The following is a 72,089-nucleotide window of genomic DNA, read 5'->3' on the forward strand; positions in this document are numbered from 1 at the left end:
TAATTACCAAATTTAAAAATGAAGTTACACAATTCTTTTATTTAAAAAATCATTAAAATTTGATGAAATAATTTAAAATGGTTCTGTAGTAGAATCATAGTAAAATCACATTTATCCAAAATTACTCTATAGTAGAATTAAATAAAAAATCAATTATTTTTTTTCAAATTTCAATCATTAAATGTTTTATTATATTTAAATATAATTATTATTCTACATTAGCAACGAATTTGAGCAAATTCTATAATGGAATCAAGAGTTCTCTACGGTTCTCTATATATGAGGGTTCTCTCTTGAAGAAAGGCCTAGTTAACATATATAAACTAGATATGACTTTTAATAATGTGTCTTTGTTGTTTGTAAATATAGATTCTATACTAGAAAGCAATTATAGTTTATATTTTCAATTGATAGAAGCTAATTTATGTTTATGTTGAAAAGTTGTGTTATGGTTCTATAAAATAATAAATATGATTATGTGCTTAATAGTGGAAGCACTATTTCTCCTATTATTTATGGCATTTTTATATTTTTATACAGTAGAGGCATAATTAATAAAGTTTTTTATTTTTAATATTTTGGTGTATTGTAATGGTTCTATAGTAGATTATATATTCTTGTTTAATAATGTGTTTTTTGTTCTTTCGTGGAAGCACATTGGATCTAATTCTAGTGTTTATGATATTTTGTTGTTATGGGTTCTGTAGTAGAAGCATACGGTGTTGCCACAAAGAATTCTAATTGTTAACTTTAGAGATATAATACGAACGTAAAACATTATTACAATCAACCCAAAATTTATAATACATGCCCGAACTTATATAAAAAAACAATATAAGCTAAATACCGAAAATACCCTTATATATATAATATAATAATAAATAAATATATATATATATATATTCTAACATCCCCCCTTAAACTCATGATGTTGCAGCAATGAGCATTGAGAGTTAGTCATAAAAGAAACGAAATCGCGAAATAGAGTGAGCTTTTGTAAAAATATCAGCAATCTGCAGCGAAGAAGGAACAAAAGGCAATGAGATAGTGCCTTGCAGCAGATGATGGCGAGTAAGATGACAATCAATCTCAATATATTTAGTGCGCTCATGAAATACCGAATTACGTGCAATATGAATTGCACTCTTATTATCACAATATAATAGGGTGGAACTAGGAAGGCTAACACCCAAATCTGCAAGTAAGCGACGTAACCAAACAATCTCACAAGTAGTGGAAGCCATGGCACGATACTCAGCTTCTGAAGATGATCTCGAAACAACATCTTATTTCTTACTCTTCCATGAAATAAGAGAATCACCAAGAAAAATACAAAACCCAGTTGTGGATTTACGATCCTGGGGATCACAGCCCAATTAGCATCACTATAAGTACGCAACTCTAAAGATGAGTTAGAAGGAAACAAATGACTCTAAAACTGAGTTCTACGAAGATACCTGAGAATGCGAAGAACTGCAGCTCAATGTATGGTAGTTCGAAAAGTGACAAATTGACTAACTATATGAACATCATGTGCAATATCCGGACGAGTAACAGTGAGAGAACAAGACTACCAACAATCGTACGATATAAAGTAGGATCTGTTAAGGGAAGACCATCAGATGGAGAATATCTAGTATTCATCTCTAAAGGAGTTTCCACGGTCTTGTTATCAGTAAGACGTGCACGGTCAAGCAAATCAGCAATATACTTAGATTGACACAAAAGATACCCCTTTGGTGAGCTAGCAACTTCAATTTCCAAAAAGTAACGGAGCACACCCAAATCTTTCATAGCAAAATAATGAGCCAACTCACGTTTCAAATCTTTCATAGCAAAATAATGAGCCAACTCACGTTTCAATGACTCAATACCATCACAATCATCACTAGTAATAATCATATCATTGATATATAAAGATAATAAGATACGACCAGCACTCGTAGATCGTACAAAAAGAGCAGAATCTTGATATACTAGGACGAAAACCAAGTGAATAAAGCACCGTAGAAAACTTCTCAAACCAACAACGAGATGATTAACGAAGACCATAAATAGATCTACAAAGTCTGCAGACATATCCTGGTTGATGCGGAAGTCCTGGAGGAGGTGTCATGTAAACTTCCTCGTGGAGATCACCATACAAGAATGCATTCTTAACATCCATCTGAAATATTTTCCACTTTCGAACAGAAGACACCGCAATCAAAGTATGAACAGTTTTCATCTTTGCAACAAGCGCAAATGTTTCTTCAAATTCCAAGCCATACTCTTGAGAGTAACTTTTAGCAACAAGTCGAGCCTTATAACGCTCAACAGATCCATCAGCTTTTGTCTTAATTTTATATACCCAACGACAACCAATTATATATTTTCTTGGAGGCAATGGGACTAAATCCCATGTATGAGTTTGATGTAAAGCAGTAAGTTCCTCGACCATAGCATTCTGCCATAAAGGATCATGAATAACCTCTCTATATGATGCAAGCTCAGACAAATGGTGGACAGAAGTAACGAATGAAGCAAAATATGGGGAATAAGATGAATAAGCAAAATCAGGCAGTTGGGTGGACTTGCGTGTGCGAGTAGACTGGCAAACTGGCGAAGGAGTTGAAATTTCGATAGATGATTGAGTGGGAGGAGAATCTAAAATATCTGGTGATGATTGACTGGTTGTAGAAGCAGGTGAAGACGTCGGAGATGTTAGAGTCCGAGATGTAGATGTAGAAGTTGGTGGAGATGTGGGAATTTGAGATGTAGATGACTCCGGAACTGAAGTATTAGAATTTATGGTTGAAGCATCCTCAATATATGTGTCAAAATGATCAATTAGAATAAGCTCTTCATGTGTCATATGATGCGAACTAGCAAGAACAGAGAAAAATGGAATATGCTCCAAAAAGTAAACATGCCGAGAAACATACAATTTTCCCCTAACCGGGTCAAAACAACGATATCCTTTCTGGGTAACACCATAGCCCAAAAATACACATAAAGCAGATTTAGCAGACAATTTACTACGCTCACCTGGGGTTTAAGAACAAAACAGGTACAATTAAAGACACACAAGGAAGCATAATTAGGCACTTCATCATATAATTTCTCAAAAGGTGACAAACCAGAATTTTGAGCAATTGAAATTCGGTTAATCACATAAACAACAGTAAGAAGTGCTTCATCCCAAAATACACTTGGAACATCAGCCGACAACAAAAATGAGCGAGTTGTTCCAACAAGATGACGATGTTTTATTTCAGCAACACCGTTCTGTTGAGGAGTGTCAGTACATGAGGTTTGACGTGTAGTCCCATCAGAAGCAAGCAAGCGACAAAAAGTATTAGAGCTGTATTCACCTCCCAAATCACAACGAAAACATTTAATGACAGCTTTATGTTGAGTTTTTATATGAGCTTTAAAATCTTTAAAAATATCCAAAAAATCAGACCTACGCTTCATAAGATAAATCCACGTATAACCAGTGAAATCATCAATAAACAAAACATAATATCTAGATCCTCCTTTTGTGGGCATAGGAGCAGGTCCCCACACATCAGAATGCACAATATCAAACGGAGCAAGAGAATACGTAACACTCTTATGAAAAGGTAAAGCAGCGAATTTCGCTAATTTACAACCGCTACAGTTAGAAATATCATGAGCTTTTGATTGTCCCAAGGCTCCAGTTGAAACTAAAAATTGTAAATGAGATTGAGAAACATGACCTAAATGAGTATGACATATGTAGAAGTCATAAGACAAATCACTCAAACGAAAGGATGATAAATCAACACTAGGAGTTCCCACAACAAATACATTGAGTTCATCCAAAACATAGAGTCCTCCCTGCTTACAACCTTTCCCAATTACTTTTTGAGATCTCAGATCCATAACACAACAAGTAGTAGAAGAAAAAGAAACCAAGTAACCAGATTCACATAATTGACTAACCGAAACAAGATTTAATTTAAGATCCGGAATATAATAAACATCAAAGCGAGATACCGTTGGGGTAACTACAGAACCAACACCTCGTAACGACATAGGAGTGCCATCAGGATTCATGATGGATAAAGATGAATCATCAGAAAATGAAATGAAAGATGACCAATGAGGAGACATGTGATGAGATGCACCTGAATCCAGAATCCATAGAGAAGAATATAAACTTGAAGTACCAGTTGACAAAAGACCTGCTGATGATGAGACATACATGTCGAGATATTGCTGAAACTAAATTCAAACTGTATCCAAATTCAATCAAGAAACCAAAACCGAAATCAAATACAAACTCAAATAACCAATTCACCAAATTTAAACTGTATCCAAATTCAATCAAGAAACCAAACCCGAAATCAAATCCAAACTCAAATAACCAATTCCAATCCAAAATCGAATCCGAAAGTAGATCGAAACTAATTTCAATTCCGATTGCAAATCCAAAACTAATATCAAATATCAAGCAGATAAATTAATTTATTCAATTGTAACATCCCAATAATTGAGTACTACAAAATCCAATCAATCAAATAACCCAAATTACAAGATCAATAACGATGAAAAGAATGAATTAAAAGTAAACAATAACCTATTGTAGCCATCAAAAAATCGATTTATGGATCTCCAAATACGATCTCCACCGTTCAAAATTTAGATACCGATGCAAAGAAGACGTGGTTAAAATTTCAGGATGATCCAACGGTTGAAACTCCGGGAATCGTAAAAACAAGTTGGTTGATCTGTGCAGAAACTTTTCTGCGAATTTTCAAGAAACTTTTGTTGTTGTAACGTAACTCTATCTATTTAATGATTCAACTAAACTTCCACGATCACTCGAAACCAAGCTCTTCATACCATATTAACTTGAGAGATATAATACGAATGTAAAACATTATTACAATTAACCCAGAATTTATAATACATGTCCGAACTTATATAAAAAACAATATAAGCTAAATACCGAAACTACCCTAATATATATAATATAATAATAAACATATATTTAAATATATATATATATATTCTAACACTAATATCTAGCATATGATATTTTTTTTTTCCTTAAAAAGAAGGTGTGAATTTGCTTCTGATGCAAGAGGGATCCATGTGCCATCACACGAGGGTGAACTTTCTGGTGACAATTATGGTTTCCATTTCACTATAGCAGTCCTCAAGCGCGCATTTGATATTTCCACAACACAGACACAGGTGTGCATATCTTGATTTTGTGTTAACACCACCTAGGCGCCAAATAACTATTATCTAATTTTGTACGTCCAATTGCCACAAAAGAGAGTCATGAAGACACAAAAAATATCTCAAAGTTTCCTATTTTCTTAGCAATAGTTTTGTAACTTCAAGTTAGCAGACTGTCAATCCATTTTTTTTCTATCTTACCACCAGGCTGGATTGGATGGATAATGCAAACAGATGATAAGAGGAGTGTTATTTTTAATCAGGTGTTTAACTTATATCAACAGACCTCATTACTGATAAATGTGATGATCATTTTCTTTTGTATATGTAAATGACAGAAATCATAGACGGTAGGTTTGGGAGGAGCTCAAACTGATCTTGAAACTAACAGTAGCTTCTTTTGCTTGGTAATTTTGGTAGTTATTTTTCTTTTGAGCTTAATTAAACCAACATGAATTTCTCTTCTCGGACTTGAATCCTTACTCTTTCAAAGAACGGGAGGTAGCCAAGTCATTTTATTCATTGGTTCTTCTTTTACCTGTAGATTCAATTTAGCCGATAAGCAGTCATCAAATTATAGTTACTGTAAGGTTCTTAGACTGATTAATGACTTCTGGCTTTATATATGAATTGGTTGTCTGCAAATCCCTTCTCTATGAATTAATTCGAGTGAAAGAAGTTGAAGTTATGCATTGCTCAAATTTGTTGTGTTCCAGCTGAGGTCATAATTCATACTTGAGAGTGTTTAAAAATAAATAAGGGATACAATATTCCCCCATGACTCATAATTTTGGTCATTACTTTTTCAACAAAACTTCTGTAGTATGTATAGCAGAAGCCAAAACAGAAGTGCTTGTTGAGCTTATGAAATTTTCAAGTATAAAATTATAAATATTGCTCATAGTAATATAAATTAGTACATCTGGCCTCTTGCAATGTTTAAGAAAAAAATTAAACCAAATTAAAACTCAAAGTGGTTGTGGATACCAAATATACGAAGGAATCCAAGAACTCAATGAATAAAATAGGTAAAAAATATAAAGTAATGAAAGAAGCTATGACAGCAACTGCAGCCGGGACACACAATGTTGTTCCCTCACTGACATGTAACTCTAATTATAAATGTTATTTTTTATGCGCAAAAGTAATTTTTGGAGTTGTAGATAGCTAGCGTGTATATAATTTATATCACATTGTATATATGTTTCATCAACATCTATTTCAGGTAAACTTTCAGTTTCCGAATCATCATCATCAGAACTTGATGATTCTGAATCAGATATTGATGCAAGTCCTTCAAATTTTTAGTTCAATATGTATGCGTGATGAGTTTAAAAATGTTGGCACACATTCCTTTTAGTTATAATATTATCACTCATCCACTTTTGTCCTTCCCCTAAACTTTCTTATTTGTTGGAAAATCGAAGTAGGGGTGAAGATTTTACCAACTTACATGGATTTATTTCATCTCCTCAACACCTTCCTTTTGAGCACTTGTATTAGTAGTTCATGTTGATCAAATAAATTAACATATCTTGTGATGTAATATATGAATAAAATATGCTCCAGGTGAAATAATCCTTGTTCACTACTACTCAGTAAGATGTAATTGTCTTTTGTAACTATTATAGTGCAGGAAGTCCCTATTATATATGTGTGCATTAGCATTTTTTTGTCCGAGTAACACCTCTACTTTAAGTATTTTACCATGACCGACATCTCAATATACTTGTTCTGCTAATATTGCAGATTATTCAGAATATTGTCAATGAGGTTCCTCTCAGCGGTTCCAGGAAGGTTGAACACTGTCAACAACTTTCAAATGATGTGCCTAGAAAAAAAGTTTTGTGGGAAAGGAAGAAAATAGTGCTGCAAAGAAAAAGAAAAAAGTTCAGAACGATCTTTCTACTCTTTGTGCGCTGAAGGCTGCTGGATTGAATATAATTGCATTACGGGAAATGCAGAATGTACTTGACATTAATAATATATATTCAAACAACATACATCTTATGCTGAAAATCTACGGAGTGGAAGTTTCTAGGAAAACTATAATAAAAGAGGCTCATGATGTGTTCAAGATTTATGGAGTAGAGATTGATTATAGGTATTTAAGCCACATAGCAGATTACATGACACACTTTGGTGAGTATAGACCTATGAGCAGGTACAGAATGATATCTGAATCACTATTACCTTTTATGAAGATGTATTTTGAGACCAAGTTCATAGTGGAATCTACATCTCATGGACTGACTGATAATTTGGAGACACCTTTAGCAAGAATCCGTCCTAACTTACGAGTATTAAGTTGGGGACTGGTTCTTTTGGTCTAATGCAGAACCTACAACTATAGTTGTATATGTAAGTTTGCATTTTTAACCTTTTTTGTTGTATTTTGTAATATGTATTGAATTATCTCGAACTTGTTATTGAATTTAGTTTTTGTTTTTTGGTAAAGGGTCATTTTCTCAGTTGCACTTTAGACACTGAGCCGAAGTCTGTCAATATGACAGTTAGCTTGGCTTCTTTCTGCAGGTCTATGCGTATCAAATCTGGCGAGAATGCATGTTAGATGATGCTGGTTCATTTGGGCTAATTAAGATGCTGTCAGGAATTATGATTGATGTTAAGACTCGACTACATTCTTTGATTTGGCTTACTACATCATGTTGTACAAGGTCGGACTTATGTAATTGGCTGACTTGATTTTTGGGTTTCTCTGCCCTCTTTTTTTACTTTCTTCTATCTTCTATATTCTATCCGTGCTTTTGCAAAATTGCTTCTATGGTTTGTCATAGAGCTTGGATTAGATCTGTTATACATTTTACTAAGAGTTATTTACAACATGATCAATCTAAACGTTTGAGGACACATTAAACATTGCTTATAAAAATATAGACTTGGGAATTTGGTGCTCTCATATTTATTACTGCAAAAAGCAATATAATGTAGCACTATTGAATTATGATGTACACAAATATTAAGGAATATAACCAAATAAAAATCTAGTTCTATAATAGAACCAAAGATTGTATATGAATCCCTACAAAAAAAAGATTGTATATGATGAATATTTTTAACTTGGGAATTTCCAGTGAATTATAAAATAAATTGTTTATTAACTTCATTCTAAATCAGAGGCAAAAAAAAAATTTTGAAAACTATTTTTTCCTTGGAGTTTTGATTATATCGTAAAATGGGAAATTATAGTGCTTAGTGCCCCCTACATTGTAAGGGAAATGAGTATATACAAATCCGGTTCTACAATGTAATCAAAGTTTGTACATAAATGTTTTATTTATAGTTAGTAGTCTCTAAATTAGTGAACAATTACCAACAATATAATTAATAATTATATTCTACAATAGAATAAAAAGTACATTGAGAATAATGTTATAATAATGAATAAAATCCTAAAAAATGGTAAATGTATGAAGAGTCCATGGCAGAATTAAAATTACACCATAATTAAGGAAAATAACTTAATAAAAATATGATTTTACACTAGATTCAAAAAAATATTTACGACCTTAAAGTTATATATTTAATAATTTTAATATCACAAGAATGCAAATAAAAAACATAAAAAAGTACAAGTATTAAGAGTGTAGCGAAAAATTAATTTTTTTTGCTAGAAATTAAAAAAAGCAAACTAAATACTAATTTAGTTGTCTTGTGTAATCAAAATAAAGATAAGCAAAGTAACAAATCAACAAGTAAAATCGTGTTCACACTTATAACTAAGAGTATAAGTACATTATGCAGGGACAAAAACTAAAATCTGATGATTAGTTGACATAATTTATATTATAACATAGGCGGAAAACAACTAAGTCATTTGATCAAACTCCCCGTTGGCATGAATTCTCTTACATTTTCCTTGTACTCATCTTCATCCTCGATTTCCACTTCTATCTCGTCATATTCCTCCTCTAGATGCTTGCTCTCTTCACATCCCCATCTCAATCCTCCTTGCTATAGACGTTGGCGGTGGTCTTAGCATCATTCACACTATTTATAATTTAATCTACAGGGAGAAACAAAGATTGCCTTCTTGGTCTATGATTACCTATAGCCTATACGAAGTACTTGGAAGTACTTGGTCTGCTGCAAAGGAACTCACTATTCATGAAGTCATGCAATGCTGGCGAATGTCTACAATAACCAGATGCTAATAAGATGTAAGCAAAAACCTATAACAATATTTTATTTTGTCAGGCCCCGTAGTTGCAGTCTTATTAAAATCAATGCAAGATAAGATCCAAACCCCAAGGTATGCAAAGTAAAAGGTATCTTTAGTCAAGGTAATTGAGGATTCATAAAAAGGATCTTGAGTTTAGGTTATTGAGGGTTCATGGTAAAAAAAAGCTCAGAACAGTAAGATTATATCTATTCCGCCAGCCATCATCAAATATGTTATTCGTACTTCCTTTCAATCTTTTCCTTTTGGTCACAATGTGAAAAAACAAAATCAAAGAACTCAATAAGATCATACACTATTTTACGACTCACGAGGGTAAATGAACAAAAAATAGAGGGCCACAAGTAAGAAATCATCATTAGCAACCAATTGCATAGTAATTTGATGAAACTTGAAAGACAGAAGGCATTCTAGGCAAAAAAATGCAAATTATAAACAAGATGAACATAATATAGAATATAGGCTTTAGGATACCAAATACGCACTAATCCGATCAATTTCACACTTGCCCATTATTTTGCGAATGCAAATGATTCACCTAGTCTTACACTTTATTATACTATTACACATTATTGTAAACATAGACTGATTAAATAAAATCACAACATTAAAATACGGACGGCCTCACAAGACAACTTTCAGTTTGCAGATTCCAAGACAAATCTTAAGCACAGCAGTCGGACCACTCCTCATCCTCAGGTGCGTTGGAATCTACAACAGTTTCATAGTTATTACCATAAGAATAGTAGCCATTATCATCATCTTAAGCAATCAAGATGCCATAATATTTAACAAGATAAGTCGTGTTACGGAAAGAACTGGGAATCCTTTTTGCTATAACATCATGGTCCAAACCATGTGCACCTTCATCGAACACACACTCCATTTGAGGCTCATGCTGCATTTTCCGGAGAACATCAGTACAGGAAGGCCCGGGAACAGCTCGTGTCACTGCAAAACTTTGAGAAAGCGCATATGTATGCGAATTGTCAGGTTATAGAAGTTGTCTTGGATCCCGTTGTGTTTTTTCTTCAATTTTACAATAATTAAGATATCTACACCCTGGATGAATTCTTTACAAACATAGATTATAGTCGACTCTTCTAGGTTTATTGAAATATTGTGAATCCTTCAAGTGTACCTTTGTATGCCATTCTTGAGAAAAGACACATAGAGAAAGAAATCAATTTTCCAAACAAAAGAAGAACTTCAGATTCTTCCATCCAGAGCCAGGCTTATAGTAATAATGCAAAGTAGAATATTCATTTATACCAGTAAAATATTCATTATAAGTCTCTACATAAGGTAACAATACCTCTCATTTTCAAGCATAAGAGCGAGAGGCACATGAATATATATATTTTAGAGGCCTCTTTTGAATCCTATATATTCAGTGTTCACGGTCACAGTTCACACCTGCTATAGTTACGGACTTCGGCATACAATTAATTAGAAGCCATCAGCCATATTACTGATACTTATATGTTTTGGACTTTGTAACATGAATTCTACCATTACCCTCTCTTCCAAGAGGTCTGAGGCACTTGTTAGCCTGTACCCTTCTCAGAGGTTACTTGATCAACCTGCTAGAATCGTTCCCCTATAGTCTAATCCCCCTCCCGTTCACTTAAACTTTTTTTAGTACAGAATACGATATCGTCCTATGTAAGAAATTGTCAGATTGTTGTCAATTATGTTATACATAATTCCTTGTTTACATTTCAACTTTGAAGAAGATAGTGATTTAATATATCATGTCAATATAAAATTTCATTACGGTATCTAGTTAATCCAGTTAAGATCGGGCCAAAGGTTCAAGGTGTAGTTCAGTTAACTTGTATAGTTTCCAGATTGCCTTCTAAACGTATCCTACATTATCTTTCTAAAGATTTTTCCATTACTGGATTGCTGCACTAACAAAATCTAACCATGTAAAATTAGAGGTTTACGCGATAATAGCGTTTCAAATATAGCAAGCAAAAAAATGATGGCACCTTATTCAGCTAATACTCCGGTTACTACTTTACATTAGAAAATATAAATTACAAACAATACAAAAAAATCCAAACTAAAATAACAACAGAATTCATATACAATTCTACAGTAAAATATTTAAGTATGAATTTAATTATAATATACTATCAATAAAAAATATAGCAAAAGGCAACAAAATAAACCAAAATATACTGAATCAAACGTAAATTGATTCTAATATATAATAAGATGATAACTAGCCTTACTACATAATCTTATTATTTCATCATATATGTGAAACAAATATATATTGTTCATATATGATTCTACTATATAACCACTTAATCAAAAAAAAATAAAAGACACTTAAATTTCACAAAAACTTAAATTTTATAAAATTTTAGGTTAGAATCATTTTTTTGCTAGCAAACTTATAATAACAAAGCTGTAATAACCCCAAAATTTTCAACTTTTTGTAACCCTTGTGAATAGTGTTTTAGCTGAATGAAGAAACTTTTCATGTCACACTATGTAGGGGTTCTGTTATGGATATTCTGGGATATTATTAGTACTCTATGAAGTATATAAGTGTATGTAAAGATCGTCAGAATCCAATTCCGAACACTTTGGTTTTTCCCGGAAATCCACAAGATACGGAGAGAATTGAGTATAAGGTAACAGGATAAAAAGGATTTAAATTAAAGGATTATAATAGAGGATCATAAAAAGGAATATAATGTATTGAGAAAGGTTAAGGGAACCTAAGTAATAAGATCCCGGGTATGATCCTTCAAACGATAAACGAGAACGAAAGTTAAGTGAACCGTATAACAGATCAGCGGTCATTAGGCAAATGATTAGGAAGTTAATCAAAGGGATTAGTGGGAATGATGTCATCCAACCAATAGAAAGAGGACAAGGAAGGGAGGATGACATCATGAGGATGACATAAGCATGACATGGGAAGGAAGGAGGTGTGGTAGCTTTGTAACCACACAATTTCAAGGGCAAGAAGGTAATTGACTAAATCAAATACAAAACAAGTCAACCAAGCCAAGTAAAAAATCATTCTCATCAAAAATCAAAAGCAACCAAGGCATGAGTTCTTCATTTGCTCTCGGCTTTTAGCATTTTTAAAGGCATAGAATTTCAAAACTCAAGATCCAAGCCTCCTAAATTGGTAAGATAATTCCCTAATCATCTTCATGCTTAGTTAGGACTATATCATGAGTTTAAGCCATTAATTCTTTCTCAATCTTCTTCATTTAATCAAAGAAGAAGACAATGAATAGTGTTTTCAAGTTTTTAACTTGAACTTTTTCTTGTTTTTCTTGAAGATCCAAGCATTCTTAAGACTTCTCAAAGCTTCTTAAGGCTTCCTAGCTCCACCCACCACTTCAAGGAAGGTATACCATCTCCAAACCCTAGATTCCTATATATTATAAGATGATTTTGATTAGTGGGTTGATATTGTAGTTTGTTGTTATGATTTAGAGTTTGGGATTTGGAATGGTAGTGAAATGGAATGGTAATTGTTGTGGTTTTGATTTAAAGGAACTTAAGTATGATTAAAGTTAAGTTTAAGCATAAGTATGAATGATTAAATTGAATTGGTTGGGGTTGTTATGATGTGATAAGGATGGATGTTTGTTGTGTGTTGGATTTGAGGTTGGTTTGTGGTTGGTTTTGTATGGTTTAAAATTGGGAAATCGCGTAAACATAGCCGTCGTAACGTCCGATTTTCTTTGGACTGTTTTTGTGCATAGCATTAGGACCCGAGAACCCCCTGCTAGATTATGACCACTGCCATGTTTAGATAGCTCATGTTACGAGCTTCGTTTTGATATGTAGTTCGTTCGATTCCGATGCACGGTTTAGGAGAAACGACCGTTTCAGGTAACGGCGTTTCGCGAACGAAACTTTTTCCCTCACCTTACTTTGAAACATAGGTTAAAGACCAAAAAGGGTTAATTAATGTATGAAACATTTATGGTAAGTGTGTTAGGCAGTTGGTAAGACACTCGCGAAGGAATCGCTTTAAAACTCGTAAAGGTTAAATTATTAAAAATGGTGGAGCCGAGGGTACCCGAGTGACTTAAGCGAATCGGTGAGCGCAAAACAAGCGTTAGAGTCTAAGTTAGTTAAAGTATAGATTTACAAGTGATTTTGGTTTCATTCCAACTTACTTGTTGTTTATAGGTTACCAGACTCGTCCCGAGCCTTTCTCACCCCCAAGTCGCTCAGGCAAGTATTCTATCCGTTATACTGTTGTTGTGATGTATACATTTGTATATGCATGATCTTGCGATAAATGCATATTGGTTATTTAGCAAATTCTTGCGATATATTGTAGCATGTGATATGGTATATATGCGTGCCTGTTTCATATTCTTGAAATATATATCTGTTGGTTCAGTTGATAATATCTATGCTAGAGGATAGCGGTAACTTGCATATACCCTTAGTATAGGGACCCAAAGGTGAAAATATTTTCTAAAACCGGGAGTCGAGGATCCCGAGTAGATTTTTGTATATATGGATATGGATATATATATATATATATATTTATATATATATATGGTTATAGTTTTTCCAAACTATTAATCGAATAAGGTTTATTCGATAACTTTAAACTTTATTTTATTATTGAATATTATTTCGAATATTATTCGAAGGCGTATGACTCCTTTTGTTTATTTATCTGAATATTACTTGAATATTCATCGGAGGGCTTATGACTCAGTTTATATTATTTAATGAATATTATTTGAATATTCATTTGAGGATCTATGACTCCGATTATTTGTCGAGGTATATTCTTTATTTTATTAAAGAATAAGGTGTCAATAATCAAACTTATTTTCGATTATTCAAATAAAGATAGTACTTTCATATAAGTATATCTTTGGTTATTTAATACTCGTTTCAAGTATAAGATTTAATACTTCTACTTCAATTATTTTTATAAAGATTATTCTTTATGAGAATATTATTTAAATATTAACATTCAGTCATTTTCTAAATATTCTGGGGACTGATTTACTTCATTAAATTAGTTTTACTCCAAACACTCTTTAAAGTGTTTTCGAGTCTTTAAAATGATTTTCAAAAGTTAGAGCGGATCCCAAAACTATTTTTATATTTAAGATCTTCCTTTTAAAAAGGGGATTTAAATACTCGCTCAAAACATGGGGGATCCAGCTCGGTGGTGTGTTTTATATTCGCAACAAGGTTGCTGTCTTGGTAAAAGAGTTTTTGATTACTTACCCAATATTCGGGAAGTAAAATTCTTGGAACAAGTTAATCCATTAGCAGGCATCGCCTGGGAAATATCGGTGAGTTTTCCTTTCCAACTAGATACGACTTCTTGTTGGAGCCGTATCAACAAGTTTCTACTTGGGGAAAGGGGGAAACGAGCTTTACGTTTCAGAGTCATGGATTTCATCTGAACTAGGAGTGGCGTAAGTGGTCGAGTATCGCCGGCCCAGCCTTATTATATTGGCCCAAATGGCCTGGAAGTTCTGCTAAGGCGGTCCATTCCTTAGGAGTTCAGTGTTCGGTTGACAAGTAAATCCGACAGGTTCTCCTCTACATGTAGAAAATGGTGGGGTTGTACTACTACGACTGATCATCGTAAGTGGTCTTCCTGGCGCGGTAAACTCCCGTAATGAGTTCATCATCCATTTGGATAATTCTGCAACACTACCCGTAGCATTTCGATCGAAAGGCTACTAATGGGTGGTTGCCGAAGCATTGACAGGGTCAAACATTTTTATTGGTGTATCCATTGAATGAAGTATCTCGTAACTTCATCTCTTTTCAAAATATTTCAAAGATCAAATATTTTCAAGTTTTATTTGTGGTCTCATCTATGGGATGACCTCGTGAATTTTATAATACTTTGAACGGTGATAGTTCAAGTAGCTTTATAAATGATATAAGTGTGGGGAAGTATTGGTAACTTCATTCCTTGTTTTTACTTATATCTAGTAAGTAATTATCTTACACACGATAAAGATTATCCATTTAGATACTTGTATTATTGTTATCACTACATATTATCTTGCGAGCTGTAAGGCTCACTCTTGCTTTATTTCTTCATCACACAACAACAGTTAGGAGAGATGGCCAGATTCCAGCAGACCCAGCGCAAGCGCGTGGGAAGCGTCCCGCGTCTTCCCGATGATGTTGTAGCTGCTATAGCTGCAGAGGTAGATCCATTGTAGTTCAGACCATCTACTTTTGAGAATCAAATTATGTATAATTATAACTTGTGGCAGATAATGGCAATTAACTGTAAATTATCAAGTAATCATTTTGGGTTGTAATAATTTTAAATTGTGGATTCAAAGACTTGTACTTATTTCAATTTCATCTCTGAGACTATAACGGGTTGTGGTGTGTGTTAGTGTGGGGTCACAGCATGAGGTTATTTATTATTAATTAAGTGAAGTGATATTGTGGAAAGAAAGACCGTGACAACCCGGATCCCCGACCCCGGATCTGGGGGTGTTACAGAAATGGTATCAGAGCTAAGCGTTATAAACCTTAGAGATGATGCGACGATATAATAATAAACTCACAAAGATAATAAGAACTCTTGCCAAGTTCATGGTCGGACTACTTAAAGTAGTGCTGACAGATTAAAACCCTTACGGGAACCCTTATAAGTATCATGATAGTAACTTAGCTCGTTTAATGTGTAGGCGCCTGAGATAGAGGACCCTGAGATGTTCGAGCGTGAGCATGATGAGGCATTGCTAGATGTTGAGGATCAGGAGGAGCCTGAGACGGAGGTCATTGCTGTTTCAGATGAGGAGGACCCCTCAGAGGAGTCAGAGACAGAGGTTATTGCTATTCCAGATGAGGAGGACCCGGATGAGGTCCCAGTAGCTGAGGAGCGTGTTGGACCTATGGTAGTGTATGCTGGTATCCCTTTACCCACACTTCCGGTGGTCAGAGCCCCTACCCCTCCACCACTATCTTGGATTCCTGATGATGACAGCTCAGAGACCCATACTTCCGAGCCTAGGCAGACCGAAGAGGCACCCTCAGCGGCTCCGGATTCACCACCTCTTGACCCTGCACACAGGCAGTCTTCGTTAGCTCATGGATATGTTCAGGATGTATTGAGGACCCGAGTGGCTGTTGCCGAGGGCCGACTAGATGAGGCCAGGAGGGAGTTGGATGCAGAGAGGGCGGGTAGGCGTACTCGAGCTTATGAGACCAGGGCTTCTATACCCCGATCCTTGAGGAGGGAGCTTACGGGGATAGAGCTCACAGCCCGAGCGAGGCTCAGATCGCTCCAGGGGGACAGGCATGGTAGGATCTCCAGGCGGCAGGCCGACTATATCTTCCGTCGTGCGATGGAAAGGGTTTGGGAGCTGACCCGCTCCGGTGTGTGATTCAGGATTGACGATGGAATAGTCTAGTTGTCTAGTTAGCCGAGGCCTTAGTAAGAGCCAGTTTTCCGGGATAGTTGACTTGTATATAGCATCCCTTTTTCTGACTAGACAAATAGACTCTTGTGTATCACTTTTGGGACAGATGACTGTAGCACTGTTGTACTTTTGACCAGATCAAACTATGTATTCTCGCATTATGTATATATTTGTTTCCTTTCGGTTCAGTTCCATAGTGACGGGATCACTGTTTTTATCATTATTATTACTGCGCTTCGTATTAGAACTTTCTTAAAATAATAGAATTGCGATATACGTTCTCCCCATTATAAGAGCTGTGCAAGGCACAATGTTGTATATGATTGTGACCTAACGTTGAATTTTCCCAATGATTGTTTTTATTATTATCAGAATCATGCCGCCAAGAAAGATTGGAACTAGGGCGAACCCTGGATCTGAGGACCAGGGAAGCCATAATCAGGACAATAGAAACCAAGAACACAGTGAAGAGGAAGATGAGGATTATGTGGAACAGGATGACTCCCTGTATGAAGAGGAAGAGGAAACATATGATATTGAGAGATTTGAGATAGAGGCTGAAGAAGGAGAAACCGAGGTTGAGCAACCAGTACCAAACCCAGTCATGGATCCCATGAGCCAGTTCATGCAACTCCTAAGGCAGAATTTGGAACGTCAACCCAACCCACCCCCTCAAGGAAGTAACAATGCTGTGGCAAACTCTTTCAGGGCTTTTAAGTCCCTTAAGCCCCCTGAGTTCCACGGATCAGCCGACCCAGTTGAGGCAAGGGCATGGTTAAAGGAGATGGAGAAATCTTTTGAGATTTTGAGTATCGATGAGGCACAGAAAACTGTATTTGCTACCTACCTTCTGAAAGGAGAAGCTAACTACTGGTGGGAGGCCAAGAAAAACATGGAGACAGATGCTATTATAACCTGGGAGAGATTTAGTCAGTTGTTTCTGGGAAAGTATTTCCCGAGGTTTATGGAAAACCAGATGGAGCTCAAGTTCTTGGAGCTAAAGCAGAATAACTTGTCTGTAGCAGAGTACGAAGCAAAATTTACTGAGTTATCAAGGTTTGTGCCGGAGTTTGTGAGCACCGAGGAAAAGAAAGCTAGGAGGTTTCAGCAGGGACTGAAACCATGGATTCAGAATAGGGTGGCAATCCTTGAGCTTACGGACTATGCCACTCTGGTGCAAAAGGCAACGATTGTAGAAGTCGGAAGTGAACAGATGCAGAAGGAAAGAGAGAAGAAAGGAATAAAGAGGAAAAGTATGAGCATGGGTGGAGGTTCCGCAGGAAGGAGCTTCCCAACTGGATTTAATCGAGGAGCAGTGTCCCAGCCAGGAAGGAACACTGGGTTTAAGCGACCAATGAGTGTGAGTGTGAGCCAGGGCAGCCAGAAGTCAAGAATGTCCTATTCCAACCAGTCTCGACCCCCATTGCCAGCCTGTAACATATGTGGAAGGAATCACACTGGGGAGTGTAAAGGAAAGCCAGTAACCTGCTTTAAGTATGGGCAAGTGGGCCACTATTCTCACAAATGCCCTTCGTCAGCCCCTGCCATCATTCCAACCACCACTTGTCATCAGTGCGGACGCCCAGGTCATTGGAAGAGAGAATGCCCAATGAACAAACCAGCAGCTTCGGGAGCAAGCAGGGCTGCTTCTAATAAGCCACCTACTGCGAGGACTTTCAACATGACAGTCCAGGATGCTATGAAAGATTCAGATGTGATAGCAGGTACCCTTTCTCTAAATTCAGTCAGTGCAAATGTTTTATTTGATTCGGGAGCAACTAAATCTTTTATATCAAGGGACTTTGCGCGTAAGTTAAGACTTAAGGCTAAACCCTTGATAGAACCCTTACAAGTAGAAATAGCCAATCATGAAATTATTCCTGTTAACCAGATTCACCCCGCCTGTGAGATAGGCATAGGGGAGCAATCTTTCAGTGTTGATCTGATTCTTTTTAAATTAGGGGAGTTTGATGTGATTTTGGGAATGGACTGGCTATCTAGCAACGATGCTCAGATAGACTGTAAAGGGAAGAAAGTTAAGTTAAATGTCCCAGGGAAGAAAGAAGTTATATTTAGAGGAAAGAGGCAGACGCAGAAATTTTTGACTATGGCCCAGGCCAAAAGGATGCTACGAAAAGGAAGTGAGGCTTACCTAGCCTATGTGGTGGACACGCAGAAGGAGGTGCCCAACTTACAAGATATTCCAGTAGTCAACGAATTTGAAGATGTATTCCCCCAAGACCTTCCGGGATTACCACCCGATAGAGTGATTGAATTTGCTATTGAGTTGGCCCCAGGGACGGCGCCAGTTTCAAAAGCACCTTACCGGTTAGCCCCGTTAGAAATGAAGGAATTAGCTGTCCAATTGCAGGAACTCTTGGATAAGGGTATGATAAGACCCAGTGTGTCTCCGTGGGGAGCACCAGTTTTATTTGTTAAGAAGAAAGATGGGAGCATGAGGTTGTGCATAGACTATCGAGAGTTGAACAAGCTAACCATAAAGAACAGGTACCCCTTGCCTAGAATAGACGATCTGTTTGACCAGCTAAAGGATGCTGTTTATTTTTCCAAGATCGACCTGAGAACTGGATATCACCAACTAAAGATTAAACCCGAAGATATTTCCAAGACAGCGTTCCGTACCAGGTATGGGTATTATGAGTTCTTGGTAATGTCCTTTGGATTAACCAACGCCCCAGCGGCTTTCATGGATTTAATGAATAGAGTATTTAAGAAGTACTTGGACAAGTGTGTGATAGTTTTTATCGATGATATTTTGATCTACTCAAGGACTGAGGCAGAACATGCAGAGCATTTGAGGATAGCTCTAGGAATACTCAGAGAGGAGCAGTTATATTCCAAATTCTCGAAGTGTAAATTCTGGCGGAATGAAGTACAGTTTTTAGGACATGTGATCAATAAAGAAGGAGTATTGGTCGACCCCTCCAAGATAGAGGCGGTCTCAAATTGGGAAAGGCCAACCACACCCACAGAGGTGAGGAGTTTCATAGGATTGGCCGGCTACTATCGTAGATTCGTACAGGACTTTGCGAAGATCGCAGCCCCTTTGACACGACTTACTCGTAAGACAGAGAAGTTTGAATGGACGGAGGAATGCGAGAACAGTTTTCAGGAATTAAAGAAAAGGTTGATAACGGCTCCGGTATTGGCATTGCCGGACGGAAAAGGAGATTTTGTGATATATAGTGACGCGTCGCACAAAGGATTAGGATGTGTGCTTATGCAGCACGGTAAAGTTATTGCGTATGCGTCGAGACAACTGAAGGAATACGAGGTTAGATATCCTACTCATGACCTTGAGCTCGCGGCAATAGTATTTGCTTTAAAAATTTGGAGGCACTACTTGTATGGAGAGAAGTGCGAGATTTTCACAGACCATAAGAGCCTCAAGTACATATTTACGCAGAAAGAGCTCAACATGCGCTAGAGGAGATGGTTAGAACTAATCAAGGACTATGATTGTGAGATTCTCTATCATCCAGGGAAAGCCAATGTGGTGGCTGATGCCCTTAGTAGAAAGGAAAGACTTAGAATGATAACGACTTCGGAAGAGTTGATAAGGGATTTTGAGAGAATGGAAATAGAAGTAAAGGTAACCGGAACCGGAACTGAAAAGCTTTTTGAGATCTCAATGCAGCCAGAGTTATTGGAAAAGATCAGATTGTGCCAGGAGAAAATAATGAATGAAGGCAGAGAGTCAATGACTGGAGAGGAGATCCATACTGAGAAAGATGATAAAGGGATAATGAGGTATTCCTACCGAATTTGGGTTCCGAATGTTCAAGAACTTAAAGATGAGATTTTGGATGAAAGTCATAGTTCAAGGTATTCCATTCACCCGGGAAGTACCAAGATGTATAGGGATTTGAAGGAATATTACTGGTGGCCCAACATGAAGAGGGACGTAGCAGAATGGGTAAACAAGTGTTTGACTTGCCAAAGAGTAAAGGCAGAGCACCAGAGACCCAGTGGGCTTTTGCGACCCCTGGAGATTCCCGAATGGAAATGGGAACAGATAGCGATGGATTTTGTTGTAGGCTTGCCAAGGAAGAAAGCCAATCACGACGCCATTTGGGTAATTATAGACCGACTGACAAAGTCAGCTCATTTCATTCCTATCAATGAGAGATACACAGTCGATAGACTGGTGGACATTTACCTTAAGGAAATAGTGACGCGACATGGAGTCCCAGCGTCCATTGTCTCAGACCGAGACCCTAGGTTCAACTCCAGATTTTGGAGGAGCTTTCAGGAATGTGCGGGGACCAAGTTAAATATGAGTACCGCGTACCATCCACAGACGGATGGACAGAGTGAAAGGACCATCCAGACACTAGAGGATATGTTGAGAGTCTGTGCAATAGACTTTAAAGGAAGTTGGGATGATCACTTGCCGTTGGTCGAGTTTTCTTATAACAATAGCTTTCATGCTAGCATCGGAATGCCGCCTTATGAGGCTCTGTACGGAAGAAGGTGTCGATCTCCCTTATACTGGGATGAAGTAGGAGAGCGGAAGATGCTCGGACCCGAAGTGGTCCAAAGGACCAAAGATATAGTGGATCTTATCAGAGGGCGACTTGTAGCAGCCCAAGACAGACAAAAGAAATACGCAGACCTAGCCCGAAAGGACAAGGAATATGAAGTAGGGGACTTAGTACTGTTGAAAGTATCCCCTTGGAAGGGATTAATGAGGTTCGGAAAGAAAGGAAAACTAAGCCCAAGATACATTGGACCTTTTGAGATATTAAGACGGATTGGAAAGTTAGTTTACGAGCTAGCCCTACCCCCTAATTTGCAACAAGTTCATAATGTGTTCCATGTGTCAATGCTAAGGAGGTATCATCGGGATGCCAGGCACATAGTGGAGTACGAGCAGGTGGATATGCAGCCAGATCTAACTTACGTGGAGAAGCCAGTAAGGATTATGGATAAGAAGGAGCAGGTGCTTCGGAACAAAGTGATCAAGCTAGTCAGAGTACTATGGCAGAATCATAATGTGGAAGAATCAACTTGGGAACTAGAGAGCACAATGCTAGAAAAGTACCCCCATTTATTTTCTGTTTGATTCCGGGACGGAATCCTTTTAAGGAGGGGAGACTGTAATAACCCCAAAATTTTCAACTTTTTGTAACCCTTGTGAATAGTGTTTTAGCTGAATGAAGAAACTTTTCATGCCACACTATGTAGGGGTTCTGTTATGGATATTCTGGGATATTATTAGTACTCTATGAAGTATATAAGTGTATGTAAAGATCGTCAGAATCCAATTCCGAACACTTTGGTTTTTCCCGGAAATCCACAAGATACGGAGAGAATTGAGTATAAGGTAACAGGATAAAAAGGATTTAAATTAAAGGATTATAATAGAGGATCATAAAAAGGAATATAATGTATTGAGAAAGGTTAAGGGAACCTAAGTAATAAGATCCCGGGTATGATCCTTCAAACGATAAACGAGAACGAAAGTTAAGCGAACCGTATAACAGATCAGCGGTCATTAGGCAAACGATTAGGAAGTTAATCAAAGGGATTAGTGGGAATGATGTCATCCAACCAATAGAAAGAGGACAAGGAAGGGAGGATGACATCATGAGGATGACATAAGCATGACATGGGAAGGAAGGAGGTGTGGTAGCTTTGTAACCACACAATTTCAAGGGCAAGAAGGTAATTGACTAAATCAAATACAAAACAAGTCAACCAAGCCAAGTAAAAAATCATTCTCATCAAAAATCAAAAGCAACCAAGGCATGAGTTCTTCATTTGCTCTCGGCTTTTAGCATTTTTAAAGGCATAGAATTTCAAAACTCAAGATCCAAGCCTCCTAAATTGGTAAGATAATTCCCTAATCATCTTCATGCTTAGTTAGGACTATATCATGAGTTTAAGCCATTAATTCTTTCTCAATCTTCTTCATTTAATCAAAGAAGAAGACAATGAATAGTGTTTTCAAGTTTTTAACTTGAACTTTTTCTTGTTTTTCTTGAAGATCCAAGCATTCTTAAGACTTCTCAAAGCTTCTTAAGGCTTCCTAGCTCCACCCACCACTTCAAGGAAGGTATACCATCTCCAAACCCTAGATTCCTATATATTATAAGATGATTTTGATTAGTGGGTTGATATTGTAGTTTGTTGTTATGATTTAGAGTTTGGGATTTGGAATGGTAGTGAAATGGAATGGTAATTGTTGTGGTTTTGATTTAAAGGAACTTAAGTATGATTAAAGTTAAGTTTAAGCATAAGTATGAATGATTAAATTGAATTGGTTGGGGTTGTTATGATGTGATAAGGATGGATGTTTGTTGTGTGTTGGATTTGAGGTTGGTTTGTGGTTGGTTTTGTATGGTTTAAAATTGGGAAATCGCGTAAACATAGCCGTCGTAACGTCCGATTTTCTTTGGACTGTTTTTGTGCATAGCATTAGGACCCGAGAACCCCCTGCTAGATTATGACCACTGCCATGTTTAGATAGCTCATGTTACGAGCTTCGTTTTGATATGTAGTTCGTTCGATTCCGATGCACGGTTTAGGAGAAACGACCGTTTCAGGTAACGGCGTTTCGCGAACGAAACTTTTTCCCTCACCTTACTTTGAAACATAGGTTAAAGACCAAAAAGGGTTAATTAATGTATGAAACATTTATGGTAAGTGTGTTAGGCAGTTGGTAAGACACTCGCGAAGGAATCGCTTTAAAACTCGTAAAGGTTAAATTATTAAAAATGGTGGAGCCGAGGGTACCCGAGTGACTTAAGCGAATCGGTGAGCGCAAAACAAGCGTTAGAGTCTAAGTTAGTTAAAGTATAGATTTACAAGTGATTTTGGTTTCATTCCAACTTACTTGTTGTTTATAGGTTACCAGACTCGTCCCGAGCCTTTCTCACCCCCAAGTCACTCAGGCAAGTATTCTATCCGTTATACTGTTGTTGTGATGTATACATTTGTATATGCATGATCTTGCGATAAATGCATATTGGTTATTTAGCAAATTCTTGCGATATATTGTAGCATGTGATATGGTATATATGCGTGCCTGTTTCATATTCTTGAAATATATATCTGTTGGTTCAGTTGATAATATCTATGCTAGAGGATAGCGGTAACTTGCATATACCCTTAGTATAGGGACCCAAAGGTGAAAATATTTTCTAAAACCGGGAGTCGAGGATCCCGAGTAGATTTTTGTATATATGGATATGGATATATATATATATATATATTTATATATATATATGGTTATAGTTTTTCCAAACTATTAATCGAATAAGGTTTATTCGATAACTTTAAACTTTATTTTATTATTGAATATTATTTCGAATATTATTCGAAGGCGTATGACTCCTTTTGTTTATTTATCTGAATATTACTTGAATATTCATCGGAGGGCTTATGACTCAGTTTATATTATTTAATGAATATTATTTGAATATTCATTTGAGGATCTATGACTCCGATTATTTGTCGAGGTATATTCTTTATTTTATTAAAGAATAAGGTGTCAATAATCAAACTTATTTTCGATTATTCAAATAAAGATAGTACTTTCATATAAGTATATCTTTGGTTATTTAATACTCGTTTCAAGTATAAGATTTAATACTTCTACTTCAATTATTTTTATAAAGATTATTCTTTATGAGAATATTATTTAAATATTAACATTCAGTCATTTTCTAAATATTCTGGGGACTGATTTACTTCATTAAATCAGTTTTACTCCAAACACTCTTTAAAGTGTTTTCGAATCTTTAAAATGATTTTCAAAAGTTAGAGCGGATCCCAAAACTATTTTTATATTTAAGATCTTCCTTTTAAAAAGGGGATTTAAATACTCGCTCAAAACATGGGGGATCCAGCTCGGTGGTGTGTTTTATATTCGCAACAAGGTTGCTGTCTTGGTAAAAGAGTTTTTGATTACTTACCCAATATTCGGGAAGTAAAATTCTTGGAACAAGTTAATCCATTAACAGGCATCGCCTGAGAAATATCGGTGAGTTTTCCTTTCCAACTAGATACGACTTCTTGTTGGAGCCGTATCAACAAGTTTCTACTTGGGGAAAGGGGGAAACGAGCTTTACGTTTCAGAGTCAGGGATTTCATCTGAACTAGGAGTGGCGTAAGTGGTCGAGTAGCGCCGGCCCAGCCTTATTATATTGGCCCAAATGGCCTGGAAGTTCCGCTAAGGCGGTCCATTCCTTAGGAGTTCAGTGTTCGGTTGACAAGTAAATCCGACAGGTTCTCCTCTACATGTAGAAAATGGTGGGGTTGTACTACTACGACTGATCATCGTAAGTGGTCTTCCTGGCGCGGTAAACTCCCGTAATGAGTTCATCATCCATTTGGATAATTCTGCAACACTACCCGTAGCATTTCGATCGAAAGGCTACTAATGGGTGGTTGCCGAAGCATTGACAGGGTCAAACATTTTTATTGGTGTATCCATTGAATGAAGTATCTCGTAACTTCATCTCTTTTCAAAATATTTCAAAGATCAAATATTTTCAAGTTTTATTTGTGGTCTCATCTATGGGATGACCTCGTGAATTTTATAATACTTTGAACGGTGATAGTTCAAGTAGCTTTATAAATGATATAAGTGTGGGGAAGTATTGGTAACTTCATTCCTTGTTTTTACTTATATCTAGTAAGTAATTATCTTACACACGATAAAGATTATCCATTTAGATACTTGTATTATTGTTATCACTACATATTATCTTGCGAGCTGTAAGGCTCACTCTTGCTTTATTTCTTCATCACACAACAACAGTTAGGAGAGATGGCCAGATTCCAGCAGACCCAGCGCAAGCGCGTGGGAAGCGTCCCGCGTCTTCCCGATGATGTTGTAGCTGCTATAGCTGCAGAGGTAGATCCATTGTAGTTCAGACCATCTACTTTTGAGAATCAAATTATGTATAATTATAACTTGTGGCAGATAATGGCAATTAACTGTAAATTATCAAGTAATCATTTTGGATTGTAATAATTTTAAATTGTGGATTCAAAGACTTGTACTTATTTCAATTTCATCTCTGAGACTATAACGGGTTGTGGTGTGTGTTAGTGTGGGGTCACAGCATGAGGTTATTTATTATTAATTAAGTGAAGTGATATTGTGGAAAGAAAGACCGTGACAACCCGGATCCCCGACCCCGGATCTGGGGGTGTTACAAAAGCAGAATCAAATGCTTATGCATAAAATTAGAGTTAGAGATTTATAAACATATTGTTTTGATTTTACTATAGAAGCAAAAAGTTTATCTTTAAAAGATTTATAACAACAATATTGAATTCAACATAATAAGAAATTAAAACAGTGAACGGCGTATAACAAATCAACCATTAAGATAAAAAATGAAAATGAAAGAAAATCTCAAAATAACTAAGGTCAATACACAAACCATCAATGTAATTCAATGAAATGACCTTTAATTTATCAAGACGAGGCTTAAATATGAGAGATGAAAAGAATAACCTGGTGAGACTGAACTTCAACTATAGAATCAAAAATTTAAACTTGATTCGAAGATACCGGACAGTAACGATTTATTTGCCTGTATATAATAACAGAACTATAGATACAACCGTTGCTATGATTTTTGTCCTGAATTTTTAATATTTAATTATTCATCTGGACCGTTAATCTATTTTCGATTTAAGGGTTGAAATTAAAGGAGAGGGTTCTCTCTAGACCTCTATATAATAAGATGACCCTTTATGAAATGTTCGCCTGGAAAATCTGTGCGAGGTAAGAGTCATGTTCTAGTAAATTTTTTGAGGTTGCGTGGCGTAATATTATTTTAATTTTCGTGAATTATAATTGGTGTGTTGTTTGATGGTATAGATGCTTAATGACCGATGTAAGATTCCAAGATATTATCATATCAAATTCATGAAGACAGTAAAAATTTTTTTGTTGTAAATATAAATATTAGTTGTGATAAATGCTAATCTAACAAAAACCGGGTACAACTCCTGCCGGCCTTATGGATTCATCAAAACTCACAAGTAGCCCCCACTAGGCGTTCAGAGCGACATGATCGATTTTTTGGTTAGTGACCCCAGTAATTTACATATTCTTATACCAAACTCGCCATCCTTTCATTTTTGTACTTTCTGGACAATGGATCTTGTAGTTTGCATATAACTGCAGCATTCCATTTCTTGAAATCTCCAAACCCCTCAACCAAAAGCCTACAATCTACAAAAGCACAAAAGTCTTCTGCAGATCTGTCAGTCCAAGAAAAATAAGAAGCTCCTTGGCAATGGCTCTCTACTCACCCTTGATCATCAAGTGCCACTCATCCCTCTTTCAAATCAAACCCATTGTCGTACCACCTCTGAATCGCAATTTTTTTATATCAAAACCATACAAAATCACCCACATTTTGCAAAGCATGAATGCCAAAACCACCTCACTAGAACCCATCATTCGAAATCTTAGGAACACCGCTATAGTGATTCTTTTTACTACCTCAATGATAGGAAAGTTCCGAACTCTGGCTGCCAGAGCTGACAACCAGCCAATTCTAACCACAGAAAGCACTAGTACTCAAGATGATGCCATTGACATGCTAAAAAAGTTAATGGACCAAAAGTTTGAATCCGGGGACTATGAGGAAAGCTTAAGATTTGCGAAAGAGCTGGTCTCAGCACAACCAGAACTTCCAGAATGGAAAATTTCATCCGCAATGATTCTGAAACAGATGGGGGAGACAAAGAAAGCTTTTAATGTTTTTGATCAAATGTTGTCTGAAAATCCGTTACAACCAGAGGCATTATTTCAAAATGCATTGTTATTAAGCTCGAATGGACAGGGAGTGGAGGCAATGAAAGGATTGGAAAATGCATTAGAGCTTGCTAAAAAAACGAATAACGATCCTGTTATAAGAGATGTAAGATTAGTCATAGCTCGACTTATGGTTGGGCAAAGAAAATTCGAAGAAGCATTGGACAGGTTTAACGAGCTTGAAAAAGAGGATCCTAACGATTGGAGGATCTATTTTAGCAAGTGTCTTTTATTTCATTGTACTGATAGAAATGCAGAAGCAGCAGAGCAATTTCAGAAGAGTGACGAACTCTTCTCCAAATCCATTCAGATTGACGGTTTCATGAGTAATTTTTATAGGAGTATTAGGAGGTCCAGGGGAACTTAAAATTCTTATATTCTAATCTTTTCTCTAGTAACAACAGCTCACAAATAAGAGGGTGTTTGCCAGAAGGTGCCCAACTAATGTAAACCAAGTGCAATTTTGTTGTGATTCAGTTTTTTTCTGTAAACTTTATCTTGACGGTTTTTACTAGGTTGCAAGTTTGTTTATCGTTAGTACTAATAGGAAAGAATTGAGTATTTTGCACAAGCTTGCTCTGTATAATTTGAATTGATTACTTACATGCAAGCCAAGGTACATACATCTGATGCGTCAACAATGAAAGGAAAAATTTGTTATGAGAAAATCACGTGTACATGCTGTGCTTTCGCATAAAAAGATTTTCCAAGAACGGCTCCATCTTCGGTCTCCTTGATTGCAGTCCTTTCGAAATCTTCACCACTGTTTGTATATTTTCCTCGCAAAGATTCCTATAAAACACAGAAAAGGATAAAATTTAAAAAAGTTGTAAATTACAGGGACAGAGAACCTTGAGCAAGTACTGTGAAGGCATTAAAGTATAACAATTTTGTAGACCTTATATCCAGTGCGTATGAGAGTTGGTTCAGCTCATCTACCATGCTCTTCGCTTCCATTAACAGGTCTTGGTCATTCTTGGACCCTATTGCCACAGGAGAGAATGCTATCGTATGAGATAAAAGATTTGAAATTTTCTCCACTTCCACCTGATACAAGAAATTATAAAACAACGATTAATCTATACTTGAAGTCTTGAACAACCTAAAAACTGACGATTATGAATAACTAAATTACGTTACCTTAATAATGGGGGCCGTGGACATAAATTGCATTAAGCTACCAGTTACTTTGTCTAGAGCTACCAGTTCAATAATCAACTCCCAGAAGAGATTATACGGCCTTCCCAAGTCACCTTCACTGTCATCTGGAGTAATAGTGTCACACATCCCTGGAAATAGTTCTGATACCAAATCATTGCTGCCAAGTTTTTTCTTGTTCAAGAATATTACGAGAATATTACGTTTGAGCATGAGCATTCCATAATATTTCCCACCAAACTCACAACTACCAGCGGGTTCTTAATTCTAACAAAAGCACGAGCAAGGGCATCAATGAAATAACTATTACTCCTCCCAACGGCTTCGCAAAATTCCCCAGGCAATTCGGACCTTATTTCCTTTCTGTCCAACAAACTAAAAAGCTTGTCAAAATGTTTTCCAGAATTTGCACAGATTAAGCACAACAGAACAATCAATCTCAAAATCAATAGGCGATAGTACTCTGAGTTGTGATTTAAGCTTCTGACCCATTGCAATGTATCATGATTATTCAGTAGCAGAAACTCAATTTGGCAGGCTATAACATTATCAACATCCCCGAATACCAATGGCATTTCCGTGGGTATTGGTGAACTGGTACTTAAATTAGCATTCCATCCCTCGTATATAAGCCATTCGACACATGCAGATTTTGTCACAAAAAAGTGACCCTGGAAGTAAGAAACCATTACGAGAAGGCGCTCCGCAAGATACAAGAAACATGATGGTGATATGGAAGCCTGTTCTGATCTCCAGTCAGCACAATTGAAGCCTTTCAGCACAGCAAAGATACAGGAAGCCAAAGGAACTCTTCCTGACACACCATCCAAGTCACTGATGCTCGACTTAGGACCAAAGCTTAAACTTCTAGCCCAATTAATTTCCTCAATTAATTCTTTCCAAAGTTGATTTCTCGCAATGCTTTCCATGATATTGTCATTCAAGTGTAAACTGTGTTTAGCCGATCCTAACATCAGTGTTACCAGGTTTCCCATCTGCTGCTCAGTTGGAGGTGTTTTCATCACAGATATAGGTTCCAAGACAGCTTCTTTTAAAGCACTAGTTACGGCTTCTCTTTCTCTCAGTGTAATCATCGCTTTTGATAATGAATTTGTACAGTCAATATGAAATACAGTGTCGTATAGATTTTCAGATGATAGCTTAATATACGAAAGCACCGTCCTATTTCCAAAATACTTGCGGTTGGGGAATTTGTGGTTTTCCAAAAATTTTGCAATTTCAAACATATGAACAAGGCATGAACTCTGACAAAAAACAGAAAGAGACGTATTCCGACAATAGGTATAAAGAAGTTTGAGGTTAACTAAAACCTCTATACCAACAGAAAATAATCCCGAACCAAGATAGTTCAGTGCAGCAGAGACAAAATCATGAATGAAAATGCTAACACAATCTCCAGTTCTACTTAATAACGTGGAATTGATCTCCTTCACCCACTTCGCTTCAGAGTTGTGAATAACATAAACATTATCTCGGTTACAAGTTTTCTTCCTCACACCAAAAAAATTCTCAACATATTCCTCCAAAGCAGAGTACCTTCCAACATGGCCGGTTTCACAGTAGAGATATTGAATTAAATCCAAAATATCATCCTTCCAGTAGTTCCACAAGAAAACCAAAGTTTCTACAGAGACCTGGTTTTGAGCAATCTTATCTTCAACGTGCTCTCTCAAATTGTTCACATATTCACCATTCCACTCATATGCTGACGGCAATAAATTCATATGTGCGTCTAAAGCTCTCCTACAAGCCAAAATTTCACTTCTAAGGCTTCTTTGCACCGGGGAGGCGTAAATGTATTGTCCCAACTCAGACAGGCTTATCTGTGCATTTGACAAAATCTTTGCCTCTGAGCACACAAACAAATAAAATTGATGAGAATGGTTTGCAGCAGATTGTTTTGCTTTATCCAGAAGCTCTTGCTTCTGAGGAAACTCTCTCAGTGGCCAGCCTCTGCTTCCTTGAGCCCAAGAAGATTCGGCAAAAACATACCAAATAATTAGCAAAGACGCTTCTTCAAAATTTCCAGCTTTTAGAAGAAGATCAGATTCCCAACGAACATCTCCTTTAAGTTCAGCAATTTTAGCAGCTTCTAGAAGGTTTCCATGTTTCTCTTCTAACAAGATAAGCTGATCAAGACAATTCAAAGTTTTCAAAAAGTTGCGCATCAAGTCAGTTGACTGAAAATCTTCAACGAATTTCATCATAGTTTCACTATCATTAAGATCATAACACCGGCGTGCACATTTTTCGAGCAAATCCTGTTCAGATTGGTCTATTTCAGAACTAGTGTTGACGAGACCCACAGGTACATTTAGTCTCCAGTGCCGAACAAACCGCAGTCCTGATTCCGGTGTTTCTTCAATAGAATTTAGTTCGGATAGAATAACAGCCTCTATACATACAAAGTTATAGAAGCTATCAGAGTGGCTCTTTGCAGTTGTCATGGCTTTTTCTAAAATATCATCCTTATTCTTTAATTGGTATGGAAGACTACGCTTGCCTCTACTTGTTCCGGTAAGGTTTGAAAATACATACCATAACATTACCAGAGACGCTTCTTGAAACACTCCACACTTTGACAGAAGATTTGCTTCAAGAAGACAATCTCCCAGCTGCTTTGCAATTCGAGCAGCATCTTGAAAATTTCCCCATTTTATTTCCAGATTTAACAGCTCTCTCTTCAATTTAAAATCATTTAGGAAATTGCGCATAGAGTCTTTTGTCTCAAAAGACTCCACATATTTCATCATTTTCTTGTAATCGTGTTGCTCGTAGTATTGTACGGCACCATTTTGACGGAGCTCTTGCAGAATCCGATTTATTTCGACATTGTATCTATCAAGAACCCCACTCTGTGTCCACTCCTGCATGTACTGCATTCCCAAGTCAAAGAGTTTTCCATAAAGGCAAGCAGATAGGCACTTCAAGTAAAATCGGCCACTGGCGTATACTTTAGCTGCTTGTCTAAAACATTTCGCCATACAGAAACACTCTCCTGCTTTCTCCAGCTGAGGCTCTGGAAGTGTATTCAAATATATGAACCCTGCAGCACAAGTAGTCAATTGTCACCATCCTAAATACTGTCCAGGCAAATTTGGTATTTTCAGTAAGTGAATTAAAAGTTGATATAAGAGAATCCTATGTGATTCTCTATACAAAAAACTGTGAGCTGCAGCTCTAATGGACCATCAATGATCAAACACAAACTTATGAACATCATTGCAATTTGCACAAGCAATCATCACAGCTGACGTTTACTACCAATTTTACTTGAAAGATAACACAAGCAAACAAATGAAACACAAAAATAATGGACAATGTACAAGGTTAAATACAAAACAATACCAGCTCTTTCAAATTCCTCCAACTCGGTAAATAATCTGGCAGCAGATTCTGCCTTCCCAATGGAATCAAAAATTTCAGCAGCCTTTTTAAGGTATTTACATGCCATTTCCGAATTTGGCTCCCTCCCACGGGCAACTGCCTGATACTGAGAAGCCTCTGCCATTTTTGCCCAAAACGTGTCCCCTGCCCTTTCAAAGGACATCATGGCCATCTCATAGTTGTTCTCATGGAAGAGCTGTTATAGATAGAATGTTTAGTTGAGTTGATGAGCAACAATATTACGCAGGATATACATTATTTTGTAGTAAACAAACTCTGAATAACTTAAACTTGCATTAGGGAGAGTTCCAAATATCAACCTTTTCATTATAATAACAGCGAACAGACAGAATAAAAATTGAGCAAAAAGTGAGAGAGAAAAAAAGGGCACTTAATATATTGATCAGAACAAAAAATATTCAGTAGTAGGCCATGATCCTGTACATTGCTGAGTTACACCCTAAAATACTAAAGATATTCAGTTAAAATTGTTTTAGAGGCATTATATATTATATAAAGATGGACTTGAAAATAGGCACCTTGATGCCGCGACACCTCCAGTCCTCCTCACTGCTCTCAACTTGCATTTCTTTAATGAATGTATCATCCATCTTCCTTACTTGAGCAACACTCAACTTCTTCCAATAGTGAAACATCGGTCCTGAAAATTCTTCACTGTTCTCGCAAATCCAGAGTCTTTGCTTAGTACGGGTAACTGCAACGTATAATTGCTTCAGTTCAGAACACAGGATACCATGTTTTTCTGGATTAAACCTTGGGAAGGATGTAAAAGAAGTAGAGCCAATCAGATTATTATCTTTCATATACTCGTAGATCACTCTCCATTCATTTTCAAACGGTGACGAGCTGAAAAAGTTGTACAGGAGTACATCCTACAAAATAATAAAAAATTTAAATTAAAGTGAATATTAAAGACTAAAATAAATTCAGTATAACAACATTATAATTAGAGCATTTTAATTACATAGGAATAGTTCCAAATGCAGGTTAATTGTATGAATACATGAAATCGAAATACTAAGCTAAAGAAGAACTTTTAACATCAATTTCAACTTTAAATATCAACATGACTTTATCGGGTTTTTAGGACATGCTAAAGCTTCAAGTACATCTTCTAAATTTAATAAATATATTTTGGATGAAAGATACATTTAACACCATATTTATTTGGGTTCATGAAAAAAGGTTTTTAAATTTGCAATAAAAATCAAAACTGTACAATCCTACAACCAGTAAACTTTTCATTTTCGCCTAAATGTAATAAGTAAATTTATTTATTCTAAGCTGCTCATACAAAAAAAAAACTAATTTCACCTGAAACTTAAGGCCCCTGAACTAGAAATGTATAAAATCATATATATATATTAAGTTAAGAAACTGCTAATACAAAAAAAACTAATTTCACCTGAAACTCGAGCCCTTTGCATTCAAAAAATAGTAAGGACCAGAGCTTTCTTCCCCACAGAGTAATAAATCTCCTTTTTTGTACAGTCATCACGAACAAGGATTACTTGTTCTGCTCCAAAAGCACTGAATTTGCCATTAACATCCCCAGTGTTTGCGAATAATATTCTCAAAGCATCTGTGCTCCCAGTTTCAACCAAAACAGGGGATTCTCCAGATATTAGGCTTGTCTCTGGGTTCAAAAAATCGATGGAATAAGGAAAAAAATGATAAATAAGGCTGATGACACTTTGAGCCAACTTCAAAACACCAGCATGAGTACGAAAATTATAATTCAATTGAAATAGGCTAGAGATTTTTCCTTTCTCATTTCTTTTGCCTGATTCATTACTTTCCTGTCCTAAAAACTCCCTGTAGAACAGATACCTTATATCCTCAAAACGAAAATTGATGCCTTTTGCAATTGTCTGGGCAGTATCGCCCGAAAAAGCAAAGCCATCATCAACATTTTTGCATATGTACTTAAATAAAGAAATTTGTCTTATGGACAGATCTTGTACTTCATCTATGAACACAAAATCCATATTGTCGCCATTATATCTTTTGTATTTAAGACGATGATGGAGATCCATCACTAAATCTGCTAGATCAAAATCACCACAAGCAACCTTTCGCTTCTCGTAATCTGTGAAAATCTTATAGACGTTGTCTCTCTTTTCCATGCTCAATGTGGATCCCCGGTTACTGGACAATGAAACATATTTTTGTTGACAAAGTGTTCCACCATCAGTTGCTTGTAAACCCCCTTTTATAACAGACATGATTTCAGTAAACACAGTTAAAGAACAAAGTTTCCTGGTGAGATCTTTGTTGAAATGAGGCCAGTACAAGGAATTGAATTTTTCGAAGGTAACCTCCTTTGTCCTGATAAAGGTTTCCAAGACAAGTGATCTTGATTTACCCATTGCACTGTGAGTAGATTTTCTGACAACAGGGAATCTATCGAAGTAGGAAACTCCAATTGTTCCATCAAGCATCATTAAGAACTTCTGAAATGTTATAATGAGGGGGTACAAATTTGGAGGAAGATCAGATAAGGAATCTGGAACCTCGCTTGAATGCATAATCTCATCAATAACATCTATCCGTTGAATCGAGTTACATTCAGGCGTAGATTCTCCACCACACACCGATCTGAAAAATTAACAAACAATTAATGACCAATATGAATAAAGTATAAGCTCAAATGAAACACTTCTAATTAGACTAATTGGAATGTAATATGTAAGCAATTAATTCTACTGTAAGGTAGATGTAAAGTTTCAACGGGATGATTGAAGAGATGCTTGTACATTCTAATCGTAATGAATAAAAGAAGAAATTCAAAATAAAAAAAACAATTACTGTAATAAGATTTCAAGAAAGAGATGCCAACCTATGAAACAATTATATTACACAATCATACAATAAACCTAGATTGTTCAGGGAAAAAGGAGTTTAACCTTCTTAATTGCGAAAACTGTTCTCTAACTGCATAACACAGCTTTGGACTAACAGTGACAAAAATCTGGCGCAGTACGTCTCCCTTATCCCCATCATAACTCTCATATCTCCATTTGTCATTTACAGAGGCATCAGTTCGTACTTCATGGTATCCTTCAGAAGCTAAATGATACAGCTGATAATTTCGAAGTAGCTTCATAGTCAGAACAGTAGTTTTACCAGTTCCTGATCTCCCAAGTATAAAGCTGCTTCTATTGAAAAGAACTATATCACGTTCTTGGTCTGTTAATTCAAATGGTATACCCAAACTTTCACCATCACAGCCTGATAGCAAATTACTGATAGCACCACATGACAGTGAGTAAAATTTCATTAAAAGCAGACTCTCCCGCACCTTGGAGTTCTCTAGGCATCTTTCATCCAAGTCCTCGGTATTAGAAGATTCCCCAGTTTCAGTATTTAAAAGACTTTTGTACTGAACAATATTGTCAGAGGCAGCCCAAGTCATAGGAACTTCTAAATCCCTATACTCCAAGATGAAAATAATAATGCTTAGAATGTGAAGATTAAATGATAAATGTAAACTATGATATTTTCACAATTGTTTAAAAGACTCTAATATGAACACAGAAATTTGAAACTAGCATTTGGTAGGCAGAGCACAAAGGTTTTGGTTCAGAATCACACACCCCTCAAAACATTTTTTGCTGCAACGAGTGATATAATCTTCAGTGTACATTTGGAATATGTGCTCCAATCTTTTAATCATCTTTGGAATATCCTGTAGAGAAAGTATCTCCCAAACCTTCAAGGTTTGTATATACCATAATTCCTTACTGATGTCAACTGAGCAAAGAATATAGTATGTCCCAATCTTATATTGCTTCAACATCTTTTTTGTAGAGTTTTCACTGCTGACAACTGAATTGACCCTTTTTGGTCTCCATCCATTGGCAAGCTTTGACAGAAAGAGGAGGACCAAATTTTGCGTCTCCATCTCTAGCTTTTTAAATGATTTTGTAAAGCTTCCACTAAACATAAGCTGTAGACAATGTTCAGTATAGAGTGAAAACTTGAGAGAACAAAAAAAACACTAGCTTATGTAGTTTTATATATAATAGATATATAATATTAATATAAAATATTTTTTCTGATAAATACCTTCCATTTGGCATTTCTGAAGAACATACTATCCGCTTTAAGCATGTCACCAAGTTGATTAAGCTCTTTCTTCACCTCCAAAATGACCATTTGCAAATCCTTGTCATCGTCAGCATTAAAAAAACACTGACGAACCTTGGCATCAAGGACCAATTGTTCCCAGTAAGAATCACTTTTAGATAGTGTTTCCTCATTTCCCAATATCCACAAACAGTGCCTGTCAACATTATCTGAAACTTCTAAGAAACTTCAAAAATTCGTGAAGATCTCCTTAAAATACCAAATTAAATAGCCATACCTTGCTCTTGTCAAGGCAACATTTATTCTCTGAGGACTTGATGTGAACCCAATTGATCCACGTTCATTGGATCTTACAGTAGAAATAATTATTATATCAGCTTCTCCGCCTTGAAAACCATCGATGGATCTGACATGCACCTTAAAATTTTCATGGTCATCATACTTCTTCCCAAGTCTTCGTTGAACTTCAGACACTTGAGCAGAATAGGGGGAGATAACTCCAATTGTAACCTTTACTTTGGATGCTTCGCATGCTGTACGTTGTAAAATACGGATTTAGAAAAAATGTTCGCTATAGCTAGTTATTACAAACAGAAAAAGTATAATCCTCCAGTAGGGTTAAATTTTGTGCTACTCAATTTAATTACATTTAAACAACTACATATGCTAATAAATAACTCCCTTAATATACCTCTGTACAGAAGCTGAATTATTTTAAGCAGGACAGCTATTTCTAGCATGTTTTTCAAGCTATGCCCGTCGGAATTATCCTCCCTGCCACAAGAAATATTCAAAAAGGAATAGGTGCCAAACATTGGACCAGGTATGTAACGCTTCTCATAGATGTTACTTATAACAATTTCTGCATCCATTATTCGATTCTGATAAAATTTTGCATTTGGAAATCTACTTATACTGGGATGCATTCGGTATTGAATGTCAAGGAGGTTTCTGGAAACACCAAGGGCACTTAATCTCTGGAACAAGCTTCGGCCGATGCCAGCTTCAGCAGAAACCTAACATAGATAGCAAATGGATTAGGTAATTTACTCTAAAATAGAGATATATATATATGTTACTTTCATTGATATTACACTAATGGACTTATTCTATAAATTAAATATATCTATACATTTTTCTAGAATACTGGACTCAAGTTAAAAAAAAAATTATCTTATTGCAATTCTTAGAAACAACTTTCTCTACCTTGCTACTGACAAATGCTGGCAGCTGGCATTCATCGCCAAAGAGAACAGCATGATTTATTCTGGGGACTTGGAGAGGGATCAACAGTTCACACTCCTTTAATTGGGCAGCTTCATCAATAACTAACAACTTCGTGGGATAAATTGTAACAGAATGAAGCTTATATGAAGTCGAAGCTGTACAAAATATTAAAGAGGCCATTCTGTAGCAGAATTCTTCTATGGAGTCTTTATTACATTTCGGTAGGTGAAGTCCATCAAGTGCATTCATAAGGGTTCTCAAGAACCGGATACATTCTCTTCGAACATGCAAGAATTGTAATATATTTGTGTCAATGTGGGTTGGGGATTCAGAGTTTCCTTCAAGTAAACATGCGTCCTTTAATTCTTCACCAATCAGGTTCGTTTGAAACAAAAAAGATTCAAGCGAATCAAGCAAAGTCATTAGCGCTGCCATGTCTTCAAAATTGTGTTTTCCGATAAAAGTTTTAGGAAAATGAGTATAGATAGTAGAGATACAATTCCTTATTGACGATGCTGCTGCAATGAAACTGTCTCTAATGAAATTCAAAAATGAGTCGGGGTGATTCACATATTCGTGACCATGTTTTACACTTTTTTTATCACAGTAGTTTTTGTACTTGGAAACACAATCTTCAAGTAACTCAATCATGGCAGTGATGCAATGCCTCCAGCCGGTCTCTTCTGCCAAAAATTCGAAAAGCTTTCCTACACGGTAATTTAAGCATATCTCTTCATTAACATAAGCCTTTTGATCTACATTACCATATAGAAGCATATCGCCTAAACCACACAAAAAAGTACAATCATCTTTCGCCAGTTTAATAACTCGCGAGGCTACTTCCCAGATCGCCACATTTGTAGGACAGCACATTAAAGTCCTGCATTTTAATCGTAAGAGGCTCCAGAGCATCACAGTGAGAGTTCTAGTCTTCCCTGTACCTGGCGGTCCCCAGACAAGTTCCAATGACGACCTGTGATCACACTGAATCTTAAAAATACATTCTACAATGGCCTCCCGTTGGGACTTGTTCAAGGACAATGGTAAACATATCTTATCTTCCAATATTTTCTTCATTTCAGGGGGACACAATTTGCAGCATTCTTTTACCTGTTTTTGGTACTCAAAAGTGTAAGAATACTCATTTTAATAAAAATAAAATTAAACAAGAGGGCCATTAGCCCATTAAATGACAAAATATTAACTAATTAACATGTTAATAGTTAAAAAATTTAAGAGAGAAGTAATATTAACATGTCATACCATTGACTTGTTTCCCAGACATTCCTTGATCACATCAAGGTTCTGATTCAACCTCAACACCTTCCATATTCTATTATTTGTTGTCACGTTTGTCACAAAAACTGCATATAACGATTTCTTCATCACATCTTGTTCCCACACAAGTTCTTTCGACGTTCTAACTTCAAAATGTGGAGACATATGATTATACCCCAACACTCTAGTAACATATCCTGCATTCCAACTCCTCCCCAGGCTTTTTATATCAAGATATTGTCCGGGTGTAGCTTCAGTAAACGCTATAATATCTCCTGGTTTGGTCATGTAAGGCTCTTTTTCGACACTATCTGAATTATGTTTCCAATTTTCCACAAAAATGTCATAGTGTGGCTTAAACTGCTTGGACTGTTGCAATAAAATCACCTTACTACAAGGTGCAAAGGAAATTGATCCCATTTTCGAACAAATGTCAGACCTAACTTCTTCGAGAAGTGGATAAACAAATGAACTCCGATAATGTTCAACCGACTCAAACGAGTTGGGAATTTTTCCTACCTACAGACAGATTGAAAACATAAAGAAGATTACATATATAAGCACATGAAGAATAACAGATACAAATCCAATAAGTACAATGCTATAAGCTCAGACTTTGTTACAAACAAACTCATCAGATGACACATAACTTGTTAATTTCCTTCATCTATGAACCTGACTTGTAGTGAATACTCGAAAGATACAGCAAATGATATTTGATAACACAAATTAGAAAATTCTCCATATAGTTAATTTGGAGATTAGAAGCAGGTTAAAAAAGGTTAATATATAAAATAAAGAAAAACTTACCTTTTCTTTGTAAAAGTCCCCATTACAAATGTCATCAAATGACCATGAGAAAATAACATTAGCCAAGTTCTTTTCGTTGACAAGTAATGCATGTTTCTTACTTGAAGCTTCTTCCCCCTTTTCTTCCATTCTCCTTCTAAGAAGATCTTATTTGTTTCTCTATATCTTATATATAATAACCGAAGGTATAAGAATGTGTGTGTTTTTTTGAAGAGATATAGAAGCATGCATATACAGAAAATTAGTATCAAGGTAGATCAAGAGACAAAATATTTAGAAGGACACAAATAGGGAAGTGATACTTCCTTTCCTAGTGAGAAGTGAGAAGCCAAGCAACTTTTTATCTTCTTTAACTCTTCAACTCATAATTTAATTTTAAGATGGTCGAAAAAAATACGTACTACCCAAACGTGGTTCAAAAATGGGGGTAAAAGATCGATCGGTCGTGTTAAATGTTTATTTTACAAATACAAAATAGAAGACTTCTAGGCTTATGATTTTTTCCTTCTAAAAGTAACGAGTTGAAATGCATCTCTTTTTTTGTCGGGGAAATGCATCTTCTTTTTTTGTTTTAGTTCAAAACGGATAACGATACATGAATAATAATATTATAAGATCAAGGAAGGGTTCTTTCTTCCTTTCACTTATATATTTTAAAATTTTAGAATGACTGTTTATTTAATATGATATCAGAGTTTAAGTCGGTAGAGACTCATGTTCGGCTTTCTACCTCCCTAATATTTTTCATAATTTAACATGTACAGGAAATATAAATTATTTCTCCAAAGATAAGCGTTCGTGTTTTATTTTTCAATCCATAAATGGCTCCGGAGTAAGGGAGAGGGTTATAATATTAATATAATATCCTGAAAAAGATCTTTCTCTAAGACCTTGAAATTTAATAGTGACAGATTCCTTAATATAAAATAATAGAATTACATGATCTAATTCCCTAAAATGTTTTACTAACCATTGCTACATAGTTTCAAAAAAAAGTGTTCCAAAATAAAAGATGGCCTGATTTAATTAATGACAAGTGTATACATAAAGGGGTCCATACTATTAATGAGTGAATAATTAATAATATCAGAATAGTTAATTATTTTGAAACCATTTTTTGAAACCTAACATTTTTTTATAATTGTCACCAGATTGTTTTCCAAACGATATATCACCTAGTATGGATGAAGGTCGAAAATATTGATGGGTTTAAATTAGAAGTTCTGCAAATCAACATACTGCTTTTACTAATATCAATGTTGTAAAAAACGCTAGACGGATCAGGGCGGTTGGGATACCGCCTAGCGTTTAATTGGTCAGGCGGAGATTAATCAGAATGATTAATCGGATCGTTAATCGGCTGTATTTAAATATTACTATTTATTTAATAAAAAATTTATATTAATGTTATTAACATTAATTATATTATATCAAATTGTCCAACAAAATTTGAAATTTTATTGTTTTGAAGAATGAATATTATTTTTAGATATCAATTATATATGATAAAAAACATTAAAATGAATTAAAAAAAGATGAACAAAAATTTACATGAAAAAACTATGAATCTACGTATCTATATTGTGAGTGTGAAAAGAATAAATTAATTTAAAATATCCACCAACTACCTTACTCGTACAAGATAATTGGTTATAGGAGTAAGATAGGAGTAAGACTGTAAGAGTAATTGTTTGTCTTGGTATTCGTGTTTTTGCCTTTGTATCTATTGTTATTTCTACATGGCTACTTTCTCGTCACACTCATCGGAAAATACCGTCGGAGAAGAACACAATCACAGAAAGCAAAACGACCTTCGTCTTCATATTAGGCGATTAAGTTGGTTTCGCCGCCTTTGACCGGTTCAGCCGCCGAAGACCGATTTTGACCCGTTTATGCCATAAAACGCCTGAGCAGCCGATTACCTTCAAATCGCACTGGTGAGGGCTCGCCTAGCGCCTACGCGCCGCCTAGGCGGCCGCCCAGACCGTCTTTTAGAACACTGACTAATATAAAATTAATGTGTTTTGTAAGGTAAAAATTGATTTTTGGGATTTCTATTTCATGATGAATCAAATTCAGCAATTAATTTTTTTCCAAAATGTTAAGCAATAAAATTTAACAAATATTTTGTTTTGCATGCATCTTGTAGAGGATAAAGAAAATCATTCAATAAAAATGAAAATGGAGAAATATTGACATGAATATAAATATATAATGTCTTTATCGGGTATAGTTTTTATCAAATTTACTGTAATTGTTTGCAAATTATTTTGTTTATTTTTTTTATCGTAGATAACCCGTAGTCGCTACCCTTCGGGTGCACACTGGTTAAAACCTACGGGCTCAAACAATAGCCTGCAAACCACGTGAACCAAGGTAAACCGCATTTAAGCGACAGACTCCGGCATATGAGGCATAATCATAAATTCTCCTCCCGTGGAATTCGAACCTGTGACCAAGAGGATAGTTATCCCCTCTTTAACCAACTGAGCCAACCCTTGCGGGAATTATTTTATTTTGTTTGTTGAACAAGTATAATGAAGAAAAAGATGCACTTTGGGATATCAGCCGCTTTAATGATAATACTTTATGAATTAGCACTTGCAATTAATACCGTATTTAACTTTTAATTTAAATTTGTGTATCGTCAAACACCAACTAACAACGTTAATAAAACATATGATAATAAAAATAAATAAATTAGGGGTTTTATTATTTTAATAAGGAGATAATAAATTTTTAGGGTTTGTGTTCTTTGATTGTGTTATTGATATCCAAGTCATGGGTATATGTAGTCAAATTCAATCATTAAGCACCGGCTATCCAGTTCTATCGTCAATTCATAAGTTCGATTATGTTTCGAAATATTTGAATTTATACAAATTTTCTTCGATTTAGGTTATTTTGTGTTAGTAATTTTTAGTTATGTGTAACTCTATGAACGAATTTTTTGTCGGATTGTGAGTCGATATATATAAAATTTGTGATCGTTTGATTGCTAGTTTGTATACTGAGTTTTGTTGAGCTATTGTTCGGCTTTGATGTTGCCTGAATTTTTTTGTCACATTTGTATTCTCTTCTTTGTCGGAGATGACGAATCAATGGACATTTGTTGTTGATAATGATATCATCGATTTTGGTAGATTTAACCAAATCAAACCAAAAGTACTCAATATAACCTGGTTAGAATGATGTCTGGTGAGGGTAAGATAGATGCAACTTTACCACTATCCTAAAATTAGGGAGACTGTATTCGTGAACACCCCCAGCTTGGTGCATAGTATATAAAATAGTGTGTATGATAATTTAGAGATAATACCTTAAACTGTGATTTCACTTGACTTACTGTTAGATATTGAATGCTATGAAATATAACATAGAGGAGGGGGGTGAATGTGTTTCTTGGATTTTTCTTTGTTTTAAACTTTATGGAATATAATTTGAAGGAAGCAGTTTTAGAAATATAGATATTATGTTTAGCGGAATGAACACAAACACAATATATCAAAAACTCACTTAATTATATTAATCAAGTTTGTCTTGCTACAAATTTGTGTTCTTAAGAAAATAAGAACTCAGCTTCTATCTTGAGAGAATACAAGAAAATCTAGATCTGTTTGTTACTAGTGAACTAAGGACCCGTGCATGCTTTATGGACTAGCAACACGGGTTCACAAGACTTGCACTAAAATGTACTTATCCATTTTCTAAAGCAACCTTTTCTATTTCCATTTTTGGCTTAGCAAATATGTGCAGAATCTAGAAGGTCTGTGACCACCATTTGTCCACTTAATCTTGGCCCTTGATATTGTATTATTCAAGCTGCTTTGTAAACTTTCCAATTCATTGAATGAATTATTTGTTGACTGATAATCTTGAATCTTGAACTTGTCTGTATTTTGAATTTGAGATAATATATCGAGATCTCCAATTTGTTCTATAGAGAAGTGACATATCTATAAGTATAATAACTTATCGATGTCTCTGAGTTCTCTATAAATATACTTGACTTGTCGAGGTCTCGTTCCTTGCATGTAAAATGACTTGTCGATATGTCTGAGATCTCTACATGTAGAAATGACTTGTCGATATATCTGAGATCTTTATATGAGAAATTGACTTGTCGATATCTCCAATTCTTCACATCTTCATTTGACTTATTGATATATCTGAGATCTCTACATGCAGAAATGACTTGTCGATATCTCGAGTTCTTCACATATTCATTTGACTTGTCGATATCTCTGAGAATTCTCTATAAGCCATTTTGGACTTCTCTACAAGTCATTTTGGACTTCTCGAATGACTTCTCGATGTAACTTGATCTGTGACTTGTTGATATCTTGACTTAGAATATTTTTCATAGAACAAATTTATTCAATTCCATGCTTCTACATCTTTTCTCTCAGATGTAATCATGACTTGATCTTCTTCCAGAATTTATTCCTTAGCTGAAACTGTTCACAGAAAAATCCCCAGTCTAATCTACTAGCCATTTTTACAGACTCAAGAAATACAATACAAAATACAGATATAGATTACCATACAAATTAATCTTAGGGTTGTCAATGTGACTTAGTCTTGTTATTATACAGGCATGTCTTGCACAACAATTTCCCTCAATTTGTGAGATGATTGCTTATCATAAATTCATGTCTGATAACAAGACTAACCCCCAAGCTAAAATCAAATAGATAAACAATGACAGATTGACAAATACAAACTTTTATACATTGAGTAATTACATCAGTTCAAAGCTACAGTCATCAAGTGAATTTTCATAACTAGCTTCTTTCCTAATGAGGTCTCTAAGATTTACTAGCACTTGAAGTTCTTCAATAATTTATGTCCCTCTTAAGGCTTCCACTAGTTTAAGCTATTCATCCAATGAGTAATTGTTGAGATAATTGAACCTGAACCTAAAAAATCTGCCAATTTGAATATTCAGAAAGTGTCCATCTTTTGAGATTCTACTCATCCCCCTGCCTTGATCTCATTTGATCTATGTTCAAACATTTCAATCTCCTTGGCATACTGCCTTTCCCTTTCCTCCCTCTCAGCCTTTATTCTTGCATGCCTTTCATTCCTTTCTCTCAACCTTTCAGACATCACAGCCTTCCACATTCTTGTACTTGAATCCCTTGCATTCATCAAACTAATCACCCTCATCAATTCTACAATAGAAGTATTTTCAATAACATCTCTATTCAGCAAGATAAATGAGCCATCCTTGTAATGACTTCACTCAAAGAGACAACCAAACTCTCACTATCTCTTCAGCTTGTGGTTGGAGATACTCTTCATCTGTTATGCTCCTTGAGATTGGTAGAAAATCTTCTTGATTAAAATAATTCCAGATAACTCCATTTTTTGCTGTGATTTTTCTTGGTTTTCTTCCGGTAGTTTTGAAATGAGTTTTGGTTGGTTGTTTGAATGAATGAGGTTTTTATATTTTCTTTAATGTGACTTGGCTGGCTTTGATAGGTATCTTGAGTAAAGACTTTGAAGTTTATTTGAATAGGTACTTGGGTTTTTGAGGTTGGATTGGTTGAGTGCTTGTTTGACTTGTCTTGGAGGTCTGAGTTGGTTGGATTTGTGAAACTTTTATTTTCTAGACATTTTGCTTCTTTGTTTCCCCTTCTTCATCTCTCTTCTTTTTCTTCTTTCCATCAGCTTTCTTCTCTTATTTTTCCTTTTTCTTCTCATACACCTTGCTGCCTGTTGCTTTAGAAGACTGACTTGGATTGAGCCAGAAGATTTTTGTTCATCCTTCTTCTGCTCATCATCATCCAAGTCATAATTAGTGTAAATTTGAGTTTTAGGCAACATGTTATCAAAATTCCTCAAATATCTCCCCAAGATCTTGATAATTTCTTTATCTTATACAGTCTTGATCTTCTTAGTTTTTAAGTCAGTCTCTAGGGTCATTATCAGCCTCAAGTTCCCCATGACATAGTGATTTGGAATCATGAAATATTTGCATCTTTTGGTTGATGAACAGATGAAGGTCACTCTCTTGCTAGGTTGAAGATATGCTACTGGAAAAGCAGCTACTTGAGCCTTCTTGAGTTCATTTAGCAAGAGAGTGTCCTCTGGAATCACCCTGTTAACCTTGTTCATTAGGATGTCCAGCTCAGATGCTCTTCTAGATTGGAGATAGGTAAGTGACACCTGCATACATCTATCCACACCTGAGTTATTTATATTTGCAACAATCCTCTTCTCTTGGAGGTTCCCTTTTATCATCATTATCACCCTTAGAAAATTGATATTTATGTCCAAAGCTTTTTTTAGGTGAAGAAGTTATTGGTTAAAGAAACTCTGAGAGCCCTGAGCAATTCATCAAATTCTTTGTCCAAGCAGGGTCCCTCAACTGCTTTCTGTAGTCTTTCTACCCCAACATTATCTTAACTTGTTTGAACTGTGGCATGGCTGGATGATTTTAGCAGTCTAGCTTCTATCTCCCCCTTAGTCTTGGTAAGATTATAGGATTAGGAAGTTCAAGTCTAACTGCTTCTGGAAATGCTGGAAGATGAATGTTTAAAGCTCCTATAATAGCTCCCAAAGATACAAAATTTTGCATTTGAAGGTGTTTGTAGGAGTCTATTAGGGACTTGATATCCTGCTTTTGACTGTGCACCAAAGATGTCAATATGGAGACTTGAGTTGACAAAGAGTCATTTGAAGACTGTAGAGTTGAGATTTGAGCTTGCAAGTTTTGGATTTGTAGGTTGGTTGATGTAGACATAGGTTGTTGTGAACTTGATGTTGCCAAACGACCAACAAAAATTTGTACAACATTCCTGACCTCCTCTATGACCAAGGCTAAAGGTTCAAATCTCTCTTTGTAAAGTTAATCAAGCTTGACCTTTGAGTCATTATTCTGAGTGATTTGTTTCTGGATCTCTTCATGCAAAGCTTTGAAAGACTCTCTCAACTTAGACACACTTTCTTCCACCGGAGTTAGAGAGAGGGCTTGAAACCTATCAGAAAATATGTTGAACTTGGTCTTTATATCTTGAAAAGTTGGCATCAGATCATCAATCCTATCATAACCACCTTCCTTACTAAATTTTGATGCTTACCCCGTGTGTTTTCCATAGCTCTTCCAATGTGATGAAAGGCCTTCAATTGTGCTTTGTACACCTCTGTCACAATATTATATACTTTTGGGGAGTGAGGACCTTATCATTGCTTCCAAAAATGGTAACATATTCTTCTCTAAACTTTGCTAAGGCCTCCTCCATAGTTGTGTTAAAGTCCTTGGAGAGCCATGCATCCACACCATGTGCTTCATCTGTAATTTTCTCCCGTTGTTCTTCAACATTCTCCTTGTAAGAAAGTAATATTGCTTGATAGTCTTGGTTTGACATATCTGTAGTGAGGAGTTGTTGGGTGATATTAGCTAGGTCTGAAAGTTTTTCAACCAAAAGATCATTAATAGTTGTTGGTAGGGCTTAAACATCTTGCATCCATTGAGCTATTAGGTGTGAGGGTTGAGAGTTGGTGTTTGAGGTAGAAGGTTGGTCAGTTGTGTTTGACGTGTTTGGGATAAGTGTTTGGTGAGATGTGTTTGAGGTAGAGGGTATGGAGGTAGAAACTGTTAGTTCGTATCCTAGAGACACCACTATAATGTTTAAGTATAAGACATTCTGATTATTAATCTTTATGTTCAATCGATTATTCCTTTTATAATTTATTATGTCTTAATTTACTACGATATAAATGTTGGATTAATAAATATCCTTGGAATATGAAATAAATTATATATCTTTACGTACGTGACTTAGAAATGAGATTATGAGAATAGTATCAATATTCCTAAAGGTCCCTAGTCGAGCATTATTATTAAGGGATAATAATAATGCATTAAGACTGGTGTGTTTGTTGACTGATGATCACATCCCAATGATCATAGGTATAGTGATAATAAATTCAAAAATACGGGAAGATGTAAAGGCACATGGTGATGGACATAGCCAATATGAGATTCTACATGTCTGTTGTGTCATAAGTACTTCTCACTGTGATAATGATGTAATGGTCCTTAGACTTGAAATCATTATATTTTTATATGAGAATTAATGTACTTTGATTACATTAAAAGTTACCTTTGACCAGGTAATAATAAAAGTGTATTTCATATATATTATGAATCGTATCAGAAATGTGAATGATCTAGAAAGGATTTAACCCTCCTAATTTTAGGAATGATATTATTGGCCTCTTGTGTGAGCTAGACTATGAAATGGGTGCCTACGCTCAAATGTTGATTTGATACGATAGTCTACTTATTGATCAAAGAAACCTGGATTATACTATGATGAGGATGACACATTACATGCCTCTAGTATAATCTATAATATGTGGTTAAATGGATTATATTACATTGTACATTAATCACGAAAGGTTTAATCGAATCACCGATTTAATTATTATTACTTGGAAAGAAATGATGTATTACTAAATGCCGCTCATTGTTTATAATTTTAATATGAGATATTAAAATTATTGCCAACGTAATAATAACCTACAGGGTCACACACAAAAAATGCTTGAAGGAAAAATAATTTAAATTATGATTTTAAATTAAATAAGTAATTTATTTTATTTATGATATTAATTAAGTATGACTTAATTAAATAAATAAATAAAATAGAGAAATTACTTAAACTAATTCCGAAATAAGTAATTAATTAATTAATCCTGACTTAATTAAATAATAAATTGGGATTTAGAATTAGTATTAATTATAATTAGTTAATAATTAGAAAAATCATTATTTTCTTTATATAAACTCTTTGACGGCTGATTTATATATAAGGATACATGGTTTAGAAAACCCTATCCATTCAAGGAGAAAGAGGGAGAGAGGTAGAGATGGAGTTTTTGGGTGCTGGTACACATCAATCCTTAAGAAAAGCGTTCACGTGGATACCGTAGAGTGTAGATCGCGAGAGCGGGATATATGGTGATTCAACAAGGTTTGGAATTCCATTAATCCTCCATTAATGAACTCTTAAAGCTTCATTAAGGTAAAGATTCTTACTATGAATTAAATATCTATTTTCGCATGGATCCTGCATAGGGTTTCGATTTTATTCTGGTTTTAATTTAATTTTACATAGTTTCCATTGCGTTTATATGCTCGAAACCCTTCAAAAACATCACATGTGAAAGAAGTCACAGTTATACTCACAGTTGAAATTGTGGTTGTGACAATGTGTTGTTCACCAATAATGGGAATTTTCATTTAAATTGGAGGGGATTTGACCAGGTTACTGTCATGTATCATGTTCTCAAACCCTTGTTCTTTTTGCAAAGAACTGACACTTGAATATGCTATACTTTCCTCCCCAATAGCTGGATCATTGGCAATTTTACTCTCATCTTCAATTGAAAAAATAATTTCAGCTAGGATTTTGAGGGGAGTTGTCCCTACTTGAGGAACCTCCAATTGAATTAGAGAGGATTTAGATATCTCCCCCTCAGGAGTACTACCCTCAAACCTATTAATCTGTGAAGATTGTTTGGCACATGAAGGTGCTTGAGTAACAGTCGCAGGGTCTTCAATTAACTGATGAAACCCCTGTGTTTGTGTTGGTGTCATCAAGGTCTATCCCAGCTTATAGCCTCTCACCAACTAAATGTGGTTCCTGGGTGGTGAGCACAGTTTCTTGAACTGTGTTACTTGATTTTGGCAAAACTTGAGATGAGGATTCAAGTTTTTCATTGCAGGCAGAATAAATTTGTGAAATAAGATTTGTTAAATTAGAATTGAGTGTTGGAAACTCCCCCTGAGTAAGTAAGGGAGTTTCAAGTGATGTTCCATCTTTATGTGTGCCAAACAAATTTCTCCTTTCACCAACTTGAGAGTGCTCAAGTTGGGGCGCAGACTCTTTACAAATTACATTTAGGAGAATTCTTGATTCAATAGAGACACCCTATTGAGAGGATGCCCGAGAGTCTGTTGATTCCCTCTTTTGCAACTGCATCCTTATGGGAATATGCAGAGGTGGTTTCTTAAGCGGTCAACTCAATTTTCTTTTTCATCTGTGGCTTTCTGACCAGGTTAGACTGTAGTTGTGTTTTCTCACCACTCTCAGCAATTACAGTCAAGGTGCATTCTTTCTCTTCTTTTTACTCACTTCATCCTGTTGGGAGGATGAAGTGGTTGGTTTCCTAATATCTAATGGTAATAAAGAAGGGATCTCAATTGTGGAAGGCTCCTGTTTGTTTTCCTGTGTTTGTACTTCCACAGGTACAGGAGCCAAAACTGTACTAGATATGGCACTAGACCTCATGTCAGGTATAGGGTATAGGTAGAATCTAAATCTCTCTAACATAAAGTTAGTGATTTTTAGACCTATGTATACCTTATTCTTTGTAATTAGTGAACCAAATAATATCTTGGACACTTGTTTATAATTGCTATTTTAGTCCTATAAATACCATTAAGTAAATGTATGTCTGCAACTTTATGATTTAAAGTAGACATAATAAACCTAGGAAAAAAAATTCCTTACCTCTGTTGGTTAATGGCATTGTGAGCCTAGTGCTGAGTTCTCCGGGAATCAATAGCTCCACATTAATGTGCCTGTTGTGAGCCATGGAGAACACCGGCATTTTGGACCACACTAGGTCAATTGAGATCTCGAAAGCGTAAAGAGGGGTTATGTTGAGATGTCTGGATATTTATAGAAAAAGATAAGTGACTTGTTAAGAAGTAGGAATAAACGGTTGGGATTTGCTTATTGAGGAGTAACGTGACTTACAAAACTCATGTTGAGATGTCACTTTCTTGACTCCTATCAAAAACTAGATAGTGACTTATCGAGATGATGAATAAATACCCAGTTTTTCCTAATTGAACTGAATTATTCTAATTTATATTGAATAAATCAAAATAAAATTAGAATGATTTGATATCAAAAATATTTTACTAAAATAATTTATTAAATTAAATTATTTCAATTCTAAGTTATCGAGAGGTCTAAAATTTATACTTGTAGAGAACTCCATGAATAAATATATCTCGAGATCTCTACAATACTTATCAAGGAGTCATAATGAGGCTTGTCGAAAAGTCCTTTGAGAAGTCATGAAGAAGATTTATCGAGAACTCTATCGAGAAGTCTCAAAATGACTTGTCGAGAAGTCATTAAAACTTATCGAGAACTCAGTTCTCTACATACTTTTATTCTTTTCAGCTTTGTCTTATATTAATTTCACATATTAAAAATGTAAATTAACAGTTAGACAGTTTTTCTTAGAATTTGAAAAAAAATCCAAGTTGAATTTTAAATATAGAAAAATAAATATATAGAGAATTCTAAAATATTTATAAATTATATTCCAGTTAATTTCCAATTAAATCAAATTAATTTTGATTTATCGGAAATTAATCTGATGCAACATATTGGTTGATTTTTGCCTTTAGGATGAAGAATTTAACATTCCAAATCCACTAGCAAGTCTAACGAAAGTTGCTTCATCCAAAGGTTTAGTGAAAATGTCAGCAAATTGTTTTTCTGTTGGAACAAAAATGAGCTCAATAGTACCATTTGTAGCATGTTCTCTAATAAAATGCTACCTTACATCAATGTGCTTAGTTCTAGAATGATTAACTGGATTAGCAACAATAGATATGGCACTAGTATTGTCACACATAATTGGAATTTTGTGTAACACTAGGCCATCATCTATTAGTTGATTTCTAATCCAAAGCACTTGAGCATAACAACTTCCTGCATCTATATATTCAGCCTCAGCTATAGAAGTTGACACAAATTGTTGTTTCTTACTGTACCAAGATACAAGTCTTTGTTCAAGAAATTGACAGCTTCCACTAGTACTCTTCCTGTCAACCCTACATCCAGCAAAATCTGTATCTGTGTCTCCAACAGCTTCAAAACTAGTTCCCTTAGGATACCACAATCCCAAGTTTGATGTTCCCTTCAAATATCTAAAAAATTCTCTTTACTGTCATCAAATGTGATTCTATGGAATTTGCTTGAAATCTAGCACAGAGACATATTGCAAACATAATGTCTGGTATACTAGCAGTTAAGTATAGCAAAGATTCAATCATTCCTCTATAGCTAGATATGTCTCCACGTTTTCTTTTCTTATCTTCATCCAATTTGGTAGCTGTAGGCATTGGTGTAGATGCAGGTGAGCAGTCAACCATTCCAAACTTCTTCAATAAATCTTTAACATATTTGGTTTGACTGATGAAGATGCCATCACTTTTTTGACTAACTTGAAGGCCAAGGAAGTAACTAAGCTCACCTATCATGTGTTAGGGTGTCGACTTAACCATTCGTTTGAAGTATATACTATTATAATCATTTGAGAATCTTGAATGCATGGTTTCACATTGTCTGTATATTATACATTATAGGTAATTTAGTATCAAATGGGATAGCAGAAGATTAGATTGTCAAGTTCCTTATATAATATAATAAAGGTTCACAGTGTAAGTGGTGTTAGACAAACCACTGGGAGGGCTGAAGTATTATTTAGAAATAGTATATCTTTACTATTGAATAATACTTGTGTACTTTGTGTATATTGAACAGGATCAAAATAGTAGAATAATTCTTCTTTTATTCTGACAATAAAGAAGAACTAAGATTCTATAATATTATTATTGCTTAGGTTCTTAATCCGGATATAGTGATTGACACTTGTATTTAATGCACATGCCTTGATTCATACATTAAGTAATTTATTTTAAATTGCGAATTTATGTATTGGGCAATGACATTATATACAAAGTGGGATATTGACTATAAAAGGAAACTGTGTCCGAAAAATATATTCGGGTGATGATGTCCTCTTGAAAGCTCATAATGATAATTGTGCTTTAGTCCTGCAGGCAGATTTGTTCTTGCACAATTATAAGGTTGAGTGGATGATCAAGGATAAAAGATATTGATTAAATTAATTGTCAAAAATTAGTTTAATTAATGGACATGCGATATCTTAAACATGGGGAATTTAATAAGCAAATAATATGGGAGCCGGATTAAATAATTAATTTACGGAATTAGGAAAGGTTGTGCAAATATTAATTCTTTAGTGGATTAAATTAATATTTAATGATATTGGGCGTGGCCCAGAATGTCATTGGGAGGCCCAATCTAATTGTCCATGATCCCTACTGTTGCCTATCAATATTCTAATTTTCCTGAAGCTAAGAAGAACGTGATCGTGAGAACACGAGAATACAAAAACGAAATAAGATCCTAGGGTTTGAGAGAAGCAGACATTTTTCTTAAGGAGCCAACTAGGGTTTTGGATTTTCGAAGCTTTAAGGAGAGGTACACCTTGGGAGATCGAAGCCCACACTTCGTTCAAGGAGAATCAGGGAATATAATAGAAGACGTGGATTTGAATCGCTTGCGCCGTAGCTATTAAGGTTAATATTTCATTCGCACTCATAAATAATTCATATCATAAAATGCAGGGCCGAGGTCATATTGTTCCAACATCATGCTTATCTCATATTCACTCTGCATTAGTCTTGAAAATCTTTGATATAACTTCTCATTAGTATAACCAAAAATGATATCATCCACATAGATTTGAACTAGGTAAATATCATCACCATGCTTCTTGTAGAATAGAGTCTTATCAATAGTTCCTCTAGTAAATCTATGTTTGATCAAGAATTCTGATAGTGTATCATACCATGCTCTAGGTGCTTGGTTTAAACCATCGAGAGCCTTCAACAATTTATAAACAAAGTCTGGAAATTCTAGATCTTTAAAGCCAGGTGCGTGTTGCACATAGACTTCCTCTTCCAATTCACCATTGATGAATGCACTCTTCACATCCATTTGATATACTGTAAAATTTCAGTGTGTGGCAAATGCAAGGAATATTCTTATTGCTTCAAGTCTTGAAACTAGAGCAAAAGTTTCATCATAGTCAATTCTTTCTTCCTGTGAGTAACATTTAGCAACCAGTCTTGCTTTGTTTTTTGTCACAATTCCATTTTCATCCATCTTGTTCTTATACACCCATTTGGTTCCAATAATGCTTCTATTTCTTGGTGCATGAACTAATTCTCAAACTTTATTTCTTTCAAATTGATTAAATTCTTCCTATATGGCAGTTATCCAGTGAGGGTTAAGCAAGGCCTCTTCAGTTTTCTTTGGCTCAATTTGTGACAAAATACATGCATGCAAATATTCATTTACAGTAGCACTTCTAGTTCTCACTCCAGCATTTGGATCACCAATTATTGCATCTTTAGTGTGGCTTCTATCCATTTCCTGGTGTGATCTTGTTGACTAGAGTTGCCCTCACTATTGGCATGACTTGTAGAATCACCATCGTCATATCCCCTTGAGTTTGTGCCATCAAACTCAGATGAAATTCTTTTTGATTAGGATCTTCATTTTCATGGATCACTTATTCAGTTATTTCTTGCTCCATTTTATTTTTTGTGTTGATCTCAGCATCATCCTCATAATCACAGTCAATATTGAGATTCTTAAACTTCAAAGTTTTGACTTCATTTTCATCAAAGCATTTCAAGCCTGAACACTTGTCATCATTAAAGGTCACATATGTGCTTTCCATAATTTTTTATGTTCAAGCACATAAACTCTGCATGTAGTTCTCTCCCATGAATATCCCAGAAAAATTGCTTTAAAAACCTTAGGGTCAAATTTTCCCACATATTCAGAGTTGTCTTTTAGCACAAAACACTTGATTTCAAACACATGCAGAAGCTTCATAGTAGGCATTCTTTTTGGTAAAATTGAGAAAGGTGATTTTCCATGATTTTTGTTGATCAAATATCTGTTTTGAGTATAGCATGCAGTATTCCCAGCTTCTTCCCAAAAACTTGTTGGCAGATTGGCATCTTGCAGCATTGTTCTGGCAACTTCAACTAGAGTTCTATTTTTCCTCTCAAATACCATTTTGTTGAGGTGTTCTTGCAGCTAAAAATTCTTGAACAATGCCTTTATCTTTGCATAATTCACTCAATGTTGCATTCCTAAATTATGTGCCATGATCATTGTTAGTGCGTGTGCCCTAGAGACAACACTATTATGTTTATGTTACGAGACATTTGGATTATTATTTATGATTCTATGAATTATTCTTTAGTAACTTATTATATCTTTATGTTAGGTCACACACACTGTAGAGGGGGGTGAATACAGTGTATAGTACAATCAAATCGAACTTTAATAACTCAAGTAACAGAAAATAAACTTTATTCAAAAAAATAAACTCTGTTACAGTATGGAACTGTCCTCTCTCAGTGATGAACAAATATCACGAGAGCTGCTAGGGTTACAATGAATAATCTTCTCGATAATGATAACACTTATAGTGTAAACCCTATGTCTGTGTTTATATAGTACACAGTTACAAGATAATCGCTAATTGATATGGAATATAATTCTGCTTCCTAAAATATATCAATCAGATATCTTTTCTTCCAAGTATTAAATTCTTCATAAAATTCCTTCTTCATGCATATCTCTTCTTATGTTTGTCTCAATCTTCTCTTCCTGTAAATCAGCTGCCTTCCTTATCTGAACGTTTCCTTTAAGTCCTGATATTATCTTCTGATAAATATCTCTTGAACCTTAAGTACTGATAAATTAAGTTCTGACTTCAGTATAAGTACTGATTTCAGTTAAGTAGTGATTTATCCTGTTTAAGTAAGATCTGAAAACTAAACATAAATCACATTAGTCATGACATTAATAAATATATCTAACAATCTCCCCCAACTTGTCAATTAGCATAATATATAAGTTAACAGATATTTGATGATGTCAAAAAAATTAAGTATAAATGCATGAGAATTTGACTAGATAACTACAACTTACAGTCCTTAAAGCTTTACCAACTTTAACTTCTGATAACAACTTCAGTCTGTATTCATATTAGAATTTGAGCAGTTGTAGATCTTGACTTGGCTTCATCTTCTGATCTCTTTGATGTCAGGAGTTGTTCTGAGATAGTTCTTTAACAAACATCTCTCAGCATATCTGAGTTCATCAATCATCCTCCTTTTAGCATCTTTAAGTTCTGCAGAATCTTCACCAGTTTGAAAGATTGCAGCCCTGAGATCATTAATTTTAGATTTCTTTATGTCCTGATCCAGTCTGATCAAATACGCCTTGTCAGACTCAAGATTGAATTCCACAGCCCTGTAACCCATAAAGGTAGTTATAATCTTAGCAGAGTTAGGTTTCATCTCAACAATATCACCCTTGTGATCTCTGTACTTTGGAAGATATGTGTTGTCAGACTTAACAGAATAAAGCCTTTTATGTCTCTGAATCTGACTCTTCAAATAGTTTGCAGCACTTTCAGTTATTTTGTCATTCACTTGAAGTAAGAATAATACATGTTCCAATCCTTCACAATACTTCAGTGGAATGGCATTTTCCCTTATATGATAAACCCTACCATCTGTCATGAAGTAGAACAAGATGTGTTCTTTCAAGTAGGTATGGTAAACCATCTGTACAGATTCTAGTTGATTCAATCTTTCAGGAGTTGCTCCAATACCTGGTTCACTTAAGGAAGTTGGATCATTGGTTGTGTTCTGTATTCTTCTTTCATCAGCACTTCCCAATCCAGTTTTATCTCTTGCTTCCTTTCCAGTAATCACTCTTGCTTCAAAACCACTTGCAGCAGTCTTCAAAGGTTGAGTCTATTTGGCTTTGGTGAATCCTGGTAGGAGTATCTTTGAAGGTTTAACATGAGCAATATCAGAGGTTTCCTTTGATTTATCTTCTGATATCAAGTTAACTTGAGCTATGTCAGAGGTTACTTGCTTCTTTGAGATATCAGAACTAACTCTATCTTTACCCTGAACAACTTGAGCCATGTCAGAGGTTGTCTTAGAAATTTTTCTTGAAGTCAGAGCAAGATCAGCATCTTCAACAGTAATTTCTTCATCCACAGGAGGCACATAAACCTTGATAGGTTCACCAATTTTCTCTTTGCCCTTAGACCTTGGATCTATCTACAATTGTGATTTAGCCTTGGTTGCTTTAGGATTTGTTCTTTCTTTTATCACAATGCCTTTGACTTTTGGAAGTTTCTTTTTACCAACAGAAGCTTCAGATTTAGATTTGACTTTTCCTGACTTAAGTCTAGCTTCTTCTTCCATCAGACTTTCCAAGTCCATTCCTGGATTCTCCTTTAGAAATAACTGTCTTGATAATTCTTCATCAAGATCCAAAAGTTCATCAGAACTTATCCTTTTACCAGTAGCAGAAGTAATTCTTTTTTCAGCATCAAAACTTGTCCCGTGACTTGTAATTTCAGCTCTTCTTGATGAGAAACTTCTACCCTGACCATGATCTCTTGATGAGAAACTTCTACCTTGACCATGACCTCCACCCATTCCAGAGTTTCCCTGGTCATCTTTTTCATCATCCTTCCCCTTCAGTGTTTGATTAGTTTTGCATTTGGACTTAATTACTTTCTCCCCGTTTTTGGCATCAGCGGGTAAGAGAAGAGAGACAAGCAATTCCACTGAGGCTTGGATTTCATCGAGTTGAGATTGCTGAGAAGCTTGATTTTTTAAAATGTCATCAATTTGAGACTGTTGCTTCTCTTGGGCCTTCTCAATGTAAGCAACTCTGTCAAAGGTAGGTTGAAAGAAACTTTTCTTTTCAAGTTTCTTAACTGTTTCTTGCTTGAGCAATTCTTCCTGAATTTTATGTAACTCTACATGAGTTTTTGAATGGAGACCTTGAAGATGTCTAGTACTCAATGCAGTGACTCGAAGCTGTGTCTTGTAATTATCACTAATTAACATCTGATCAGCTTTGTCCAAGTGCTCAGCAAGAATCTTTTCAGATGGAACAAAGATAACTGAGTTCCATTCCTTAGTCCACTCCTGTCCTCTAGGAGTTTCACTCCAAGGTACTGGTGCTTCTCCTCGTACAAACTTCTTGACTAGTTCTGATTTAGAAATAGTTTGTGGAGGGACATATCCTGAAGGACCAGCTTCATCAGCATCTGCATTTGGAGCAGCATCACCAGTATCAACAGCATTTACAGCATCAGAACTTACAGATGCAGCATCTTCTGATAAAACAACAGTATAAGAAGCAACTTCAGCATCATCCTCTAAGTGCTGATCTATTTCCAAGTTCTGATCAACAGTCATATCATGATGCTCACCTATATTCTGATCATCAACATCTAGATGCAGAGAAGGTGTGGTAGATAATTCTGAAGTTTGAGTAGCATAAATAACAGGTGTTGTTGATGGATTAATTGGATTTTGAATATCAATTTTAGCACTTATGCCTGGGTCTACAGGAGATACAGTTTCATGTACAGGAGACACAGATGGTGTGTTGGCCTTTTCTGTAGCAGCTTCATGAGTTGGAGTTAATGGAGAAGCAGTGGCTTCAGCAAATTATGGTTCTTGTGAGATCAAAGATTCATAATCTCCTTCCTTAGCTGCTGCTTCCTCATCATCTGAAACTGGCCTTTTAGCTCTCTATTTCTTGTATCTCTTTGAAGGTGGGGATTTCTTGGGAGGTTCAGCAGAAGTCATTCTTCTAAGCCTTTTGAGAAGCGTAGATCCCCCAATTCCAGAATCCTTCTGAGAAGGAACCTTCTCAGCTTCTGTAACAACAGGTTCTGATGCAGAAACCTGTTCCTCACTATCAGACTCATCTCTCAGAACAATCCTCCTTCTCTTCTGTGGTGTCTGAGGAACAGTCTTTGTCCTCTTAGGCTTGGAAGATGAAGGCTTCACAGTAGGTGCTGAGGATGAAGGTTGAGCTGTCTGTGAAGGTGTGAGATATGTATTAAGATATATTCTGAGGGAGGGTTGAGGTATAGATGTATCTATGGTTTGTTCTGATGATTGGTATGATGTTTACGATATGGTGGTAAATGGAACATCAGGATAAACAGATCTATAGGTTTGAGGATCAGCATTTACCAGGATCTGTGTTACAGACTGAGGTATCTGTAAAGGTCTAACCACCATTTTCTTAAGGTCAGCATTTACCAAGTCATTAAAAGCCCGTTTTGCAAGTTTAAAAGGTTGAACTAAAGAACTGGCTAGTTGAGGGTCATCAGCACAACAAAAGGTATATATAAGCTGACAGAATCTAGCAAAGTAAACTACATTTCTATCCTCTGTCATCCTATCCCCTATAAAATCTAGCACATCACTTGCAAAATCAAAATGAGTTTGGTTAATAATAGCATACCCGATGTGCTGACTTATTATTGGAATGGCATCAAAGTTGGAACACTTATTGCCGAATGCTTTAGTGATGCAGTCGAAGAAAAAGCTCCATTCCTTTCTGATATGTGCTCGTTTCAACTGTCCAAGCTTGGCCAAACTCTTCTCATACCCCAAATTGGCCATGAGCTGCTGTAGAGCTGGTTCCTCCGGTGTTGAAAAAATGCAGCACTCTGGTAAATGTAATGCCTTGCGAACTGTTCCAGGAGTTACCACATGTTCAGAATCATCTGGGAGTACCATTAGCACCACCATTATCAAAATGCCCAGTCCGCCAAAACGTCAGAACTTGTTGGCTTGAAAAGACTAAAGGCTGGGTCAATGTATACCCAATTTTACTGTGTGCAAGAAGATCTTGCACAAAATGCAACTTAGACGGAGCTTCATCATGGTTTAGGATTGCAACATAGTTGTTGGGAACAAACTTAGTTCCATCGATGATCAAATCCTTAGGTGCCATGAGAAAAATTGAAAATTAAGATTGCCTGTAAGGTGTTTGATAAAATGTCTGTATGAAAAACCAACGTCAGGAGATGAGAGAGAGTAAAAGCCAAGAAAGAGAGATAAAGTGTAAAAGTAAATAAAAGATTGTATAATCTTCTCTCTCTCTCTCTCTCTTACTTATACTTGGTTAAAAAAAATAACCGTTGGACACCTGTCAGACATGCAGCAATAATGAATAGTTAATGGGCACGGGAAAGCAGTAATCATTACTTATCACATTCAGTTTTTCAAGGAAAAACCGTTCCACTTACCCAGTAATCCCATTAATTAAGGTAAGTCAGTTTTAATTCAATATTTAAATTGTTCCCACTTAATTAATCATTTTCACTGCAAAACGAATATTCTGTAAAAAAAATTCCAAGTGTGAGAATGACCAAAAAAAATAAAATCAAGTAAACAAGTACTGATATTTTAAAATCAGAACTTAATTTAAATCAATAATTAAAATGGTCATCAGAATATGGATATATCAGGATTTAACAGTGCAGTAAAATTGCAAACATCTCAGAGACAAAATCTTGCAAAAACAAGAAATTCCATTAATATATTAAGAGAATACATTCATGAAATGGAAATTACATCAGAGCATTACAAGACTGTCCTAAGCTTCTAAACCTAACATCAACAGCTTTTGTCCTTGGCTAAAAAGCCGGACAAAGCTGACGATGAAGAAAAACAGGAAGAAGAAAACAAATTATTTCTTCTTCCGACTCTCTACAAAAAGAATAGCGAGTCGAATGATTCACTCTTGTTGACGGAGAGCTTCCAGCCTTTCTTCTTCCAATCGCTCCAAATGGCGATGGTAGTCCATGTAAAAGAACATGAGGTGTGTGAGAACCTCCTGGGGAACCGAGTCCCAAATCTCATCAGGAATGACAGTTACGTGCCATTCCTGCTGCCAGTCCTCACAGCTCAACTCCATGTTGAAGGTTTCATAGTTCAAAAATATATTGTAGTTAACCATGATTTTGTTGATATGAAGGAAAAGAGAATGAGTGTTTAAGAAATGATGTGTAGGCTGGTGTGAGGTGATGGTTTATATAGGCATTAAAATGCCAAGAGACGCGAGGATAATTAAATGCGGACAGGTAGAAATAATTCTACTTCGTCTTCCTAGACTGGGAAGAAGAAAAACAGTCATTGGAAATATAAAACAGGGTTTAATGCACACAAGAAACAAGTAAAAATTACTGTGCATGTACGTGTTCCACTAACCCTAATTGAATTGACTGTTAATATCTCACCCATACATATTCTGATTTAAACGAAGACTGTTTCAGATTTTAACCACAAATAAGTGAAATAGAGGATCAGAATTTAATATCAGCACTTAGACTTATATCAGAACTTAACAGTCATCTGAACATGATTTCTTAACTCGAAACATGAATGCCTATCTCTGTGATTCTTCATACAAATTCTGATTTCGGTTCTTCAGAACTTAATCATCAGAACCTGTCCTCAGAATTTATGCAATCTGACACATAAACTGTTCATCTAAAACAACATTGAACGCCACAGTAATTTTTATCATTCATATGGAGTGTAAGTGTGTGCATTAAGCAAAATATCAGACAAAGAGTAAAGTCTGATTCACTTCATTATTCTGAAGTGTACTTTTGAATGAGTGCATGCATGAGTCCACCTCAACTGTTTTGTGCTTATTTTATGCATATTTTGAAATTCCATTTTACAGTGGCTTCTCAGTGTAAGTGAGTCACGACTGCTTATCAGAATTTATGCTATTATCATAGTATTTCTTCACTAATCATAGAGTGTGAAAAGTCACCAAGAAAAATAATTAGTTGCTTTTCTGATGCATATTACTTAATACCAGCAATGCACTTGGGTCGTCCCTACCACATTTTTACTCTAGATCTCAAAGGAGTACCTGATTTTTATTCCTTGTTCTTTTCCTTTTTCTTTTGATAAGTGAGGTTTATCAGCACTTAGTACATTCAGCAGATTTACTAACACCAGAACTTAACAGATGAGAAGCATTATTCTAGTTTTTGACTTAGTAATAAGATAGACAAAGTGAACTTAACTAAGCTCAATATCAGAATATGCTTGTGTCAATAGAGTTCCACATAAATAATTACTGCTAACATGGGATCTCTAATATGTTGAAGACTACTAGGTCAGCATCTAGCACAGTTATCCTCATAGGATTGAATAATCATATAAACAGTCATATCACTATCAGAGTTTAGAAATTCACATCAGACAACAATCAGTACTTAAGCAATTTTCAATTAAGCACATAATACACAAAGAGAGTAATTTCTGTACATACTGATCATAAAGTCTGATGCATCAGAATAAAAACTAAGCAGATTTAGAGAAAGAACCTGGAACCATTCCAAGTTCATTTACCAATCTTGTAAAAGTAGCTTCATACAGTGGTTTTGTGAAGATATCTGTTAGTTGTTGATCTGTTGGAACAAAATGCAATTCCACTGTACCTTCATCCATATGTTCCCTTATGAAGTGGTACCTAATGTTGATGTGCTTTGTCATTGAGTGTTGAACTGGATTACCTGTCATAGCAATAGCACTTTGATTATCACAGTAAATAGGGATTTTAAAATATGTTAACCCATAATCCAGTAACTAATTCTTCATCCAAATAATCTGTGCACAACAGCTTCCTGCAGCAATGTACTCTGCTTCTGCAGTTGATGTGGAAATTGACTTTTGTTTCTTGCTAAACCAAGAAACCAATCTGCCTCCAAGAAATTGGCAACTTCCACTTGTGCTTTTCCTGTCAATTTTGCAACCTGCAAAATCTGCATCTGAGTAACCTATTAGTTTAAAATCTGATTCTCTGGGATACCACAATCCCAGATCAGCTGTTCCTTTAAGATACTTGAAAATTCTTTTCACAGCTGTTAAGTGAGGTTCTCTTGGATCTGCTTGAAATCTTGCACAAAGACAGGTAGCATACATGATATCAGGTCTACTAGCGGTTAGATAGAGTAGAGAGCCAATCATACCTCTATAATCAGTAATATCTACTGATTTACCAGTATCCTTATCCAGTTTTGTTGCAGTGGCCATGGGAGTGGATGCACTTGAACAATCTTGCATTCCAAATTTCTTCAACAAATTTCTGGTGTACTTGGTTTGACAAATAAAAGTGCTTTCTTCATTCTGCTTGACTTGAAGGCCCAGAAAATAGCTAAGTTCCCCCATCATACTCATTTGATACCTTGACTGCATCAGTTTGGCAAACTTCTTACAAAGTCTGTCATTTGTAGAACCAAAGATAATATCATCAACATATATCTGAACCAGAAGCAAGTCCTTTCCATGGTTGAGGTTGAACAATGTTTTGTCTATTGTTCCTCTTTTAATCCACTTTCCAGAAAAAACTGAGCTAAAGTCTCATACCATGCTCTTGGAGCTTGCTTAAGGCCATAAAGTGCTTTATCAAGCCTTTAGACATGATTAGGATATTTGGGATCTACAAACCCTGGAGGTTGTTCAACATATACTTCTTCCTCCAATTCTCCATAGAGAAAAGCACTTTTCACATCCATTTGAAAGACAGTAAACTTTTTGTGAGCAGCATAAGCAAAAAATATCCTTATGGCTTCCAATCTAGTAACAGGTGCAAATGTTTCATCATAATAAATTCTCTCCTGTTGAGAATATCCTTTTGCAACCAACCTTGCCTTGTTCCTTGTAATTATGCCATCACTATCAGTTTTGTTTCTGAATACCCACTCTGGACCAACAACAGATCTGTTCTTTGGTCTTGGCACTAGGGTCCAGACTTTGTTTCTTTCAAATTCATTTAACTCTTCCTGAATTGCTTGCACCCAATCAGCATCTTGAAGAGCTTCTTCCACTTTCTTTGGTTCAGTCTGAGAAAGAAAAGAATTGTAAAGACATTCACTTGAAGTAGCTGTTCTAGTTCTGACACCTGCATCAGGATTTCCAATTATTAAGTCAGGTGTATGTGATTTAGTCCACTTCCTTGCAGATGGAAGGTTTTCTCTAGAATTGGATGCTCCCCCATGATCCATGCTAACTTCATCAACATTTTCTGATGCTCCCCCTGAAACTATGCTCTCTGAGTTGGATTTTTCAGAATTTAAGTTTTCAGAATTATCAAAACTTGGCTTATCAGAACTTGACGAATCAGAACATGAAGAGCCAGATGTATGTTCTGATGCTTCTTGAGATGTGGTTGTATCTTGAGTATGCTCCCCCTGCATAGGTGCATCTTCTTTTGGCGTAGTCACCACAGTTTCAATAACATCAGAGTTTAATCCATCAGAGTTTGCAGTATCAGGATTTAGACTGTCAGGATTTTCAGTATCAGAATTTAAGTCTTCATTTTCAAATCTCAACTGATCATGATCATTGAAATCTTCAAGTCCAGTAGTCTTCTTATCATCAAAAGAGACATTGATAGATTCCATGACCACTCTTATTCTCAAGTTATAGACTCTGAAGGCTTTTGTGGAAAGTGGATATCCAACAAATATTCCTTCATCAGCTTTTAGATCAAATTTGGATAGCTGTTCAGGATGAGTCTTAAGAACAAAACACTTACATCCAAATACGTGAAAATACTTCAGATTTGGCTTCTTATTCTTCACCATCTCATATGGTGTCTTTCCTGTCTTGTTAATGAGTGTTGCATTCTGAGTAAAACAAGCAGTCTGCACAGCTTCAGCCCAGAAATAGGTTGGAAGCTTTGCTTCATCAAGCATTGTACGTGCAACTTCAATGAGAGTTCTATTCTTTCTTTCAACAACTCCATTTTGCTGTGGAGTTCCGGGAGCAGAAAATTCCTGCTTGATTCCATGGTTTTTGCAGAACTCTTTCATTATCAAATTCTTGAACTCAGTACCATTATCACTTCTTATTATTTTCACAGAATCTTTGACCAATTTATCCAGTTGCCTGACATGATCAATCAAGATAGATGCGGTTTCATTTTTTGTGTGCAAGAAATACACCCATGTGTATCTGGTGAACTCATCCATTATGACCATAACATATTTCTTCTTTGCAATAGACATGACATTTACTGGACCAAATAGATCAACATGTAGTAGGTGATAAGGCTCAAGAATTGATGATTCAGTCTTGCTCTTGAATGAGGATTTCCTTTGTTTAGCCTTCTGACAAGAATCACAAAGGCCATCAGGAGCAAATACTGACTTTGGCAGTCCTCTCACAAGATCTTTCTTGACTAGTTCATTTATATTGTTGAAATTTAAATGAGAGAGTTTCTTGTGCCAATTCCAGCTTTCTTCAATTGATGCTCTACTCATCAGACAGATTGCAGAACCATCAGTACTTGTTGAAAGCTTGGCTTCATAAATGTTACCACGCCTGTATCCTTGCAGAACAACTTTGCCTATAGATTTGCTTACAACTTCACAGTTTTCTTCAAAGAAATCCACATGATAACCTCTGTCACAGATTTGACTGACACTTAGCAGATTGTGTTTAAGTCCTGAGACCATAGCTACTTCATTTATGATGATATTCCCAAGATTGATATTGCCATGTCCCAATGTTTTTCCAATGTTGCCATCTCCATAAGAAACACTTGGGCCAACCTTCTCCACAAAGTCTGATAGTAGGGCTTTATTTCCAGTCATATGTCCTGAACATCCACTGTCCAGAACTAGGATGTTTTTCCTGTTGCCCTGCAATCACAAAGACCACTAATGATTAGTTTTAAGGACCCAGATTTGCTTGGATCCTTTGGCCTTATTAAGTTTGTTAACATTTGCAGCGGATTTAGCATCAGAGTTTATGTTAACATTTTTCTTATCAGAATTTACACTATCAGACTTTAAATCAGAACTTACACTAGAAGGAACATTGCTAACTTTCTTTAAAGAAGGTTTTATTTGATAATAATCATAGTACATACTATGATATTCCTTACAAGTATAAATGGAATGCCATAAACTACCACAATGAAAACAAGGATTTTGTGGCATATATCTAACAGACTGACTCTTAACTCCTGACTTTGAAGGTAAGGAATTTATGTTCTTATTCTTCCTGCAAAAAGAAGCCAGATGGTTAGAACTTCCACAGTTATGACATGTTTTTCTAGGAGCATCAGGAACAGGTTTATAATCATTGCTTTTATTCACACCTTCCTTTCCATTCCTATTTTTCCTAGGTAATTTTACCTTGTTTGCATTCTTAACATCTTTCAGCTTATGCTTAAGCTACTTCTTTGTCATTAAGCCTACGTTTACTTCAGTTGTCTTTTCCTGTTTTAGTTTGTCAGAAGTTAATTCCTTTTTAACTTATGATTTCTCAGTATCAGACTTTACAACTACAAACTTAACAGGTTTTAACTTTGACTTTTGTTTAACAACTATAGGCTTAATATCTACAGTTCCTTTATCATTCTTATCCTCTCCATAACCTAAGCCCTATTTCCAGGTCCAAGTCCTGATAATCTCTCTTTCCTTTTCTAATTCAGCTTTTAGAGATTCATTCATTTTAAGCACTTCATCTCTAACATAGAAAGCATCATCTCTATCTTTCTAAGTTTGATGAAACATGACTAACTCTTTTTCTAAATAATCATTCCTCTTTTTGCAAACAAGATTTTCAGAAGTTAATCTTTCACATGTTAAAGTTTGATCTCTATAGCTAATGAACATGGTTTTAAGATATCTTCTCAACTCATTAATATCATCAGTATGAAAGGCAAAAATAGTTTGAGGTACCTTTAACTCAGCAGCTTCAGAACTGCTTTCAGCAATTGCCATATCAGCATTTGCCATTAAGGCATTATTTTCCTCACTTTCAGAATCTGAGGTGTCTGTTCAGCTTTTATTCTTTGTGACAAGAGCCTTGCCTTTGTCACTCTTTACTTTCTTGCAATCAGAAGATATGTGGCCTTTCTCACCACAGTTGTAACATTTGACATTTGTATAATCTCCTCTGTCAGACTTTCCTCCTTTGCCCTCAGATTTTCTGAAACTCTTCTTATCAGAACTTGCACCTTTCCTGGAAAACTTATTTCCCTTCCTGAACTTTCTGTATGCAATCTTCGTGATTCCTTTCACCATAAGAGCACACAGCTTCATCATCTCTTCATCAGCATCCGTCTCAGGCAAGCTTTCAGATTCTGAGTCATCATCACTATCAAAACTTGATGACTCAATATCAGACTTTGTGAAGAGAGCTTTACCCTTGCCTTTCCTTGAGGTGGCTGCCTTGGGGGATTCTTCGTCAGCCTTAAGAGCAACTGTCCTTGACTTTCCTCCTTTCCTCTTGCTTCTCTGTTCCATCTCAAGTTCATGAGTCTTGAGCATCCCATAAATTTCATCTAGAGTTGTTTCATCAAGATTATAGTTGTCTCTTATTGTTGTTGCCTTCAAATCCCAGCTTTCAGGAAGAGCCAACAGGAATTTAAGGTTTGAGTCTTCAAGATCATACTCCTTATCAACCAGTGACAAATCATTCAAGAGTTTGACAAATCTATTATATAAATTAGTCAATGACTCATTAGCCTTTGAGTCAAAGTGTTCATACTCTTGAGTAAGTATTTTCTTCCTGTTCTTCTTAATCGTATCAGTTCCCTGACATCTTGTTTCCAAGGCATCCCATATCTCTTTTGCAGTCTTGCAGTTTATTACCCTGTTTGACATTACATTATCAATGGCACTATGCAGTAAGTGTCGTACCTTAGCATCCTTAGCAATTGATGCGATATCTTCAGCAGTGTAATCACTCTTCTCCTTTGGTATAGACTTTGCTGCTTCACCTGCAACTGCAACTGCAAGCTTAGTTGGTTTGTGAGGTCCTTCCTTAATTCTATCGAGATATTCTGGATCTGTAGCTTCCAGAAATGGTCATCCTCACCTTCCATATGGGATATTCAGATGGTCTCAATATGGGAACTCTAATCATCTCATATCGGCTTTGGATTTGTGTCTTTGGAGGTTCTTCAGTTTTGGTGGGCTTAGTTGGAGTTTCTACTTCAGACATGATTGTTTTTGGATCTTAAACTGTTTGTGTGTTAACAGATAGGCTCTGATACCACTTGTTAGGTCACACACACTGTAGAGGAGGGTGGATACAGTGTATAGTACAATCAAATTGAACTTTAATAACTCAAGTAACAGAAAACAAACTGTTAGGTCACACTTTCACTGTAGAGGGGGTGAATACAGTGTTTATTACAATCAAATCAAACTTCAAGAACTTATGTAACAGAAAACAAACTTTATTAAAACAATAAACTCTGTTACAATCTGGAACTGTTATCTCTCAGTGATGAACAAAATATCACGAGAGCTGCTAGGGTTACAGTAAATAATATTCTCGATAATGATAACACTTATAGTGTAAACCCTATGTCTGTGTTTATATATTACACAATTACAAGATAATCGCTAATTGATATGGAATATAATTCTGCTTCCTAATATATATCAATCAGATATCTTTCCTTCCAACTATTCCATTCTTTACGGAATTCCTTCTTCATGCATATCTCTTCTTATGTTTATCTTGATCTTCTTAACTTTAATCAGCTACTGTCCTTATCTGATCGTCCTTCAGCACTTAAGTTCTGATATCTATCTCCTGATGCTTATCTCCTGATAACATAAGTACTGATATCCCTTAAGTTCTGACGTCCAGTATAAGTACTGATCAGTTAAGTACTGATTTGTTCTGTTCAAATAAGATCTGAAATCTAAACATAAAACATATTAGCCATGACATTATCAAATATATCTAACAATCTCCCCAACTTGTAAATTAGCAAAATATACAAGTTTAACAGATATTTGATGATGTCAAAAACATTAAGTACAAATGCATGAGAAATAGACAAGATAACTACAACTTACAGTCCTTAAAGCTTTTACCAATTCAACTTCTGATAACAACTTTAGTCTGTATACACATCAGAATTTAAGTAGTTGTAGATCTTTGACTTGGCTTCATCATTTTCTGATCTCTCTGATGTCAGGAGTTGTTCAGAGATAATTCTTCAACAAACATTTCTCAGCATATCTGAGTTCATCAATCATTCTCCGTTTGACATCTTTAAGCTCTGCAGTATCTTCACCAGTTTGAAATATTGCAGCTCTGAGATCATTAATCTTTGCTCTTCTCAACTCCCGATCTAGTCTTATGACATAAGCTTTGTTAGACTCTAGATTGAATTCAAGCCCCTTAATACCAAGATATGTTCTGATCTGTGCAATATTAGGCTTCATATCAACAATATCACCATTGTGATTTCTGTACTTTGGAACATATATGCTGTCAGACTTAACAGAATAAAGTCTTTTCTATCTCTGAATCTGTTCTTTCAAATAATTTGTAGCAGTCCCTGTCAATCTGTCATCCACTTGAAGTAAGAATAATACATGCTCCAATTCTTCAAAATACTTCAATGGAATGGCATTTTGTCTTATATGATAAACCCTACCATCTGTCATGAAATACAACAAGATGTGTTCCTTCAAGTAGGTATGGTAAACCATTTGTACAGATTCCAATTGATTCAATCTTTCAGGAGTTGCTCCAATTCCTGGTTCACACAAGGAAGTTGGATCATTGGTAGTGTTGTGTACTCTTCTTTCATCAGCACTTCCCAATCCAGTTTTATCTCTTGCTTCCTTTCCAGTAACTACTCTAGCTTCAAAACGACTTGCAGTAGTCTTCAAAGGTTGAGTTTGTTTTGCTTTAGTGAATCCTGGTAGGAGTGTATTTGATCTTCCTTCTGATATCAAGTTAACTTGAGCTGTGTCAGAGGTTACTTGCTTCTTTTGAATATCAGAACTTTTAATTTCTTGACTCTGAACAACTTGAGCTGTGTCAGAGGTTGTTTTAAGAACTTTTCTTGAAGTCAGAGCAAGATTATCTTTGTCATCAGTAATTTCTTCATCTTCAGGATGTACATAGACTTTAACAGGTTCACCAACCTTTTCTTTACCCTTGGATCTTGGGTCTATCTTTGGTTGTGATTTAGCAAATGTTGCTTCAGTTTGTGCCTTTTCTTTAATCACAATACCTTTCAGTTTTGGAAGTGACTTTTTACCAGAAGCTTCGGATTTAGATGTGACTTTCTCTGATTTAAGTCTAGCTTCTTCTTCCTTTAAACTTTCCAAGTCCATTCCTGGATTTTCTTGAAGAAATAACTGTCTTGACATTTCTTCATCAAGATCTAGAAGTTCATCAGAATTTATTCTTTTACCAGTATCAGAACTTAATCTCTTCCCAGTATCAGAACTTATCCTGTGACTTGCAATTTCAGCATTTCTTGATGAGAATCTTTTACTTTGACTATGACCTCCACCCATTCCAGAGTTTTCTTGGTCATCTTTTTCATCATCCTTTCCTTGCAGTGTCTTGTCATCCTTGCATTTGGACTTAATCACTTTCTCCCCCTTTTTGGCATCAGCAGGAAGTAGAAGAGAGATAAGCAATTCCACTGAAGATTGGATTTCTGTCAGTTGTGATTGCTGAGAAGCTTGATTTTGCAGAATTTTATCAATCTGTGCTTGTTGGCGATCTTGAGTCTTCTCAATATAAGCAATCCTGTCCATAGATGGTTGAAAGAACTTTTTCTTATCAAGTTTCCAAACTTGTTCTTATTTGGTAAAGTTCTCCTGAATCTTGTGTATTTCGGCATGAGTAATTGAATGAAGACCTTGTAGATTTTTAGTACTCAATACAGTGACACGAAGCTGAGCTTTGAAATCATCAGAATTTAACATTTCATCAGCTTTAGTAAAGTGCTCAGTAAGATGTAACGCAGATGGAATACATGAGACTGAGTTCCATTCCTTAGTCCACTCCTGTCCTGCAGGAGTTTCACTCCAAGGCACTGGTGGTTCCTCTGTAACATACTTCTTTACTAGTTCAGACTTTGAAAGAGGAATTTGTCCTGAAGGACCTGCTGCATCAGTATTTGCAGTTGGAGCAGCATCACCAGTATCTCCAGCATGTGCAGCATCAGAACTTATAGAATCAGTATCATCTGATATAATAGCAGTGTGAGTAGCAATGGAGGCGTCAGCATCCTCTAATTGCTGATCTGATGCTAAGTTCTGATCAACAGCCAAATCCTGATGCTCACCTAAAGTCTGATCATCAGTGTCTAGATGCAGAGAAGGTGACTTAGATAATTCCAGAGTTTTAATAGCATCAGTAACAGTTGTTGGCAAAAGATTTGTTGCTGTTGGAGCTTCTAAGAAAATTACTCCAGGCACAACTAAGTGTTGATCAGCATTATCAGCACTTGTGCCTTGATGACCAAGAGACACAGATGGGAAATTAGCCTTGTCAGATACAGTTTCCTGAGATTGAGTGGATGGAGAAGAAGTAACTGGAGCAAATTCGTTTTCTTGTGAGATCAGAGATTCCTGATCCCCTTCCTTAGCTGCTTCCTCATCATCATCTGAAACTGGCCTTTTTGCCCTCTGTTTCTTGTATGTCCTTGGTAATTTAGAGTCCTTGGAAGTGTCAGGAATTGTCATTTTTCTAAGCCTCTTGAGAAGCTTAGATCCTCCAAGTTCAGAATCCTTCTGAGAAATCTTTTTCTCAGCTGCAGTTACGACAGGTTCTGAAGAAAGAATCGGTTCCTCAGAATCTGAGTCATCTCTCAAGGTGATCCTCCTCTTCTTCTGAGGTGTGTGAGAAACAGTCTTTGTTCTCTTTGGCTTGGAAGATGTAGGTTTCACATAGGACTTGAGATATGTTCTGAGAGATGGTTGAGAGGTTTGAGGTGGCTGAGTAGAGATGGTAGGTGCTGATGAACCAGGTTCTGATGTTTGAACATCAGGATAAAGTGCAGTGTACTTAACAGGATCATAGGTGATTAAGGCTTGTTTGACAGATAAAGGTATTAAGAGGGGTCTTAACACAGCCTTTTTATTATCAGAAGATAATAAATCAGTAAAAGCTCTCTTAGCTATTCTGAAAGATGGAATGAGATCACCAAAATTTTGGGGGGAATTACAACAAAAATTATAAATAAGCTGACAAAATCTTGCAAAATATACAGTATTGCGATCTTCTGTCATCCTATCCCCAATAGAACCCAAAACTGCACGTGCATAATCAAAATCAGTGTGATTTAGAAGTGCATACCCGATTTATTGGCTGAATATGGGAATTGCATCAAAATTTGTACATTTGTTGGCGAAAGCTTTGGTAATGCAATCAAAGAAGAAACTCCATTCCCTCCGTATGAAGGATCTCTTCAACTGTCCAAGCTTGGTCAATGTCCCTTCATATCCCAGACTAACCATCATATTTTGAAGAACTGAGTCATCAACAGTAGAATAAACACAGTCCTGAGGAAGCTGTAATGCCTGTCTAACCGTAGACAGAGTCACAACATACTCATTTTCCCCTGATGAAAATATTAAACTTGGGGACCCGTGAGCACCACCATTGTCATATACTCCACTCCTCCAAAACTCCAGTACTTGAACCCCAGAAATTGATGTAGGCTCAGTTAGAGCAAACCCAATATCAGAACTTGTGAGAAAGTCTTGAATAAAATGAAATTCAGAGGGTGCCTCTGTAGTGTGTAGTATCGCAGAGAAGTTATTAGGAACAAACTTTGCTCCATCAAAGAGAATGTCCTTGGGTGCCATTATGTTTTGATAAGAAAATGGTAACCTGTAATGTGTTTGAGAAAATGCCTCTGAAAAGAAAATCGTCAGAAGATGAGAGAGTTTAAAAGTAAAGAGA

General features: G+C 35.8%; 2 protein-coding genes across 2 annotated transcripts; one reads left to right on the forward strand and one right to left on the reverse strand.

The window, feature by feature from the left end:
• Positions 1-27,224: 27,224 nt before the first annotated feature.
• LOC141660704 (protein SLOW GREEN 1, chloroplastic-like) lies at positions 27,225-27,983 on the forward strand. Its single transcript, XM_074467693.1, has one exon. The coding sequence runs from the start codon at positions 27,225-27,227 to the stop codon at positions 27,981-27,983; it is 759 nt and encodes a 252-aa protein (XP_074323794.1).
• Positions 27,984-28,284: 301 nt separating this feature from the next.
• On the reverse strand, positions 28,285-39,736 carry LOC141660706 (uncharacterized). Its single transcript, XM_074467694.1, has 15 exons — positions 39,608-39,736; positions 38,783-39,316; positions 37,499-38,629; positions 36,984-37,308; positions 36,570-36,825; positions 36,272-36,488; positions 35,935-36,152; positions 35,110-35,634; positions 33,649-34,801; positions 32,722-33,075; positions 32,144-32,378; positions 29,026-31,841; positions 28,757-28,948; positions 28,515-28,663; positions 28,285-28,408 (listed from the first exon to the last, which is right to left on the reverse strand). Exons 1-15 carry the CDS (start codon positions 39,734-39,736, stop codon positions 28,285-28,287), a joined length of 8,358 nt encoding a protein of 2,785 aa, XP_074323795.1.
• Between the last annotated feature and the right edge of the window lie 32,353 nt (positions 39,737-72,089).

The sequence above is a fragment of the Apium graveolens genome, chromosome 5, assembly GCF_009905375.1.
Source record: "Apium graveolens cultivar Ventura chromosome 5, ASM990537v1, whole genome shotgun sequence".
Taxonomy (NCBI): domain Eukaryota; kingdom Viridiplantae; phylum Streptophyta; class Magnoliopsida; order Apiales; family Apiaceae; genus Apium; species Apium graveolens.

Coding starts and splice junctions, on each gene's coding strand:
- LOC141660704 (XM_074467693.1), top strand. CDS start 27,225: ATGAATGCCAAAACCACCTCACTAGAACCCATCATTCGAAATCTTAGG.
- LOC141660706 (XM_074467694.1), bottom strand. CDS start 39,736: ATGGAAGAAAAGGGGGAAGAAGCTTCAAGTAAGAAACATGCATTACTT. Junction 36,826..36,983: donor AATTCAGCTTCTGTACAGAG/GTATATTAAGGG, acceptor TACAACGTACAG/CATGCGAAGCATCCAAAGTA. Junction 28,949..29,025: donor TTAGAATTAAGAACCCGCTG/GTAGTTGTGAGT, acceptor TTCTTGAACAAG/AAAAAACTTGGCAGCAATGA.